Source organism: Trifolium pratense, linkage group LG7 (assembly GCF_020283565.1).
Source record: "Trifolium pratense cultivar HEN17-A07 linkage group LG7, ARS_RC_1.1, whole genome shotgun sequence".
NCBI classification, from domain to species: domain Eukaryota; kingdom Viridiplantae; phylum Streptophyta; class Magnoliopsida; order Fabales; family Fabaceae; genus Trifolium; species Trifolium pratense.
Genome location: NC_060065.1, coordinates 46,986,239 through 47,039,592, shown reverse-complemented (window position 1 = coordinate 47,039,592; position 53,354 = coordinate 46,986,239). Strand labels below are relative to the sequence as shown.

Below are 53,354 nucleotides of genomic sequence, written 5' to 3'. Positions count from 1 at the left end.
AAGCGTTAATCCTTTTAGATAAAGGTTCTAGAATCCACCAGATTTCCGGAATCCACCAGAAAGAGTAATTTGGAATCCACCAAATTTGAGAAAAATCTCTGAATTTTATTCAATCGAAAGTTTGCCTTCAAGGCTACAATAGTTTAACTTAAATAGGAGTGAAAAATAAAAATAACAAATCTCCTAAAAGATTGTAAAAGAAAATAACAAACCTAACTAAATAAAAATAACAAATCTACCTAAAATATAAAAATAAGAAATCTACTTAAAATATAATAAAACTAAATCTATCTAAAATAATAAATTACTAAAGAAACCCTCCTACATCACTACTGCACCGTAGAAATTGGTCAAAGAATACATCTTTGAATAGTACTCCGATACCACTCGAATTGATACTACAACATCAATCTATGATTCAGCGATACTACGATACCACTCGTATTGATACTATGATATTAATCTATGACTCAGCTGTACTACGATACCACACGTATTGATACTATAATATCATTCAATAATGGCATTGAGACCATTCTAATATGGTACTAAAACCATTCTTAAATCAAAGAAATTATAGTACTATGACCACTCTTAATTTTAAGGAACCGATAATACTTTGATCACTCTTAAATCAAATTAATAATAATAATCATATACACCCGTACTCATAAGCAATTAACATATGAATGATTTTTATATTATAATTCTACTTGTGAAACATTGATTTTAGAACATATAATTGTGCACTAATTCATCGGCTGCTTCTGATGTGCACAAGTAGCCAAATTGTGCATCATGCACAAGTTGCTCATATTATTATAAAGAATAAGAATTTTACAAAATCCACCGTTGGATTGAAAGTTTATATTATATAGATTGTCCATAATTTTTTTTTAAAGAAATCGAAAATCATTTGATATGTATTGTGACCCATCAAAATTAATGGTTTATGAATTTTAATTGAATACTGTTAATCTTGATGAGTCTCAATAACATATCAAATCATTTTTAATTTTAAAAAATTTATGGATGATCTATATGATATAGACTTTCAATCCAACGGTAAATTTTATAAAATTCGTATTCATTATAATAATATTCGAAACTTGTGCACCATGAAAGACTTAGTGAAGTCTTCCATATTAGCCGAAGCCAATTTTGAGTTGAGGTAAGATGAAATTATATGTTCATACTTGGCAGCAACCAATGTAGTATAAGCACGTGTCTATAGAAACAAGTTAGTTACAATTTTAATTTAGGTTAGTAGTTATTGGATTTGAATTTTATGGTATGATCAAGAAAAGATAAAATTGTAAAAATTTTAAATTTTAACAAAACATAATAATTTAAAAAGGAGAAATGAATGGGAAAATAATTAAAAAATATATGTCATTCACATTAAAATTTACATAAGTTACAGAATTTGAATGTGTTTACTGATTAGCTGTCACTTGGAAGTTATAAACAGTTATGTAGTTTAATTGGCAGTTATAAACAAGGTTGTCAGAATCGAGTTTTTACGTCAACTCATTTAGTTTAGATGGAATCGAAACGTACACTCGACTCATAAACTACTAGAGTTTACGTCATATATATATATATATATATATATATATATATATATATATATATATATGATATTAAGAATTTTATTTTTAGTCTAGAAATTTAAGTGTGATGAATATTAATTAAAGAAAATATAAAAAATTAATATATTATTTATTTTAAATTAAAAAACAATTTTAAATATTAGATAATACACATTAAATTAATTTTCTTTCATTCTCATGAATTAATTATGACTATAGTCATGCATTTCAATATTAAATATGGTTTTTTTTTGGTACAATATATTATTAAATATGGTTGGTATTGGTTGAAATATACATGTCGAAAAATTTTGATTTTCTCAACAAATAGCACCAACAACTATATATATACCCATCAATATATTTTTAAATAATATAGTATCTCTTTCATTTTTTTCATGTATTAAACATGACTCATTAAATCATGTATGTCATGTAAGATTTATATATGATAGGAATATAAAGTGATTGTATTGTAAATTTTAACACCCGTTATTTTATTTTTACGAAACCCCTATTACATTTATGTATCTATTAATAATTGAACCTTATAAGATAGAAATAGATGAAGTATATTATTATAAAATGTACGTGTCAAAAATTGTTACTTCTCTAATTATTTACATGTACTCCCTCCGTCCCAAAATATAAGCAAAAGTAGGTCAACAAAAGTGAATATGTTTGATCCAAATTTTTAACCAAATACATTAAGTTTTTTTGACTCATATTTGCTTATATTTTGGGACGGAGGGAGTACTATTATTAAAAAATAAAGTCTTTCTAAATACTATATGATATTGTATTTATCATTATATATATTTTTAAAAAGATGTAAGCGAGCTTTTGAATTAACAAAAAAAAATTTAGATCTCATTTAAGTAGTTAAAAACATGCGAATTTAAATGATTTTACCGTAGGTGAAAATCCGCAAGTTTAAATGATTATACCAATTTTACACATAGTGAAATCATGTAAATTTGCTTTGACTTATGAAATCACTCAAAACTAGTTTAGTTTTGATTTAACACGCAAATCATACATAAAAACGTAGAATCGATAGAGTTTACGTTTTAAAACGAGATTTTAGCAACATTGATTATAAACATTCATTCACAGCTAGCTAGCTATTCATTTCTTCTTAAACACATTTCCATAGTTTTTTTCCCTTTCTTCACATTCCCTTGGTCTCTTGAAAGAAAATAAAAAAATTTGTGACTCAAAAAATGAAGAGGGTGATAAGAACAACACACAAAAGATTATAGAGGAGAGAACAGATGCATCAAAGAACAATGAAGAAGGTCTTCTTCTTCCCAAAAAAGGAAAAGAGATAATGGAAGAGAATCGGAATGAGAAGGACCTACTTCTTCTTCCAAGAAAGCCAAAAAAGGAAAAGAGGTAAGATGGCAGAGGATCAGAATGAGGGTAGAGATGCATCAAACAACAATAAGGACCTAAAGGAAAAAAATGTAAGAAAGTGAAATTCATTTTACATAACCGTAAATTTTGTGTCCTTCTTGGTTCTTCCTTCATTCAATGAATATAATTTCATTGTCACTTCTTTTACAAATTTACTTAAACCACTCACTCACTCCTCTTTCTCCTTCTGTTTTTAGAAAATCAAAAACCACGTTGGTCACATGAGGAATAACAAGACCTTGCTATGGGATTAAGCAGACTTGGTAACAATTGGCACAAAATCTTGAAAGAAAAAGATCTTCACTTTGATAAACATATAAATTTTATATTCGAATTTAATTATTTATAAATAAAAATTTAGATAATCCAATTTTAATATGACAGACCATATATAACTGACTGCATTGCGGTGTACACAATTTCAATCCCATTTATACATCAAATATAAAAGTATAAGAGAGAAGTGATCATATATCTCGTTATCCAAATACAATGGTGTAGCTCCAAAGCCAACTCGAAAATTTTGCCCCAACAAAATTACAAATGAAAGCATTTATAACACCACCGTCTAAATGCATGTTCGAAATTACAATAAATTTATCAAAATTATTATGAATTACCATAATTTTATCATAGTAAATTCAAATATACACCGAATATAAGATCTACCAATCAATATTGAGTTTGAGGGAATTTGGTATTAGGTCACAAGGCGTAGTCAGAATCTTTATTGGATTCGGAGTAATTATATAAGTAAGTTGACACTACATTTTTTAACCAAAATTTTAAGAAATTAGATTTATATATCCTTTCATTTATAAAATATTCAACCTTCATTTTTTAAGCAATATGAGACTTAATTCAACTCACACTTATCACAAATATTTAGAAGAAAATGGTACCATTTATTTTTGAATTCGAATGCAAATAAATATCAACCACATACCAAATAGAAAAGAAATATATGTAAATTGCTCACTTATTTATTTATTTATTTATTTTGGTTGATAGACGAAATGGAACCTCACACGCACAAAGTGGAGTAATCGGGATTCGAACCCCAGTCCTAACATCCGACATTAGTAATTTCGACCCGTTAAAATAGAATGTGTGGACTTTTTTTTATTTATCCTGCTAATCCATATTCTCTCTCTACTCCCATCAACTTCATCGGAACAAGAATACTGTGATAACTGAAAAATAAAGTTAGAAACATAAACAAACAATTAGAAGGAGTATTTTAGCAAGCTACACCCATTTGAAAATGACAAAACACCCACTTTTTCCTTCTTAGAAAGCTCAAATCAAAGGGGCATGATTGTAATTTAAATCATTAATTTTTTTTTACTCATTAAATCATTAATTGTAAATCTTTATTCTCTCTTTTCCTTTCCGTCACCATATGGTCATCTTTCTTGACTCTCTCTTGCTTAATATGAGTGCTTGTCAAATGATGAGCCACATAACTAGTTAAATTGAGTAACAAAAATGAAAACTCAAGGCAATACAAATACAGAGTATTTTCTCTAGCAACAACAACAGAGTAGCAACGACAATAGAGAAGCCAACTTGAATTTTTTTTTTTTTTTGTGTCCGAAATTTTTATTTTTATTCCGATGATCAATGAAGTAAAGAGAAAATTGAAATTTTCATTTTTGTTGTTAAAAATTAAATTACAATCATGCCCCTTTGATTTGAGCTTTCTAAGAAGGAAAAAGTGGGTGTTTTGTCCTCTTTTCAAATGGGTGTAGCTTGTTAAAATACTCATTCTAATTTTTTATTTCTTAGAGGTGTGTATTAGCAAAACTCATTATTTATTATTATTATTATTATTATTATTATTATTATTATTATTATTATTATTATTATATTATATTACTAGCCACCAAATAATAATAATAATAAAAAATCCAAATCCGGATAAATTATTCATCTGTTCCGTTTTAATCGTTACAACTAACTACCACACTCCGTTCCCGGCATGCATAACCACCGTAACTGCCACCGCCACTGTCACCAAAACCACTTCTGAACTAAACTAACATGGCTTTAACTTTAACTTCAACTTCTCCACACTTTCGTTTTCAACCTTTCCTCACACGCACAAACTACGCCTTCTTCTCCGACCTTACCGAACAAGTTCACGATTCTCTCACTCTTCTTCGCCGGAGTAAGATCTCTGTTAATTCACCGCCAGCGCTGAAGCCGGTGAAATGCAGTAGATCCACAGAGGAGAAGCAGTGGAATGACGGCGAAACCGTTGCATCAGATTCCGATGAAGCGGTGGATGATTCAAATGGTCAATCTCCGAGCAGAACTTCTTCAATTGAGCCTCAGAAGATTGCTACTACCTCTTCCGGCGATTCACTTTCTCTCGGAATTCGAGAACCTGTTTATGAAGTTCGCTCTTCGTTCTGTTTAGCTCTTTTTATTTTGATTCATTTCTATTAATTATTTATTCTTAATTATGAAATTATTTCGTACTTAATTATGAAATTATTTTTGGTAGAGTTTAGATTTTTTTTTCCTTAGTTCAATGAGCTAAAACTCTAGGAAGCTAGAAGTAGAACTAATTTAGAAGCTTCATGAAGTTTGTTGCAGATTCTTCAGTTTTAGTACTAATTTTGTTTTTTTATACACTGATTGCGTTCTGTTTCGATGTTTGTGAATTGTGAAGGTAGTAGAAGTGAAATCAGATGGAACAGTATCCACTAGAAAGATCAACAGGAAACAGTTATTGAAGTCAAGTGGTGAGTTAAATGCTATGCTTGTGCTATTATCTTATCATGTTCTATTATTATTCATGCAATCATCTTATGCATCTTTCACCTTCGATATGCTTAAATTCAAAGTTAGTGACATGAACATATTTTTGTAATGTCATTTGCATAACATTTGTATTTTGATTGGGCACTAGCATCTAGCACCTTCATCGTGTCGGAGGAAAAAAGTCCCCTTATAAGTCACAAGTTCATTAGTTTATTGTAGAAAAAGGCCTCGGAGAAAAATATAAAGGCCATCTGAAAAAACAAATTATAAAAATGAGACAACAATTTTGCAACTCTTCAAAAATTCAAACAATTATTTTTTTGCTTTACTTTAAAATTCACTTTAGGCCTCATTTAGTGTTGGGCTGGCCCTGCTTCTATTTTATTTTGTAATGATATCCTCCCCTATTGAACAATACTAACCTTTTTATATCGATAAGAAATATCATTTTCATTTTATGTTTCATGATCGTTCAATTGTTCAGGTCTTCGTCCGCGGGATGTCCGAAGTGTGGATCCATCATTGTTTTTGACAAATTCAATGCCCTCTTTGTTGGTATAATTTCTTTCCCCCCTAGCCATAACATATCTTAATACTTTGTGTTCCTTATTCTTTATACCTTGTGCTCCTTATTCTTTATACCTTGTGCTTCTTATTAACACTCAAATTTAAGTTTCATGAAGATGTACATAAAGTGCTCTGTGGCCTATATTATTATTGTAAAGTCCAGATAGCTTATGGAATTGGAACTGCTCTAAAGCATTTAGATATATAAGTAGGTAACATGGAAAACCATAATTGTGCCTCAAAAGTGGCAGAATTAAAACTACACAAGACATTGCTATCAAATAAGAATCTAATGTGTCTATCATGAAGGTTGACTGAAAAATGAAAAGTTGTTATTGAACTACTCCCGAATCTCTATGTTATGCTGCTGATAAAAGTTAATGAATTCAGACTCATAAAAATTAATATACTCCACACACAACACACGCACCACTTTTTGTTTAGAATGTTTTAGCCCATATGTGGCAAAGGGGAATTAATATACAGCAGCAATATCAATTCCCGTCTCTAACAATTCAATTTCTTTGTTTGGTATTAGGTCCGTGAGTATGCTATACTTCTAAACCTGGGTTCACTACGAGCAATAGCAATGAAAGATTGTGTACTTATATTTGACTATAATCGGTATTGTTTTAATCTGAAATAATTCATATAGTATGGGATGCATTATGCTGTTATTTCTTTGATAATGGGATGTTGAACAAAAAAATAACTTCTATCTCTATTGATTTTTTTACCAGTAAAGGAGGGCAAGCTTTTCTAGAGTCATTGCTGCCTCGGTTGAACCCCAAGAACAACAATGGAGGACCATCGATGCCATTTGAAATCGAGGTCTATTGGAATTTGCTTCTCCATTTAACGTGCTAATTATTTAATTAGAGGAAAAAGAGAATAGAGTTATATTCACTTCCTAGCATAGTCTTGTGCACAGTGCACTAATGCTATGTTTCTTAACTCATTTTCTGCTATATGCCTATATCATTATGAAAACATGATGATTTTCAGTCCTATCTCTCAAAAGAAAGATTTGAGTATGGTTTATTTTCAAGGGTTGAATTATGATAGTTAGACTCATAACCTGAGTCGACTTAATAGCAGCATCAAAATAAGATTCATTCGTTCTTATAAGACAAAAGAAAAAGTGAATTCAATTTGCGTTATTTTCATGGGTTGAGTTATGATAGTTAGACTCGTGCCTGAATCATCTGATTAGCAGTATCATTATGAGAATACAGTAAGTTTCAGTCCTATAAGACAAAAGAAAGAAAAAACTGTTTTGAATATTGTTTATTTTCAATAATTGAAATATGATAGTTACACTCAGGTCTGAAACAACTTAATAGCAGTACCAATATAAAACTCACTCATTCCTAATTTAATTCTGAAGAATGAGGATAAACATGAGAAATAGTAAAATCATATGTAAGTGCTTATTTATGGCCCAGGTTTGGAAAGGGTAAAGTTGGTGGTTATAGTGAATGTCTGGAAATTAAAAAATAATGACACTATTATATCAAACAAAATGGTGCTTAAATGTAATAGAGGATCTAAAGATGGCAACAGTTCCAATGCAGAAGGCCAGGAAAAATGTGGCCTTTAAAAGTATGTCAGGTGCCAGAAAAGAAAGTATATAGGAATCCAAAATGGTTATGACTTTTGGGGAGTAGATTTCCAAGTAATTGGGTTTAAGTATTGTTCCCTGTGGCAAATACCCTTTTTATAAAACTGAAAGTATTTGAATATTACACTTCGTACTAACATACCAACATTCATATGACCAGTTGGTTACCAATAGTGTATTTTTGTTTTCATTTAATATGTCAAGAATCACCATCCATCTTGCTTGCAATGTCATCTTAGGAATACTATTGTGAACCGTTTTCCACTCTTCCCCTAAGTTATCATGGTTGAACTTTCAGGTTGTCGAAGCAGCATTACTTTCAAGAATACAACGTTTGGAGCGGAGACTGATGGACTTAGAACCTCGTGTGAGTATGGAAACACAGTGAGTAACTGAGTATGTTTATGTTGACCCTTTGTGGTATGTGTGTTCTTGCATGTTTTAATTTGTTTGTGTTTTTTTGGGCCTATGGCTTTGATAAGTAATTGTTTATAAACCTGCATGTGAGCAAAAACTGGTAAAAAATTATGGGCTTTTATGTGATGTTTTCCTGCCAATTCTCCATGTATACATTCTATAAGATCTTAGCAGTATTATAAATGGCATTTCATGATGGTTTATTACATATTTTCTTTAGCATGTTTGTTTACATTTTTTGAAAAAAAATGATTTTAAGATTGTGTAAAAAGTGATTTGTTTTATGGAGCTTTGACATAAACGCTTTTTTTAAAAGGTAAAACAAAGATCTTAAGAAAATTAGAAGTGATTATTTTTTCCCAAAGTAAAAGTTATCTTTCATGAGAAAGCTGAACTCAACTGGCTCTTTCTATAACATATGTCTAGTGGCAGAATTTCCTTATTGAAATATTTTACAGAGTAGATTGATTTTTTCCCTTCATGGTTCATAACAGATTATATGTTTCCACCCCTTTTTCTGTCTCTGAATCTTGTCCCTGATTGGAATAACCATTTTCTCTCCCCTACCCTAGGTTCAAGCTCTTCTGGAGGCCTTGCCAAATCGGATAACTGGGGACATATTGGAGCAACTTCGTATTAGCAAACAAACTTTGGTATTTTCTTCTGACTTTTTCTTGCTAGGTTGAGTTAGGCTCTCGGAGAAAACAACTGATTTTATTTGCTTTCTGCCAAATTGCTAGGTTGAGTTAGGCTCGAGGGCAGGAGCTCTCAGACAGATGCTGCTAGACCTTCTGGAGGACCCAAATGAAATACGGAGGATATGTATTATGGGAAGAAATTGTACACTTAATAAAGGAAACAATAACGTGGAATGCTCAGTTCCCTTAGAAAAGCAGGTTGCTGATGGTAAGCTGCGAAATATCGGAGACATCAATACAGATCTTCTCATTCTGTATATGACTATAAAAATTATAGCATAGTTGCTCATTTGTTTTTTCTCCTGATGTGTAGAAGAGGCGGAGGAAATTGAGATGCTTCTGGAAAATTATCTCCAAAGGTTGATTTCATTCTAAATTTGTGCATACCGTTTATAATTATTATTTTTTGTGTGCTCGTGTTCATGTGTTGAGTTGAGGATGTATATATGATAATGATATTTGTAGCACACTATACAACAGTATTGTATGCTTTCACGGCCTTTCTTATGCCAAGTTTAAGAAGGCAGTAGTCAAAGCCCTGACATGGTGGAAACATCTTAAGTTTTTACTTACCATTAATATCCAGAAAGCTCTCTTATCCATGTTGCAATATCTGAAAGGAATTTGTATTAAGAAACAAGTCCAATAAAGCTTTCAAACTCAACAATTAGTTGATGATTCTGACAAATGCTCATTACTTTTTCTTGTGTAATAAGTTCAACGTTTCTAATGATATTTCATCTTATAGTTGACTTCGATGTATGATTGCACTTGCAGATCTGAATCTTGTCATGGTCAAGCTGAAAGGCTTCTTGATTCTGCAAGGGAAATGGAAGATTCTATATCTGTCAGCTTAAGGTTTGAATTTCGTTTTTCCTCTCTTTGGCCAGGGAGGTTTAGAGTTGTATCAAGTGATCGTGGATTACTGCGTTGAAAGAATCACATGATTTGATGTTAGGAATTTAAGTGATCTGCCAAACCCGTGTTCTTCTAACCACGGGATTGTGTTCGGACTCTCATCCTTGGTTGTTACATTCAAATTACCCTTCGTTGTCCCATATTGTCATTAAAGTTAAAATCATAGTATAATAATATTATTACATTCAACTCAATCACAATTAAGAATGCATGAAATATTTTTCACTCTTGCAATTAAAAGCACCATCTAAGTATCTAACTTCCTTCATACAACATTGTCACATGTGGCAATTAAAAGCATCATGCATATAGTCAGACACCACCATAGATTAGCTTAGCTTTAACGTCAATCCAAGAGAGAAATTTGTCGATGTCCATAGCTCTCTGTCAACACTAACCTTATTTTGTTTTAATAAGTTCGGTTTCATTCAACAGCTCAAGAAGACTTGAAGTTAGCAGGTTTGAACTGCTTCTCCAGGTTGGAACATTCTGTGTGGCAGTTGGTGCCCTTGTAGCAGGTAAAGATTTTGGGTGGTTCTTTGACAAAGTATGTGCAGTAGGTTATATGAATTCACCCAAAATTTTAACCAAACTTAATTTAAATTATATACACTAGTCTAGATTAAGCAGTTAACGAAATCAATTCCACATATCAGTAATTGAAGTGGACTCAAACTTGGTTGATTATAAAATTTTGTTAGTGGTTTGGATGGCATCAAAACAACCCTCCACTGCACTTCTTAAAATCTAATGATTTTATGATCATTTTAGTTTTGAAGTTATGCACTTATGCCTGATAATAACATGATGCATTTTTGTTGTTTAATATGCTTTCTATGTAGGACTTTTAGGATTTAGAATCTCGAGTTTCCAATTTGATCTCAAAAAGGAACGTGTGGATTATTAAATAAGAACTTTTGGCTTTATGGCATGTGTGATTAAGTCAAATGCAAAAGACTGTCTGTGGTTTATCATCTGAGAAAATATTATGCACATTACTTGATTCTATCTCAAAATCAACTTTCATGATTTCAGGTATATTTGGCATGAACCTGAGGTCCTATCTTGAGGAACATGTGGTGAGTTACTGTCTACAAACTTATTCCATGCATGACTTGGTTCTTTTTTTAAGTTATTGGCAATCAGTCTTGTTAAATTAACCATATTTGTGGTTTTAATGCAGTTTGCATTTTGGCTGACTACATCTGGGATTATTATTGGTAGCATTGTTGTGTTTTTTCTTATGTATAACTACCTCAGAGCAAGGAAAATATTTTGATCAGATGAAACTTCAATTATAGGTAATTTTGTTACCTTTTGACCTGTTTCCCCAACAATCATGTTGAATTTTTTTTTCCCTAGATCAAGAGTATGAAATATCTGTGGATTTATTATCATGATATTTTAAATATAGCAATCTTTAACCCAAAATATGTGATGCATATTGAAGGCTTTTAATGACCCTCCAAGTGGGGATGGAAAGCCCAACAATGGCTTATGAGCTCATTTACAAAAAAAATTAGGCGAAGATCTTAAAAATGACCTCACTTGTAAACATGTCAGGATCATTCCTAACTTATTTAGAAAACAAATCAGCCTCATGCCTCAGAAAGTTCATCCATACCTAACCTATTTTGACCTCTACTTCTGAGGTTTAGTCATCATTATCAATATAACTATAATCATGTATTAAGTGCTTCTAACCTGAAGTGTCTCTGATTCATTTTACAGGTTATTTTAGAATGTGAAGGAAAGTAAGCACCCACAAATGCAGTGACTGTGCATGAAGATCAATCATCCGAAATGGATTTGGAAATATGCTTGATATTAGTCATATTACTCGTATTACTATGCTGTAACAAGCATGAATTTTTATTCTTATTCCAGAGGGGGATAGAAATACACGATTTTTTACTGCTTCACAAGTTCGTAATGGCTATGTGAGCGATCAACATCAAGAGACTCTTCACTAGGTCGTTGCTTGCGTGGGTGTTGTGTGCAATAAAACATTCGTCAACTTTCACACTATTTTTAGTGTCAAGGTGCTATATATACATAAGAACTGCATGATGGTAGTTGAATGCAGATGTCAATCAGCATTTTAGTTGTTGTATTGGTATTATATGATCAACTGAATTTTTAGGGTGGGGAAATCTGCCCAAAATCTGTAAATTAGGCAATATTGAAACTGTGGCCAGTCACACGTGCATGGAAGAAATTAAACGAGTGTAAGATTTACACCATAAAACATGTATTTAGCTCCTTTTATTGGCATGTTGATCCTACTGTATTCTGGTTCAGCCTATTAGCCTAGTTCATGATCTATTGGTGATAAAAAAAATGACGTGATATATAGCATTTTCCTTTAAAAATATAGCTAGTTTGCATTTACATCTCTAGATTCCGTCAACACTAAAAAAATTCCAGATGATATTAGTTTGCAAATTTTTCGACGACAGACATGGACTTGCATAATTGTCAAACTTGATCAACACATAACTATCCAAAATTAGTCACCAGCTGATGTTCCAGACTTCCAGTAGGATGTTGTTTAAAGCTTTAAACATAACTAAATATCTAAAAAAATTGTGTAAAGTTGGCCTGCATAATTGTTTTTCTTCTCATTTTGGAACCATTTCAAGTTCGATTTATCTGTAGGTGAAGTTGATAGGCAGATTTTTACAAAATGGAGTTGTAAACAAGAAACTTTACAATCCCTCACGTCAATGTCTTACCCACTTTCTACCTAAGAACTCTAGCTTTTGATTGAGAGTAGCTAAATTGAGATTCAATAAGTTGAAAAAACATATACTACTACTTACGAAATTGTTATATAATAAATACTATAATACAACAATCATTATTTTCAAAAATGAATTTATCATTTAATATCTTTTAAATAGATTAACAAAAGAACAATTATTATGTTTAGATGTAATAAACTTCGCTCAATTTTATTCAAAATTTCACTTGCACAGCCAAGATAAATAGTTATCTCGTACTGAAACCTGCATTCATCTCCGTTAACGCTTAGAAACAAACCCTTTTTTTAAGGAGCTTCGAAACACCTTTTCAAGAAAAGGAGCTTAGAAACAAACCTATCAATATGATTAAGAAAAATTATGTGTATAACTATAACGAATCCTAAGCTAAGTTTAAGGTTAAAAACTCAAAAGTGAATTGCTAAAAATATAACAAAAATTAAGAAACAAAAGATGGTCTACTGCAACAAAATCTGATATAGATACAAAAAAAAAAAAAAACTCATTCAAAATGTACAGTTCAAACTCCTAAAATATAACATTTTGTAAGATGAGCATCTAATCTAGGGATAAATATCAAACAAAATCTCCAAAAAAATAAAATATTCTCGTGATTATGATTCATGAACTAGTGCACTCTCTATGATTCATGAACTACTTCTTGACACTGTTTTGTAAGAGGTGAAAGAAGTGGCATAACTCCATTGTAATAAGCATCCAGCTTCCTTTGCCCTACCATGTGAACGGTCTCTCAAATCATATAACCTCTAAGTATGACCCATTTGCACATAATGCTTTGGAACATTTAAATAGAATATCATGCTACAAGGACCATCAAGACTTACCAATTACCATATAAAGTAAAAGGTTGCATAAACCACCAACACAAGCCAGTTTGCGTCTATTCCGATGGTTTTGAAGATTGGAAATCTTTGAGTGGTTTTGGAGTTCCATCAATGGCCATATTTCCCATACTAACTTCCACGGCCTCCTGCTCGGTTTTTTCCTTCACCTTTATAGACTTTTCTCCGTTGATAGCATCAGGTTGCACGTTAGTCAGTGAGGGCTCAAGAGTCCGAGGACCTGCACTCATCCATGGATGAGTAAGGCACTGAGCGGCCGTTGGCCTTTTTTCAGGAACAAAGTCAAGTAATGGAACAAGGAAGTCAGACATGTCACTTGCATCTTGCTCGCTGAAATCATACTTCTCCATCAGCACCTTTGTAATAGGCCAGAATCGCAACCGGCGGATGTGTCTCAAATCACCATATCTATTGAAAAAGTCCCGGGAATAACGGCCGCCAAGTGCAATCTGAATAAAATGATTTTCAAGTTTTGAGGATGATAACAAATAAAATGTTGATACTAATAAATTCAAAATTCAGAAAAAAGCATAGACAGAGAAAGAGTAGATGCTATAGGATCATGAGGATAATGTCTATAAATAATGGAGCAACTGAATAACATGTTGGACAATGAAGCATCTATGATGCGTTGAATATTTTTCTCCTTGCGCGTGTCAAGAAACAAGTTGATATTATAACAACTTTGACATTTTACTGCTTACCTTGCGAGGCATCATTCCAAGAAGCTCCATCATCAATGCTAGATGATCCTGAAAAGTAAATATAAAAACCTCATCAAAACAAGTAAATAACCACAGCAGTATTTCAGATTTTAGTACATTTTTTCCAAAAGAATACAAAAAGATGGCATTTTCAGTGGGTACAAAAACAAAAGGAATGTCGCCAATTTTTTTTTATCAGTGTGCAATATTTCTGAGTTTCTGAGGAAATAAGGACTTGGGGCACAACAATTTTAAGACTTACGGTCTGTTTGGATTGACTTATTTGTGCTTATCTACTAGCATAAGCACTTGTGAGACTGTTTAAAATAGCTTATGGAAGCAACTTATAACATGTCCATAAGCTCTAGGATATCTTATGGAAACAGTTTATAGCTTCTATGAAAACAATGACTTTATTTTGTCTTTTATTATAGAAATAGATTATACATAAGCTCTTATATAAGCGCATATGCTATAAGCGCTTGATTAAGTTGTTTACCCAAAAAGGTTCTTCATTGAACTGTACATAGAAAATGTATGAACTAGTGAAGCTTCAATTCTAAGAGCACCAACAAAATAAACAAGTAAAAAAATGGAAAATAGTGCAAGTGCAACATCTTTTAGACCAAAAACCATACTTTAGGGTGACTAATAATTTCATAATTCTAGAGTATTGACATGAACTTATTTCTTTGGAGAAAAGTCTTCTGAGTGATCTATATGATTACACATCCAAAGCTATCCTTGTATCTCAACTTTCAGAAAACAAAACTGAGCATAACTTAAAAAAATCCTTAGATGAAATAGAAAACATTTTTCACACAAACTATTGTGATCACAAAAGTTGTTAGTTTTACCACCATCAACCTATGTTTGAAGCACAAAAGTAGAAGCAGCATTTTATCAGAATAATATTCCGTTTAATGTTTCTTATTTTTCACATGCATTTTAAATTCCCAAGACAGAAGATATATACAAAGAAAAAAGTATAGAAGTAAAGCCAACGAATTATTTTGAAGTTCAAAACAGGTTACCTCATCCCTGTCATAGTTATCACCACTGTGAGGATCAAAAAGAACATCGCCAGTGGCAAGCTCAAAGCAAATGCAAGCAAAGGACCACATATCAGCTGGTGTTGAGTATTTAGAACCAAGAAGAACCTCAGGACATCTATACTGCCTAGTCTGAATATCATTTGTAAATTGTTTATACGTCCAACAAGCATTGCCAAAATCCACCAGTTTGCACTTAAGATCAACAGCTTCGAGCAACTTTTTTCTGGTAGAGCGGCTACCTCTTCTAGAGACGTTACTTCCTTGTGGAACATCTTTAATTTCATTAGTCTTTGCTGATTCATCTTTACTTGTGGGACTATCAGATTTACTTTCACCATTTTCGGCATTTGGTTTCACATCATTACTACAATTATCTTGCTCAGGTGCTTCAGAATCCTCCTCTGCTACCTCAGAACCTTCCTTCTGAGCTGCTTTTTTGGCCTTTTTTTTCCGCATTTTCTTTTTCTGGTTCTTCGTTAGATCTCCATTTGAACTCTTATCATCTTTTGCGGTCCCATTCTTGGATACAGTCTTGCTCTTGGTGTTTGGAAGTACAAGTGGGACTCCTGATTTTATAGGATCCTTGGATGGATCAATTGGAGAGATAAGCAAGACATTTTCCGGCTTCAAATCAGTGTGTATTATAGAAAGCTGGCGATGCAAATAATCCAAACCGACCAAAACATGGTAACAAATTTCTTTGACCATGGAAAGGGGAACCCCACGATAATCACTATACTTGATAAGTGTGAGAAGATTATCACCAAGGAATTCAAAAACCATACAAACGTGCTGGCCATTAGGCCCTGAATGTTTAAAGTGGTCCAAAAGCTTCACAACACATTTCTTGTCCTCTAGATCCCCTTCAGCAATTTGTTTAAGAATCTTGATTTCATCCATTGCCGCTTCCGTGTAGTGCTGAGCACTCTTTTGAATTTTTAAAGCAACATATCGCTACAAACAAACCATTCCCTAATTCGTTAATAGCGTTTTAAATGAAATATCATACCATGTGTGTTATCTAGGCTTTCGACAAACATAATCACAAAGTGAATTGTCATCTAATGAAAAGAACTCCAATGACACACAATAGATATGACCAACTACTTAACAAATAAGAAAGAGAATCAAATCAACAAAAATATCTATAACTACGTACAAAATCAATTTTTTTTACTAAAGTGAACATACAACACACACACACTGAGTGATAGAGACAACAATAACTAGAATATTATTTTACTCGTTAGCCTTTCCCTTTTTTAATAGGAATCAAACTCAGTATTGTTGTAGGGTTTACAACTGTTGAGTATGGCTCGTATGCATCAGGAAGAGGCTGGGGACGGCCCAGGAGCTAAGCTAGCGGAGGGCATTAGGGGTGCCGGGGCGCTAGCCCCGCGGTACGGTTCAGGGGTATTGTTGTTGTTATCTAGACCGAATTATTATAAATACAGCTTGTAACATTGAAACCGAAATTCATTCATTCAGCTAATAGAAACCAATTGTAGCGACTTCTACAGTCAGAGAAGTACCCACCACTTGGGGAACTCCATTATCAAACTTCTTGTGTGTTCATTGTTTTGCTTTATTCGTTATTTCTCTTTTGTTACCAGTCATTCCAACAACAACACACACCCTGCGCACCAACCATTTGTGATAGACTGACCCTATGATAATAGCTAGAACTAGAATAAAATAATACAAAAGATCAAGTAGCAAAATCTCTTAATCCTCATATTAGTTGAGATTAGAGAATGATAAATTTCAGTTAAAAATCGATCAATCATTTTCTAGTATTGAAAAAAGCTTCAAAATACATAGAAAACAGAAAACAAACCATACATTATAGTCAAAATTCTCTATCACATTCACATACACAGTAGCACCCCTTCATAACCCAAAAACACAAAACTTAATTATCAATCAAAAAAACTCAAAAGCATAGATTTTTAACACAAAGAAACAAAGATAATCAAAAGGGCACAAACCAATTTCTGAGTATCCCAAGCAAGCCAAACAGTGGAAAAGTGACCCCAACCAAGTTTACTCTGAATCACATAACACCCATGTTTGAAAGTGTCACCAATTTGAACCGCATGATATCCACCGCGTCTGTAATCTTCAGTTCCTTCATCCTCTGAACTGTAATCACTCCCATCTTTACGGTCCTCCGCCATTGAAGTTGAAGGACTAACCCTAAATTAACGGAAAAGAAAACAACAAAAAATTGAAATTTGAAGTACTATGAATCAATTTGATTGATAATGGTAGTTGATGAGAAAGATTGGAGTGAGATAGAGAGAAAAGAAAAACCTTGATTTTGGTGAATGGTTGAAACGGGAAAATTAGGGTTTTTGAGTGGTATTGGTCTTTGTCTTCTTCTTGTTGGCTGTTGCCGGGAAAACAAACAAAATAAAAGTAAAAATCAGAAATTCTTTGTTTGGAAATAAAGCGATCAAATAAAATCATAAATTATTTTTTCGTAAAAAAAATCATAAATTATTTCAAAAGTAATCCCTATTCAATTTTAATGAATATTCTCTATTTTGAAAAAAAACAATTTGAAAAAAAATGAATATTTTTTTTAACAAGTTAAAATGAGATATATTAACAAAAAAGTCTCTTCGGCACAAGATGTGTCAAGATAGACTACAAGAATTTACAAATAGTCACGGAAAGAAATACAAACAATCATATAAGGCCCAAATATAATAAAAGATTAGACTACCAACTATGGTAATTTTGAGACTAAACTAACGTGTTAAATTAATGTCTTAGGAATATTGTTATATAAACTATAAAAAAAAAATAAGCGTCAACATTATAACTTAGATAAGACATTCAAAATCTCAAGAACAACCATAATAAAATTAGAAATGCATGCATGCCAGAAGGGCGAGCCGTGAAAAGAAAATACTGAAAACGCCGGTTATAGCTAGAGACCCAAAGACGGCTACCAAAAAAAGCCTTAATGATGTCAATTATTATTTTTTAATATTTTTTTATGAATTAGATTTGAGGGAAAATCTTGGACAACTTCATATTTTATTCTCTGCTGGCGTTGAATTGAGAAATATGTTCTAGAGCATAGTATATAATATATGGTCAGCAGTAGTAGTTTTTTCATATTTAAATTTAAACGTATTAGCTTACTTTGACTTGAAAATGTTATAATCAACAAAGGGGGTAGGAACTAACTAGGATGTATATTTCATTGTTAAGTTAACATTTTCAATGAACTTTTGATGTGACTATGCAAGAAAAGTTCAACCCATTGAGTTGGTGACGATAATTGGGTTATATCTGGTGCACTAGTTATATCCAGGAACAGATCTAGAAATTAATAAGATGGGGTTCGAATGAGCCGTTTTTTTTTAATAACAAATAATACATATAAAATAAAATCACTATAGTTTTTTTTACAAACATTGTAGCACCTAAAACAAAATAAAATTTTGTGATAAAATAAAGGAAAATGCTAACATGTTAAAAGTCGGATATGGTAATTTTGACTAAAAATTCGTGTAATCAATTTCTTAAAATTACAAAAAAAAAAATGCTCTTATCAATACAAATTTCTATCTTTAAATTCATTATTATTAGTAAAACTCTAAAATAGAATAGACAAACATATAGTATTAGATTATATATTGTATAAAAAGAAGTAGCTAGGAAATAAGATGTGTCATTAGCAACCCATAAACATTAAATGATCATCTATTTAAACCACTAGTACACAAAAAGATAACAACTAAAACACTCACTCTCTCCATTCACTTATAGGATTACATACACATATGCCCAACTTAACAACTTATAGATTATAATATACATATTTAGGGAGGGGTTGGAGCCCCTGCTCGCCCCCCCCCCCCCCCTCCAGTCCGACCCTGGTTATATCTTATGAAAAATGTTAAATAATGGTGGCCAACTTTTTTTTTGGGTACATAATGGTGGCCAAGTTTATAATTAATAAGTAAGACAATTTTTTATTTGGATCATTAAATGATTTAGATCAATAAGAGTCGTCAATATAGATAAATAAAATGTGATGTGATAAATTAATTTGACGGTGAAAAAGAATTTATGTGTAGTAAAATATTTGTTTCACGTTTACATTTGACAAAGTCAATAATAACATTATGGTTTTTTTAATGGCATTAGTATATCGTTAAAGATAATTGCTACAAACTCTCTTGACACTCACACTCTAATCGAGTTGAAATTAATGAGAATTATCATTTACTTTAGAAACATGTCTCATATAAAGTGATGAGATCCACACGTGTTTCACTTCCATTAGAGAGTGCATGTTAAAAGAACATATTGTTAAGGTTTACAACATTGAGACTTCGGTTGATTCTCGGCTCTATCCTCCTTTTTCATGGAATTATGGTTGGTGGCCGGTAAAACCCTTTGAAGAAGGTGCTGCCATATTGTTATATCATTCCCGCAATTTTATCTACTATGAACCTAAGAAGTATCGATGCAAGGTTTTTCAAATTCGTGGGACTCGTTCCACATCTGTTGGAGTAATTCCACATATTCCAAGTCTAATCTCATTGAAGGATGTCGTGAAAATTGAGAATTCATTATTCAAGGTGTGCAAGGTATAAATTGCAGGAAGAAAATGAAGTTCTTTTCTTGGCTCAAGAGTTTGCTTGAGATTTTTTGTCCAGACCAACTAATATCCGATGTGAGACTTCTTAACAAGAATGATAACGTGATAAGTACCCTCCCTCCTCCGGTAGTGAGGCTTTTGGGTGAAGAGTACAACTACTACTAAGAAATAATTTCCATACAGTAAGCATGGTTACGCTAAATTATAAGTTATGATTAGGCTAGTTGTTATTTTTGAATAAAAATACATGTTTTAAGTTGCAATTGATGTACTTTTTGCAAACTTTAATCTAGATGTTCATGTTGCAAATTATATAAGTTATGATTAGGCTAGTTGTGATTTAAGGTTTTATCGATATAACATGTTATCTTGTTGGCTTGGTTTAGACAAAAACTATGACGATTGATGCGAGATTCTGTTTTATTTTAAAACAGATTTATTCTTATTTGTAAGGTTTATGTTTTTTTATAAATAGAATTGTTATATGCATAGAGAAAAATTGAGAGAACTAGTTAGAGGCTCATGAATTCGCACAAATCCATTGACTTTTATTCCATACAGTATATTATATTCAAAACAAATTATAGCTCAAACTGTATGTTAAGCAAAAAAGATAGAACTAATTGAATATGGGCATAGGCAACTTTTTTCTTATAAAATTTGCAATGTAATGAAAATCATGAAAGTGGTTGTCTGCTAACAATTCTTTCTTTGGTGCAGCCTCCTCCTGTCCTTTGGAGATATTGAGAGGAGATGCTCTCCATGGTAATTTACTTCCTGACATCTCAGTGATTTATCAAAAAGAACTAAATGGTAGAGATCTAAACTGAACTGTCTTCAATGAGCTTCATCAAATGACGAATCGTTCTGAAAACCCAAGTTTGATTTCTGGATGGAACAATTTCTTAGTCAGACTTTATTTCTGGCCCAACTCTAGATTACTAGATTCCTTCCCCTAGGAACCAAAGGATTATTAAAAAAAAAATTAAAAAATTGAACTGTCTCCAATATAAATTGCACGGTAGATATCACACATAGTTAAGGTTCTCCAATAATGGACATGACCACACCAATGTCCTCTCGGTCTACAAAAAGATAAAGGCTTGATATTGAATTTTTTTGACACTAATGGTCCTACTAGCTCATGGGAGACAAAAACTTTGGCTTTTATATTGTTACTAGTATTTATTTATAGGGCCAATTTGTTACAACTTATTTTTTAAAAATATATTTTTTAAAAAATAAATAATTACTTTTTAAAGTTTTATTCTATTTGTTATAAGTTTTTCTAAAAAATAAGAATTAAAACAAAATCCAAAACTTAATTCAAATGAAAAGTTGTTTGAAGCAGCTTCTCTTTAAATTCATTTTTTAAAAATATTTTGGTTAAGGTAAACAAATTTAATTAGAGTAATTTTTTGTTGGGTTTTTATCGTACCTGAATTAGAGATGACTTCGCCAGTAGTGTTCTGCTTCCGTTTCGATGAATGGGAGGGGAGTTGTGTACCTGCATGTGCTCCAACACTCAAGTCAGTGTGAGTGTGAAAGAAGGTTTTCATAAAGGAATAAAATGTACCTGATTCCACTGTATGAGTGGACTATATATAGTCCCCAGCGCCGAGTCATAGTCGTTGATAGCTATTAATACTATTAATGGCTATCGGAAAATGGCTGGAGAGTCACGATGATCAGTTAATGTTCATCATTCTGGTGGTCGAATCTTATAAGCTTAGTCTTCTTGGACTGTCCCGCAATTGGACCGTTGACTTAAGCTTAGTCTTCTTGGACTGTCCCGCAATTGGACCGTGCTCGACGATCAAAGAAAAGATCACCTCAGCGATTGAGTTTTAGGCACAATTCAGAACAGGTTTTTAGGTCCCTTCCATCCTAATGTTAAAATTTACATAGTAGTATTAATTTGTCATATAAAAGTCTAGTTTTTTATGCTAAATTTATATGAATATATATTAAAAATTACTTTTTAGCTTATTACAAAACTAAAGCAAAAGATGGTTGGTCACTTGGTCGTGTATGCCGACTGCATTTCCCCTTAAAAGATGACAGTGCAATTTGTTAATTGTGCATTGGGCTTAGTTAAAGTTCGATATTATATTGTGTAATGCAAAGCAAAAGTTCAAAAGGTGAACATTCATCTATACCTTTTATATGTTTAAAATATACTATATTATTATATTGTATTTTAGTCGAGGATGGAAAAAGATCAAAAGTTCAATACTTCAAAAGTTCAATATCATATAAGCGCATATTTTTGAAGTAACAATACCTTCAAATTAGAGATAGAATGATGATAGGTAACTTTCTCGTGAGTTTAATTAAGTTAGCAGGAACGTTATATTATATACATGCAGGATGTTGGGGTCGAACTCCAGTTATCTCACTTATTCATCTTAAGAGTTAAATTTTCAGTCAATAGACTACTTTATCAAAAAAGAAAGAATGATACATGTAACATGTAATTAACCGAATAAAAATTAGTCTAAAGACGAACAAATCTATCGCTACCACAAGATATATTTTACACACTGATCAATGATCATTACTTATAATTATAATAATTAGATTGCAACTTAAAGCTATTCTTCTATTCTCAAAAGTGTTTTATGTGTAGATTGATCAATTGAACTATATAATCTTTCCTCACAAGTTCAACATTACTTAATCAACTAAGCCAAACCAATTGAGTTAAAAGCTATGTATGACTTTTTTTTTACTTGTGTCAAGCTTATAACTTTCAAGGGAGAACCAAATAATAAATCCATATGAGTTTGATGTATATTCGCACTCGCACACTACTCAGAGTCTGTTAATAAGAAAAAAAAAATTTATTAAGACAATTAGTTCCATTTAATTTTTAACTTTCAAAGTTTATTTTGAATATACTAGTAATTATGTCTTTGAATATTTTCACACACAATCATATTGAAAATAAAAGCATTTTTAAAAACATTAATATAATTTTAACAATTAATATAAAAAATGGAATATAAAATATAATAATGTGTCAACAGTACTAATTCAAAATTTTGTTAGGTGTGACATCCAATATCCAAATGGCATATTATTATGTTATATTTAATTATTTTTAAGTGAATTAAAATTTTGAACTAATTTGATTTAGGAGAATCCTTAATATAAAAATATGGAAAATGCTAAACAGTGCCCCGGGGCACTGGTTAAGCATCTTAAAATAGAAATTCTGTCTCGAAATGCGTGCATTCAATGCCTCAAAAGTACAAAAAGTTGTCTTTTCAATATAAATTTTATTTTTCATTTCCTTTTTAGGTATGCTTAACAAGTGCCCCGGGGGCACTGTTTAGCATGACCCTAAAAATATTCATAGTAAAAATTGGTGTATTTAACTTTTTAAAAGTCAAAATACTCAATACAATTTTTTTTAGTTTTTGAGTCTTATGGTCTATTTGATCCGTAAAATGTAAATACTAGACAAAACAGTACAAGATAGAACAAAACAAGACAAACATTTAAGGTATTACTCAAATTATGTCTTGTGCGATATTTAGCGAACAAAAAATTATTTTAATATTTTAAACAATTGTGCAGAGGACAAAAAGTTGTACTATAATTTAGAGGGGACAATAATTTTAGTTGTTGTCTAATGTCTTAACCACAATTTGTCAAGTATCAAGAAATAACTTTAAAATCAATTACAGCATAACTTAAGTTATCATGTTCAATACCTTATATTTTAGGAGATCCAAGACACTCTTAAAGTTCATACTTCATAGTACTATTCATTTTCTTTTGTGGTTACAAAATAATTATTCGTACATCAATTTGGTGGAAGTACATCAATTAGGCATAGCTTAGGCATTCACATTCACCTGCATGAATTTGACGTACGCATCTTCAAAAGTCAAAACTCAGTGGAACATTCTTTTTAGGTCAAACCAATAGAAAATTCCAACAAGTTTTCAGTGTTTTTAACCAAACAAGGAGAAATAACTCCCCCAATAGAAATATCAAGCTATCTCTATTTAGGTCCGGCATTGTTTTTTAAGGAAAAAAAAAAAAACTCATCAAGTTTTTTTTTTTTTTATATAATGAGTTGGGGATCAAACCCAGAACCTAGAGCTTATTATCTAAATCTCTCATCACTAGACCAAACCTAGTAGCTTAAAAACTCATCAAGTTACCATATTAAATTTGTAGCGTTAACTCCTTAATCATTTAGTCTTATTTTTTTATAGAATCATTTAGTCTTGTTTTTTATCTTCGGTCAATGCATATGAAAAAGATTATTGGAGTATTAATTATCTCATTAATCTTCACAGTTGTGCGTGTAATATACTTTTAATTTACCACAAAAAGTATCGTAACCGTTAATAAAATTAGTTGTTAAAAAATTCCACATTAATTATAAGACAATCTAAATATTTATTTATAAAATAAAGACTATTCTCAATTTTTTTTTTTTAAGCAAGACTATTCTTAACTTATAAATCGAATTTATAGAATTGTCTGTTCACATAACGAGAGAAAAGACAAGCATTCCATTATCTTACACTCCAACTACTGTATTTTTAGAAGAAAAACGCGTGGGAAGGAAGCACATGATGTAAAATGTATGTCAAAATTGGTTAAAAGCAAAAGAAGAAATAAATAATAGAGGAAATGAAACATAGTGCCAACCTTACGTAATCCATAGTTGAATTCAAAATCTTCAAACTTCGTTTCTAACTTCACAACTCTTTCTTTCTTTCTTTCCTCGCAACACTACAAACTGCAATCACAATGATATATACAACACAAAACAACATTCGTTATTAACAACAACAACAACCTTAAACTATTCATTCCCTCTACTCTTGTCTTGTTTTTGTAGATAACTATAGTTATACATAATTCATACATATATAAACATAATTAGTAACCATAATTATAGTTAAACCTTTAATTAAACCAAGATGATGCGAATTGTGGCGTTTATCTTTATACTCACTGCCGCGTTCTTATCTACGGCGGTTATATCTGGATCGCCGGCGACACTTACATTAGAAAGAGCTTTTCCGACGAATCACGGAATTGAGTTGAATCAGCTCAAAGCTAGAGACTTGTTAAGAAATCGGAGAATTTTACAGTCTTCAAACGGTGTTGTTGATTTCGATGTTCATGGTACCTTTGATCCCTTCCAAGTTGGGTAATAATTCAATTTCAATTCAATTTCACTTTTTTCAACTTTTTTCGTTTTGGGTTTTGCTTTTTCTGTTTTGGGTTTCGTGTGGTTGAATCAATTCTAAAGCTTTTTGTGATTTTTGGTTGATTCTTGAGTAATGGGTTTCTTAATTCGTTTAGAAATTTTAATCTTTTCTTTAATTTCTGTCAATATTTTTTTTCTTCCTTTTGTTGATCAATTTATAGTGTTTCTTTGTTCATGATGTTTCTCTTTTTGTTAAGTTATTATTATTAGTAAAAGTTTAAACCAAAGATTGCTTGATTTAGTTTTGTTTTGTATGGCTATCAACTTTCAGTTTTTTTGTTCTTTTTTTGGAAACTGTGATATGGCTTCTATATTTGTTTCATAATTTCCAAGAAGTTAGGTTTTTTAGCAACTGACACTACAGATTATTACTAGTGTGTCAGTGTCGTGTATAGTGTCAGTGTCGGTGCTTATTAATTCAGATTGATACAGGTGGTTACATTCAATAATTTGATTTTCTCAAGTGTCAGTGGCATGTCTAGTGTCGGTGTCCGTGCTTATTTCTTCCCCTTTGATTTGAATTCTATCTTCTTTTTGTGTGTGTGTTTGATTTGAAATTAATGGATTATTTCAGGCTATATTTTACAAAGGTGCAGTTGGGTACTCCTCCAGTGGAATTTTACGTGCAGATTGACACCGGCAGTGATGTTCTCTGGGTCAGTTGCAGCTCCTGCAGTGGTTGTCCACAGACAAGTGGATTGCAGGTAAATTCAGTTTTCTCTATTTATTGATTTAGTATGTGTTTTCAAATTTATTGATTTAGTATATGTTTTCAAATAGTGATCAATATAATGGTTTATGGATTTTGTTGCAGATTGAGCTCAACTTTTTTGACCCCGGGCATTCATCAACATCATCTTTAATCTCTTGTTCTGACCGAAGGTGCAGCAGCGGTATACAATCATCAGATGCAACCTGTTCCAGTCAGAACAATCAGTGCTCTTACACTTTCCAGTATGGAGATGGTAGTGGAACATCAGGCTATTATGTGTCAGATACGATGCATTTGGATACTATTTTCGAAGGATCCGTGACTACAAATTCTTCAGCTCCAGTAGTGTTCGGGTGAGTTTTCATGTGCCTAAAATGATTGATACATAGCATTTCTCACTTTTCATGTTAATTGGTTTAATTTAATCTCGGAAAATGTTGCTTTGTGAATCGAGCAGTTGTAGTAACCAACAGAGTGGAGATTTGACAAAATCTGACAGAGCAGTCGATGGTATATTTGGATTTGGTCAACAGGAAATGTCTGTGATCTCTCAGCTTTCCTCACAAGGGATTGCTCCTAGAGTATTCTCACATTGTCTTAGAGGAGATAGCACTGGTGGAGGAGTATTGGTTCTCGGTGAGATCGTGGAACCTAACATAGTTTATACTCCACTTGTTCCATCACAGTAAGTCTTCTCTTGAAAATAAAATTGCTACATTTTAACAATCCTTCGATCAATAATTTTTTTGTTGTTGTTAAGTTCCATGCTGATGGTAATCTTAGTTATTTGTTAAACTTAGTGAGTTATTGTAAATCTGCGTGCTTGTTCTTTGGAGCCTAAACAAATGCTCGTGGAAGTCATTTGGTGTCCAAGGCTTCTAATAATGCATCTAATCAATATGTTAAAATGCAGTTTCTATTTGCCAAATTATAGTTTACAGCTTATACGTTAGGAATGTACTTGTGAAGAATGAAATGCCTAGACGACGGCACATTTAAATTTGGTATCAATGTACTGTTGTGAAAGTGTTTGAGTTTTGTCATCTACCTCAGTACTTGCTATTAGAATAGATGATTAGTGCCTTGAGCTATGCTAAATGCTAACGCTAAATTTAATCAGGGATCAAATGAATCTATTTCATATCTGGGAAAAAGGTTAAATCGGAAAGAAGTTGAAATCATCCTTCATACCTGAAAGGAATATAACTTATGGATTAAGAATAGCTTATGGACAATTTATTATATTTATATAGTTCATGGACCAAGTAGGACAGAGAATGATAGTTTAGGGACCAAATTTAAGGCTTACTTTAATTGTAGTCAAGTGTCTTCAAAGATTGTCCATCTAAAAAGTGTTTAGTTTAGCTAATTGCACCTTTCATACATATTTCAGGCCTCATTACAACTTAAATCTACAGAGCATCTCTGTCAATGGCCAGGCATTGCAAATCGATGCATCAGTTTTTGCAACATCAAACAACCGAGGTACCATCGTTGATTCTGGAACAACTTTGGCATACCTTGCAGAAGAAGCTTATGATCCGTTTGTTAATGCGGTGGGTTTCATTCAATTTATCAATAACATATTAACATTATGTTGCTTTAATGCTTGATGTATTTTAATTGGCAATCATGGCATTATTTGCTTGGTTAGAGGTTTATCAAACATTAATAGCAAAGTGATTCTTTTACTACTGCAGATTACTGCTACGATACCACAATCTGTACGCACTGTTGTTTCCAGGGGAAATCAGTGCTTCTTAATTACTAACAGGTTAGGCTGAACACTTCGTACATCTTATATTTTTCTGGATTTCTTGTTGCCAATTATGCTCTTTTTCGCTAACTCCTTTCTCATTATCGTGCTTAGTGTCACCGACATTTTCCCTCAAGTGAGTCTGAACTTTGCTGGTGGTGCATCACTGGATTTAAGACCACAGGACTACCTTATACAGCAGAATTCTATTGTAAGTATTCAAGCTTCAATTTAATTTTGTTTTTCATTTTTCTGAGGACCGATTTGGATGTCTTATTTATTTCCAAATATATTATTTTAAGTCAGATAGAGTTGCATTTGACAATTATTGAGGAACTGCTGCCTAATGTTCCTTTGTGCAGGACATTACATGATAACTTATTTTATTGAGCGAATAATTTATTAAGGCATAGGATACTGCCAATATTATTCTCAAGTAAAACAAACTCCATTTGCAATTCCAATTTATTTGATTGAATTTTCCTTTCTTATGCTTGCTTGCTCTTTGTTGAGTCGAGTGCATTATCAGGAAATACAAACAAGTAAAGACAACTTTTCCTGTAATTCTCATTATATGTCATTTACCAACCAAAATATGGTACCTTTAGAGTGTAGAGACTAGAGAAAGTTTTAACACATGTCTCAGATACTTCACAGAAAACTATTGGATATTGTTAATGTTGACGGTTGACAGTTTTGATTACATTTACATGCACTTTGTTTTCGGTATTCAGCTTATGCTTCACTTTGTTCCGTTTTTATATACCGAATGTTATCTTACTAATTGCTACGATGAACCAATGCATGTTACAGGGTGGTGCAGCAGTGTGGTGTATTGGCTTTCAGAAAATCCAAGGTCAAGGGGTGACAATTCTAGGAGGTATAACACCATATTAACCTACGATGATATCAATTTAAAAATTAAAATATCATTTCTTGTACTTAAATTATTGTTCATAATCTGTTAAGGATATTTTCTTCAAGAGTATTATACTATTACTAACAACATCACTTTGTGTTTTGGCAGATCTTGTATTAAAAGATAAAATTGTTGTTTATGATCTGGCCGGTCAACGAATTGGATGGGCTAACTATGACTGTAAGTTTCAGCTACAGTACAAGAGATACATATAGTGAATTTCATAGAGCTATCTTTGTTTATCCTCGATGTTACATTTGATTCTGATCACGCTGTTAATTTAAATTCAACAACGTAGGTTCTTTGTCGGTTAATGTCTCTGCAGCAATTGGCACCGGCAGAAGTGAATTTGTGAATTCCGGAGAGATAAGTGGAAGCACTTCTTTACATGACGGACTTAAGTTGTCAAAGACAGGGTTTTTGGCTTTCTTTGTAACCTTGATTTGCTGCTTTGTGTTTTTATAGTATTTATTTATGCAGTGAGATATAGATATAATATTCTTTTTCCTATGTATATTCTATTTCCACTGTATATTTGTGATAATTGGAGAGACCACATAATATTTTCAACATTGTTTGTGTTGTGCCTCATTTCTGCACAATAGGTTTTTCAGGTTTAGGTTTAGTTGATTCTGTAGAATCTAAGCATTAGTTACTCATCTGTTACTTTTCATCAGTTTTGTAAATTACTTCACAGGATTATTGATTGAATTGCTTATACAAGTTATATAATATAGTTTTTTTTTTACCCCCCTTGTTAAGTTAAAGCTTAAATTCTGCACATAATGACTGTTGTAAATTGCATCACACACTGTAATAAATTTATGTCATCAATTTGAGATCAGACGATTTAGATCACTAACTGCAGAGCTTAGTTATTGTAGGAAAATTGATCTCCTTAGAGATGTGGTCTAGATAAAAGCAAAGCGGATATGATAATTTCTTGTGACAAACATAGAGCTCATGTAAATCAATAATAAACCACCAGAAAGCATCTCTCCGAATATAGGGCTCATGTCTCCGAAGGTGTAGCTTAGTGGTAAAAGAGTTGAGACGCCGAGGGAGTTTAAGTAGGAGGTCCAAGGTTCAGTATCCGTTGCTAGTATTTTTTCCTCTCCTATAATTATATACTAACAACTAATATTTGCCTATAAAAAAAATAAAAATGAATAAACAAACAGAAAGCAACATTGGAGTTCTTTTTGAAGTTCATAAGGAAGGCACAAATATAGGAGTCTCAGATCCAACACTTTTTGTGTGTGTTGTATGTATGTCTTTTGCTGCTTTTGAAGTTGGCATTGCTTTGAAGGAAATGCTTATATCCTCAAGTAGAATAGAAGTCTTTAGTATCCTTTGGCTTTGAGCCATACCTTTCATATTGCACCCATCTCTTATGGAAGCAAATAATAGAGACAAATTCTTCATGCAGAGCTAGGTTTGGAATTAGGATGAATATATGTTTGGGGACATTGTATGGAGGGTACCCCCACATGGAGCACTAAGCCTCTTTGGAAGTTTGGAGGGAGAGGAATTAAGGGCTATGGGAGAGACTGGAGAAGAAAAAGATAGAAATCTCAAAGCTCGGGAAGGCTTTGTCACAGTTATGCCTAACTGAGAAAAAAGTTCAAACACCAAATTCTCTATTGTATTGTACTTTGACATTTAATGAAAAGAAGTAATAATCCCATTGTATCAAAAATAGAAAAATTCGACTGTTTCCGGAGAGGTCACTTGGTTGAGGATTTGTTCTTCAACCTTGAGGAACTTGGTTCGAGAGGAAAAAAAAATAGAAAAATTCACCATGTCATGTAATTCTTGAGTTTTTCAAATATGTTTTGTGATAAATAAATAAAATTTAGTTGTCTCATGTTACTTATGTTTTAACATTAGAGAATAATAAAAGTGTAAAAAAAGCTCTATATCTATTGACATAAAGGAAGTGATACCCTCTACATCAGCCACATTATGTAGTGATCATTACAAAAAAGATGCATCCACATGGATAATCTTCAGGCCTAGAGCAACACTATGATAGTCCTAAAATTGTGTATGCTTATTTGAATGAATTTCAATTTATAGCTAAAAAATTAATTATTTATCCTCACACAGCTAACTTGGGTTACAAGTTTCCTCCTCCACAAGGTAGTAGCTCCATAAATGTTCCTTACAATTTAAAACAGCAAAATTTCATCCAACCTTGTTTATAATAGCCCAAAATTTCTGAAATACAAAACTACAGTGTAGTCTTCCACCTACATAGAAAATAAAAGAATTTCAAACAAGGAAAACACAAAATAAAACAAATAGGGATGATAAGTGAAGAGAAAAAAATGATTTGAAGAACTTTTCTGTGACATGATATGCCGCAGCAACGCATATACTCCCTCTAGTCCTTATTATAAGAAAAAAATTGTTTTTTTAGATTCATAGAATGTTTGATGTACCTAGTTCATGATATGGACTAGATACATCAAACATTCGATAAACCTAAAAAGTAAACTTTTTCTTATAACAAGGATCAGAGGGAGTATCTAGTAGTCTTATGCGTATTATACATGCAAGTCATATTTTGATTCGATACAAAACTGAACTCAAATGATATGAATCTCTATCGTGTATCTAATTTAGATATAAATCTTATTATGAATCCCTATTCTCTATGACGAATTCCAATTCATTCTAATAAATCACTACCTAAACTTAGTGTAGCCAGCCCATATTTTTGTCAACTTTGTATAGTTAGCCACATTTCTTTCGGAATTTGATTTACGACTTAAATTTTTCATTATTTTGAAGTTCATATATGATATATCAGCTTATAATTTTGCTGTATTACTTGTTTTTTCTTAGAAATGTCATATTTTTATTGGTAACGTGTCTTACGAGTCATAATAAAATTCAATTCACAATTCCAAAAATAGATCTACCACCAATTCACAATTTGAATCTCAAATATAGAAAACCATGGTCTTACCTCATTACTCATTTAGAAGAAGTGATGTGCAAGAAAGAAGGGAAGCAAGTTCATCTTCTGTTGCCGTTCCAAATCCCTGCCATCTTACTCTACCAAAACTATCTAGGAGGAAGATATACCTGTGAAGATTAATGTTAAAAACTATAGTACTCATAACTTCATTTTACTAAGAATGGATGGTATAGTGTTTAAGCAAGTAAACACTTTTATACCCGGTGAGGAGATTCAGAATCTTTAATTCTTTTCTGAAATAATAGTGGTCACCAAATGAATACACTATTTTCCTTTGAAGTGTATCCTTGCTTTCATTTTGATTAGGTTTCTTCATTGTCCACAAAAGGAGACGTTTTATAGGAGCCCGACATAAAAGCCATGAATCTATAAATGATACCTGATAGAAAATGCAAAAACTTCATTTTTAGTTGATCACTCAAAAGGTGAAAAAAGAAAGAGGTAATAACTGTTCATTTGGATAATAAAATCAGAGATAAAATTTGGAATGGTAATCTTGGTTCTGTCAAAATTTGAATTGAGAATAATAATTTTTACATTTTGGAAAAAATAAAAGTTTAATTGATGTATAAAGACAATAAGAATTCTACTAAATAAATAGCTGATTGATATATCGCACTCAATGACGACAAAATGCACAATATCTCAGCAAAAGCGATTATTACCTGATATAAATGAGCATCTTTTGAGTTACCAAATGCTTTAGCAAAAGGCGCGGTCCAAGAATTAATCATTTCCTGTCATGGATATAGAAAGGAAAAGGAATTTTATTGCAGCAACAGCAAATCGAAATCAAAACAAAAACAAATAATTGTTATTGAAATGCCTAAACAACACAACAAACATAGTACAGTTCTTTTATCTCTTTTAATCCGATAAAAAAGGTATAAAAAGCACTTCTTCAGGGTTGAAATATTAGGCTATGATTGAAAGCAATATATAAATGATTTTCCAGACAAAAACAATGACTGTTTAGTCTGAATCACAAACACAAACAAGTAGTTTTGCATTGAATCCTTTAGTATCATATTTCTACCATTTCTTGTTTTCCCCATCTTTCTACTCATATTTAAACTCCTTTCACCGTGGACAACAAAACATAAGCAGTGTTGTTAACCATGGATCGCAAAATATAGTGGTTCGTTCAAATTCTGCTATGCAACAGTTCTTTTTTGAAGCAATGCAACAGTGTTATAACAGACTATTTGACAACATTTTTTGTACTAAATAGCATATCACAAAACAATAGTGTTTTGTTCAAATTCCACCGTGCTATAGCCAATATTTAACAACATTGAATAGAAGACATTGTTCAGATTTCGAATTGAATAATAAGATTACACCAAATGCTACCATCAAATGTGTTAATCATTTAAGATATAAATGGCAGGTGTTGGCGGCATTTGAATCATGAGCACACAATGCAATAGTGTAGATACCAATAAGTCATATCTTTACAAAACTCTGCTATGATTCATTACCTGGGAACTTGCTCGAAATGACAGACAGACCAAAGATGCCTTGGGGACGGACGACTTGTCAGAATCATCTTTACTGTCAGAAATACGAATAGGAAGCTTCATTGTTTTACCATCTGAGAAGCGAACTTCGATATCAGGAAATTTCACAGCCACCATAGCTGGTATAATCACTTTATTAGCTACAGCAACCTGCACAACACAATTACCAATAAATGTCATACTCTTATCTGGTACCCTCATGATGTACTTCCGATCTAACCAACTCATTACTGCCACAGGTTAAGTAGATGATGATGTGCATGTATTTATCAAAAAATAATACACAACTGTTGAGACTAGCCTATCAGAGAAGTCAGTTCCAAGCATGATTTAACAGACTAATTAGGCAAACTATCTGCTAAAACTAACCAACTTAAGGATTTCAAGAGTTTGTTTTAACTTTATATAGGTTATGAGGTCAACTTCATTGTAACATATAGCTCCAAATTAAAGGTGTAAAGCTATCTTTATCCCTCGGTAGTATGGAATATTCCACATTACAACATGCTATTGAACAAAGAGCTTGCTTGTATTGACTTATTTGAACTAATCTACCGACATAAGCACTTGTGAGACTATTTGGGAGAGTTTACAAAGATAGCTTATAACATGTTACATGTCTGCAAGCTGCTATCAACTTATTTCCATAAACTCTTCAGGATAGCTTATGGAAACAACTTATAGCTTATATATAAACAGTTTGACTTTAGCTTATGGAAACAGCTTATAGTTTATACATAAACACTTATATGACAATGCTTGTGCTATAAGCACTTATTAAATTGTTTATCCAAACAAGGTCAAAATATCAATCAATGGATGAAATAGTTATTTTCCACTAACAAACTAAATCCAAAATCTAAAAAATTATCATCATCAATTCATCATGATCATAAAATTGCAATACCTTACCGCCATGTTTCTTGTACTCAGCCATATCAGCAAAGTACCCCCTACTCATTTCATCATTTCTGCACAAAACCCCATCAACAAGTCAACACAAACACTTCACTACACCACAACAACTCAACCAAAAAAAACACTTTCTTTACACAAACCCATAAACAAAAACAACAAAAAAACTTACAATCTAGCTCGCTCTTTTGCAATTGCGTCCTTATTTACAAGCTGCACAATTTTCCCCCAATTCAACAAAATTTTAACAAAAAAATAAAAATTCAATTTTTACCACATTTTTGTTGTACCCATGAAAAGAAAAACGGACCTGGTGCAAATCGAGGAAGCGTTTGGGGGTGAGGCGAGAGAAATGGGGAGAATGGAGATTCTCGTTTTGCGTGGTGGGTATGGAAGCCATAATCGAATCTCTGACATAGAAACGTCGTCGTATGCATTGCTTCAAACCTTGCATCTTTGTAATTACTTCGATTTCGATGCGAATTATTTATACTTCGTCTTCTTCGTTGAACACTGTGTCTGTAACTAGCATTACTCCATGTCTAGGTCATGGTCACGCACTTTTTTGTTTTTATTTATATTTTTATAATTTAAATTAATAAATGAGCCCACAAATTATCCTTTGATTGCTTAAAAAAAAAATTATCCTTTAATAACTTCATTTTTTTGGGGTGTCAAATTAATAATTTAATTTTTTTTGACTGATTAATAATTTATTTCAAAAATTGTTTAGAAATCAATTTTCATTCTTAGACTACTTTTAGTGAGTTGGATTATGTGTGCTCACCAAAGTAAGAACATGTCTTAAAGTTCAATAAGCGTTATCAAAGATGTTTAGAAATTAATCACTAAACTTTGTCAAAAAAAAATTATCCACTAAATAGATTCTCACATTGTAAAGATAAAATTTAAGTGAGTTGGATTTCATGAGTTCAACGGAATTATAACATGTCTCAAGATTCAATCTTTTACTATCTTTTACTAATAAAAAGAAGGTTAAGTTACTCATAATCAAGCATTGTGATGATGTGACACTCTATAAGAAAAGTTTACCATCACTATTAAAAAATCTTTTCATCATCTCTTTTAATTAAATCATTTTAATTTTAATTATCAATATATCAAATTATCACTATATAACTTCTTACAAGGGACCAACTAATATTATAATTTCCATGATTGTTGGAATTCTAAAATGAAAAATTAAATTAAAAGGGACCAACTAATATATAAGATTGGGTTATGTTAACTTGTGCCCTAAAGGCACATGTTAAGCTACCTAAAAATAGAAATAGAGCATTTAATGATAGAAAACATTTAATGTTTAGAGAATTGAATACACCACAAGTTCAATAAATTTTTTCCACATTTATCTTCTTAACATGTGCCCTTAAGGGCACAAGTTAACATTCTCCTATAAGATTTATATAACCACAAAATATTCATGACTATTGGAATTCTTACTAATAAAAAAAAAATGTGTGTCTAATACTATTGGAATTCCCTTCATTGCATAGTTAATTGGTTTCTAAATGAAAAATGAAAAATTTAATTAAAAGATAATCAAGCATTGTGATGATGTGGGTAAGAGGAAGGTTGAGTTGCTCATAGGCAAGCATTTTGATGATGTATCACTCTAAGAAAATGTTTCTAATCTCTATTAAAATCTTTTACTTATTTCTTTTAATTTATTAAATTAAATCTAAAAAAACTAAATTAGCATCATCATAATTGTATGAGTAACCAAAAAAATCATAATAATTGTATGCATCCTTTTACATTCCTCCAAATATAACTTATAAAATGAGAAAGTTTAGTGACTAATAGGTTCACTCTCAATCTTTATAACCACCACCCCACATTCTTTTTCTACTAATTTCTAAATCTTAATATTTGACATTTTCACTCAATCTTTGAACGTATTTCTACCATGGTGCTATGTATTGATATCCAATAATATTAATTTGTACTAATGTTTAGTTTTTGTTCTTCATTTATAGGTTGAAAGAAATAATTTTTCACTACAAATAGAATGTTTATGGATCCACTTCAACTCATTAAGTAGATAAGTTATTTGGCATATTAAATTGGAGAAAAGGGAGTAAGCAGTAACGTTGCTATTTGATAGGTAATTTTCAGAACACGAGATCACGTGATAAAAAATGTCAAAACCACCATACTTCTTAGTTCAACATTACTCATGAGCAATATTTTCCCGAAGTATAAGTATGTATGACATCCAACTCTTATTGAAAATAAATAAATAAGGGATATATTAAAAATAAAAAAGCAAAGTGATTTGTGACTAAAATTGTAACTCATATAATGAAAACTAAGATTTTATACAATAACACAATTAAAATAAACTATGATAAAAATTATTTTAATTCTGAACAACTTGTTTTGTTTTTACATATATAATATTGAATATAACCATATCGTAAAAAGTATTTAACAATGTATTTTAATCGAATGTGTGATTATACTTATCACAATTATTATTTTTAATTTATCAAAATATTTTAATTATGTATTTTAATCGAACCCGTGCAAAATAACTTTACACCGACAGTGTAAAATAATTAATTAAACTCACATTATTGGATGATGCATGTGTAATAACTTTACACCGACGGTGTAAAATAATTAATGCATGTGTGAAATAACTTTACACCGATGGTGTAAAATATTAAACTCACATTATTGGATGATGCATGTGTAAAATAACTTTACACCGACGGTGTAAAATAATTATATATGTGTAAAATAACTTTACACCGACGGTGTAAAATAATTAATGCATGAGTAAAATAACTTTACACCGACGGTGTAAAATAATTAATTAAACTCACATTATTGGATGATGCATGTGTAAAATAACTTTACACCGACGGTGTAAAATAATTAATTAAACTCACATTATTGGATGATGCATGTGTAAAATAACTTTACACCGACGGTGTAAAATAATTAATGCATGTGTAAATAACTTTACACCGACGGTGTAAAATAATTGATGCATGTGTAAAATAACTTTACACCGACGGTGTAAAATAATTAATTAAACTCACATTATTAGATGATGCATGTGTAAAATAACTTTACACCGACGGTGTAAAACAATTAATGCATGTGTAAAAAACTGTACACCGACGGTGTAAAATATTAAACTCACATTATTGGATGATGCATGTGTAAAATAACTTTACACCGACGGTGTAAAATAATTAATGCATGTGTAAAATAACTTTACACCGACGGTGTAAAATAATTAATTAAACTCACATTATTGGATGATGCATGTGTAAAATAACTTTACACCGACGGTGTAAAATAATTAATTAAACTCACATTATTGGATGATGCATGTGTAAAATAACTTTACACTGACGGTGTAAAATAATTAATGCATGTGTAAATAACTTTACACCGACGGTGTAAAATAATTGATGCATGTGTAAAATAACTTTACACCGACGGTGTAAAATAATTAATGCATGTGTAAATAACTTTACACCGACGGTGTAAAATAATTGATGCATGTGTAAAATAACTTTACACCGACGGTGTAAAATAATTAATTAAACTCACATTATTGGATGATGCATGTGTAAAATAACTTTACACCGACGATATAAAATAATTAATTAAACTCACATATTATTGGATGCATGTGTAAAATAATTAATTAAATTCACATTATTAAATGCATGTGTAAAATAACTTTTTAACAAAGCTGTTTAGACAATATCCAAAGAGATTCTCAAGTTATAAAAGATAAAATTTAGATAAGTTGAATTTTGTGAGTTCACCACTCATCAGAGTTAGAGCAAGTCTCAAAGTTTAATAAACGCTAACAAAGATATTTCTACATCATCTAGATTCTTGCTGATATGAATATTAGTACTTATCAACCTGAGTCCACCTTAGTTTGATTGTTAATTATTTTTATTTTCTTTTACAAATACGAGAATACAATTATTGAATGATGTAGCATGAAGAAATGTTTCACAAAACAGATCACAATTATACCTTATTGTTAATCCCATCGGTTGAAAGATGACCTGACTAAGTGTTTATATACTAGAGGCAATCCTCATCTTACAAGCCGATTTTGTAAGGTTGAGTTAGGCCCAATACTCATTTCTAAGATGGTATCAGAGCCTCTCCACGATCCGTTGGGCCACTTGTTATCAGATTTCTGCTATCGGGCCACCCACCGTTTATATCCACGCACCAAGCCCAATAGTGCTGGGCGTGAGGGGGTGTGTTAAGAGTCCCACATCGGTTGAGAGATGGCCTGACTAAGTGTTTATATACTAGAGGCAATCCTCATCTTACCAGCCGGTTTTGTAAGGATTATACCTTCTTTTATAACAACATGACAATCATACATAAACAGGTATAAAATATTTTGTTATATATTATCAATTTTTGTTTTACATATGTTATATTGATAAACTGAAGATGTAATTTGCATTCATGATGAGTTTGATAGAATAAAAAAAATGGAACACCTTAATTTTATAATTTTGTCAAAAATTACTTAAGTTTCTACAAAATCACAACGTCACACTATGATTTCGCACATGTAAAGGTAACACAAAGGCCTTGTCAAGTTAGAATGATCAATATTTCGACAAGATGACAATATTATACAACACTTCTTCAAATATAAGAATCATCACCTAGTACCAACGAATGTTCGATTTATAGTAGAAGAGATCCTCACATTTAATGTGTACCGGTGTCTAACGGTGTTTCAGAAGACCAATTCAACCGAGTTCATGTCTAAAAGCTATATAGCATCTCAATCTCATGTTAGAACTCAATATCAGCAGCAAATGCTTGGCAGAATATCCACCATACAATTGTTAACAGGTTTGAATGTGTGATCGTTAGGTTGGATTATTGAACATAGCATCATTGATTCTGTCAATGCCGATGTCAGATATGGCCAAGGCCAAGGCCATATCTAGGTAATGTGGGACTAAACTCACCTCCTCACACCCAACAAAATGAAGGTTTTGGAAGCTGCAATGAAGGCAACCCAAATACTGCATCAAGCGGCCAAGGGCGGACTGCAATTAAGACCGAATTTTCAACACAACCCTCACGGCTAGCACCACTTAAAGCGTGGACGAGAAATCCAAAAAAACGGATCTATAATAGGCTATGATACCATCTTATAATTTGATTTGTTCTATATATAACATATAAATATAAGGTTGTTCTACATTGTAGGCAATATGAATCCAGCAGCAGCTACCATGATTGGAATTTGAAGCACCGAAAGAAACCGTTATCCTCTCTGTGACATTGATGGATGCAATGCTGGGAATAATAATTGCAGCAGCTTGATTTTGGAAAGAGAATGTCCGCCTGTCATGCAGTGTGAATTTTAAATTTTCAGTATTACATCGCTACCTCAGATACACGAAACTTGTTTTATCTCTACTATTAGGATACTCTGAAATCTACTAAGCACAAATGTATATTAGCAACGTACAAAGGAGAAGACAACGAATTGCAACAAAACAATCCATTGAAATGTATGGTCATCTTAATAAACCAGTTTTCTAGCATCATCTTTGGTCAATTTTCCTCTCAATTACAAACTAAGTTTTGAAATGGATTGAGTGTATGCAAGCTTGCTCCAGCAACCCTTTTCGACCAGGAAAATGACTTGATTTATGTTCTGCTACCCTTTCCGACCGGGAAAATGAAAAACTGGTGAATGCAATCTTGCTCCGGCAGTTGGAGTTTAAATGCATCTAATCCTTAAGTTGCAAGGCCAAAAATGAACCGAATACCTTTCATCTAGCTAAAGGTGAAGCCTGCTAAACACAGACCATTGTTTATGAGGCCAACTAGCATTTGCAGAGATGGTAGATACAACTGCACTTCCTTGCACCTAGATCCAATAGCTCTACCATAGAGGATCTCCCTTATCTAGAAATTGCTTCATTGTGTCTGCTCTATTCCTTTATTTACATTGTAATTACCCTTCCATATTCTGCAATATAACAGTGTTACAACCTGATGCAATATAATAGAGGAGAAATCTAACAAGACGGTAACTAAGCCCAAGAACTGTCGGCCCTCGTTAAAGAGTGAGCAGCCATATTTGTTTGTTGCCTAACAAACTTAATCTTTAGAAAACCATGATAGTTTTCAGGTTTAATACTAACAACAAGAGAACTAAACTCTGAAACCCCGCTACCTCAGTAAACTTAAAGCTACTAGAGATAGCTTCTGCAGTGAATATATGCTTCTGGCTGTGAGAAAATGAAAGTGCTCTTGGCATCCAGTCTGGCAAGGTTACAAGAGAAGGAAAACTTGACAAATACAAATTTTGCAGCGAGGGAATACCTTCTAAACCATTTGGTAAAGTTCCATTTTTATCTCTGCCGGTGATTGTCAATTGACGAAGGGAAGTTAGCTTGTTCATAGTAGCTGGTAAAATGAGATTGGAACAATCAATGATTTCAAGACTCTCAAGACAAGTCAGGTTTGTCATACCTTCCGGCAAGGATTTTAAGCTAATGCAAAATGTAAATTTCAAAACTTGAAGAGAACTCAAACCTTGAAGTACACACTTGGGGATAGACTCAAGCTTATTACAACCTTATTACAACCTGAAATGTGTAGTTCTTGTAGGGAACTGAGAGAGCTGAATTCATTAGGTAGTACCTTGAGTTCATAAAAGCATACAATGGAAAGTTTTTTGAGATTATGTATACTACCAGCAATTCCCCTCAGGATAGATGCACCACCATCACCATTATTGGAATATTCAGTATTCCCAAGAGCATTAAAAGTCTCAACAGATGGAAGGGATGGAAATGCAAGCTTACGGACCCCCTTTATTTCCAAGTCAGAAAATTGTGATAGCACTTCTACTCCTTCAGCTTTCAACACCCTCTCTAATTTTGGTAAATTATGTAACTTCATTTTCTTTAACGATGAAAAAGCCTTATTGGTCGCACCTTCATACAAGTCAACATCAATGTACTTCACAGCTTCCATGTCAGACACATACAGAGTTGTTAAACATGGTAATTTACCAAGTGGAGGAAGCCGCTCACAGTTTCTACAGTTGTAAAGTGTAACATCAACCAGACCTTCCAAAATTGAAGCCTTTCTCATCCAATTTGGAATACTTACTCCCTTATAACCCTCCATTCCAAAACATTTGAGACCTGTGTGAGGCTCAAGGGCTTCAAGGACTTGCTCAGCGCCAGTATCACTAACTTGTGAATTAGCATTAATACGCCACGACAAGTATAAGCGACTTAAGTCCTTCTTACCAATTAAATTAGCTTTTCTAGCTTCTGTTTCATTCGAAACATTCTCAAGGCATTTGATGTGTAGCTTGCCTCCTAGTTGTAAATTTTGTAGCTCTGCTAAACCAAACCTAGCCTCCGAACCAACAATAAAAGTGCTTAATGTTCTCAAACGAGTTAACTCTCCAATATTAGACGGCATTGATCTCAATGAGGGACACCGTGTAATCACGAGATGTCGGAGATCTTTTAGTTGCGACAATTGTTTGGGAAGACTAAAAAGCTTGTTACAATAAACAAGTTTTAGTGTTTGTAATTTTCTTAGGCTACAAATAGACTCAGGCAGAATTTTAATGTCACTTGCATAAAGTTCAAATGGATAAAATTCTTCAAGGCTGAGAGTTGAGAACAGCATGTACTTAATACTCGGAGAGGAGTGATTGATGGAAACACACTTAAATTTGATTTAGGCAAACCAAAGTCAAGAACAGTTCGCAAAGATTCCACTTTCTTGAACGGAATCAAGCTGTATTTGAATTTTTCATCACCATCTAAAAACCTAATATGATGAACTCTTTCTGACAAATTAGTCAAGCTAGCAGCCTTTGAAGCTACGCATTGTTTTCCCATAATGGAGGTAGCAATATCGTGGAATATATCATGCATTTTGAATGTAACTTTACCTTTTCTATGCGTTTTGACTTCTTGAAAAAATGATCTTTGATATAGTTCATAAGTCCATTGGCCATCCAAAGATGAATTAGATCTTCCTTCACCATTTAAAAACCTTTAGCAAATATAGCACAAAAAGTCAAAGCAGACTTGGTAGCATCATCATATAAGTTCCAAATCTCACTTTTCGCTATAGAATCCCATTGGTGTTTGCCAGTTTTTCCTAGTACTTTGGTGGCAAGAGGCGAACCATTACATTTCCTCACTATAACCTTCCCAATCTTTACAAGCTCTGCACGCTCTTCCTCGTTTGGTCCAAAAGCTTGTTGTCTAAACAATGACCAAATATCATCATCTGATAAACCTACCAAATGATGAGCAGGATGAGGTCCCAGAATGTTTGCAACAGTCTCAAGTCGCGTAGTGACTAAAATTGATGCACCTTTTGTTCCATTTTGCAACGGATACTTGAACCTGCTCCATTTCTCTGGGTTTTCACTCCAAACATCATCAAGGACAAGTAAATACTTTTTGTTTTGGAAAATCTGTTGAACCTTTCTTTGCATTGATTCTAAAGAAATGAGATCTGGATTTTTTCCGTCTACGATTTCTATGATGGACCGGAAAAGTTTCATCATATTAAAATCATTAGAAACACAAACCCATATTTTCAAAGGAAAGTGAGCATTTACCCTTTTATCATTGAAGACCAGTTGAGCAAGTGCTGTTTTTCCATATCCGCCATGGCCAACAATGGAATATACAGAGAGTTCTTCTCTGTCACAAGCATGCTTGAGAAGAAAGTCAACAACCTTCTCCCTATCCTCATCTCTTCCATGAATTTGGAATTCAATGATGACAGAGGTAGTTTCGCGCCATACATCATCTTCAAGACGATCCTCCATGGTTCTGGGATTAATTAATAATCCTAACTTGCCCCTTACTTCAGCAATAGCATCATCAATCCTTTCAGCAACATTTTTCATCTTCTTTCCAATCCTACGACGAGCATATAGCTTCTTAGGATGGTTGATGAAGTATTTGTCTCTGTTTGCTTCGGAAAGTATCGAACATTCGTCCAATATATCATCAAGAATATGTGCTGCACCAGTTAGGTTGAGCAGCCAATCTTTAACTGCATGACTTGTGATTTGCTTCTTCTCAGCATCTTCTAGGACAGCACGAATAGTAGTGAGATTTCTTGATAGATTTTCAGCATGTTTGTTAACACCTTTAAATGTTGCATACTCCTCTTGGACATAAGGTGTCAGTTGTGAAATCAAAGTTCCTACTAAATGGAAAGCCATTTTCAGGTGTATGAGAATTGGAATGAATCAAAGTTTAGCTCTTGAAGATGAATATGATAAATTATTTCTTTTCAGATATTATCTATAAATTGAATGGTTATAGTTGTTGTGTAAGTTTTCAAAGTTGGCTTCTCTAAAGAACGATAATTAGTATCAAAGACAAGTTGAGAAAAAAGTTACAAAATAAGAGTCAACTAACTAGTACCTCCAGGACATTAGTTAACGATATAAAAAAGATAAATTTTACAAAGTGGTTAATCCATCTCTGAAAAACTCCTTCTGCAACTGCCTCGCCCTTCCTGACCTGCATCAACTCATCTCCTAGTAGACATTCTTTGGTTGCAAGACATTTGGAAGTTGAAATGATTGATTTTCTTTTTTCAATTAGTTTAATGGCTAGAATTTCACTTTTAAACTTAGAGTATCCGGAATTCGATGGGAGATAACTTTGCTCTTCAAAGATGAATATGCTAAATTATTTGTTTTCGATGATTATCTTTAGAAAAATGTTATTTGAACAACCCATTTTCAAACAAAAATACAACTTATCTATCCGTGCTGTTTTATTTAATTTTTTTAATACTTTATGCGCGTTTTGGAAACCGTGCATGGAGAGAATTAGAATATGATTGTCGTATTTTTGTCCAGAGAAAATTATTCATATAACATAGCTCTTATCTTTAAAATGTATTGTTATAGTTGTCATATAACATTTTAAAGTTGGCTCCTCAAAACGGTACACAAAATTAGTGTTATTGTACATGACAGCGAGGAAGAAAAACCAAGTTGTGAAGGTACACGACAGTGAGAAAAATAAACAAGTTGCAAAGGCACATGAGTTAAAAAAAATACATTTCTTTTTTCTTATCATTTGAAAAGATGATAATAATATTGTAATTGAAATTGATAATCTCATGTTAGAACTCAACATCAGCAGCAACTGCTTGGCAGAATATCTACCACACAATTGGAAACAGGTTTGAATGTGTGATCGTTAGGTTGAATTATTGAACATAGCATTATTGATTCTGTCGATGCCAATATCAGATATGGGATCAATGGGCTTCTCATCTCCATCGTCCGAAAACTCAACCCTCAAAGGATCCCTACTGAATTCATCTGAACAAAGAGATGTCAAAATCAGTTATTAAAAAACTTGAACTCACAAATTCACTAGAACAGCACAGTCTTGAGAAAAGAATAACCGAGATGAAGAGGACTCAAACACAAGTTTTTTTATGCAGATAAATTTAATAAATAAGTTACTCACATGTGCTAGAAACTTAGGAAGCAATCTAGCAATAAAAATTAACCCCACACATTGCTAAAGAATTCTGCATGAAACTCACCATAAACAGTGTTTATGGATGCAGGAGAAGGTGTTGACATAAAGTTAAGGCCAATGTAGAATGCCAACATTAATACAATGGTCACCATCACATAAGTTGGTACTGCCAAAGCCCAGTATCTGAAAAGCATAAATAGTTTTCAATACACAAGTAGTTTAACAGCTAAATTGAAGAGCTTACTGCTCCTGCTTCATACACCTTAGGTGAGTTTACATTTGTACATGTGAAAAAACTGAATATTATATTTTCAAGTTATGGGCCAAATACAAGCTATTCTAACCCAATGGACTAATGGGCCGAATACAAATTACTAAAAATAAAAGATTACTCCTAATATTAAAAGATACAGTATTTACAACAGTTATTTCTTGTTTTTGTGCGACTAGACAATTACATACAGTAGAGAACCTGCATGGTTACTAAAGCTTCAAATGATAACAGGAAGAGGTGTCTAACCTGCTAGGATAATAGGAGATGCCAATAGAATGTAGCCATGATTCTGGAACATATGCCCATACCAAGAAAATAACTGTTCACAAAGAAAAATGAAGTAAAAATAAAATTAATAAAATGCTAAAATTGTACAAAATACAAAGTTATTGATACATGGTAAACTAGTAGTTATACAAAATTGTACATAATACAAAGTTATTTTGATCATGGCTAAAAAAACAGAAAATCAGCGAAGTTAGATAAAGATGGGGCTTCAAAGTAAAACACACACAAAATGGATGAACTTCCCTCGTAATTTGGGCTGGTCGTAACTCAATTCTACAAAATCGGGTTGTAAGATCAAGACTGCACAAACTTTAATAGTACTACCAAGACCATATCTAGGTAATGTGGGACTAAACCCACCCCCTCACACCCAACAAAATGAAGGTTTTGGAAGCTGCAATGAAGGCAGCCCAAATACTGCATTAAGCGGCCAAGGGCAGACTGCAATTAAGGCTGAATTTTCAACACAACCCTCACGGCTAGGACCACTTAAAGCGTGGACGACACGGAAATCCAAAAAACAGATCTATAATAGGATACCATCTTATAATTTGAGTTGTTCTACATATAACATATAAGGTTTTTCTACATTGTAGGTAATATGAATCCAGCAGCAGCTGATGATATTTTTTCCATGGTTGGAATTTGAAGCACCAAAAGAACCCGTTATCCTCTCTGACATTGATGGATGCAAAGCTGGGAATAAGAATTGCAGCAGCTTGATTTTGGAAAGAGAATGTCCGCCTGACATGCTCTGTGAATTCTGTTGTGCTGAGCCTAAGTTTTACTGCGAATGTTGCTGCATTCTTTGTAAGAAAGCCGTTGATTCAGCTCATGATGGCTATAGCTATATCATGTGCAAAGAAAAACACGGCAATAATATTTGTGGGCATCTATGTCATATGGAATGTGCTTTTCGAGCTTACAAGGCCCGCACCTTGGGGGGAATTTTTGATTTGGATGTTGAGTATTTTTGCTGGCGCTGAAATGGGAAGACTGAACTGATTTCTCATGTTAATAAGCTTCTACTGACATGCGAAACTATTGATTCAGATGATGATCTCAAACAAAAAATGTTAAATCTCGGCATTAATCTCTTGCATCGATCTGAGATGTTAAAACTTGAGTCTGAGATTGATCAGGTCTGAAGGATTTAATATCTCAGATCCTGATCAATGCCAAGATTTAACATTTTTTCCTTGACATCATCATCTGAATCAATAGTTTTGCACGTCAGTAGAAGCTTACTAACATGAGAAATCAGTTCAATCTTCCCATTACAAAGCCAACAAAAATACTCATCTTCCCATTACAAAAGCTTGAAAAGCACATTCCAGATGACATAGATGCCCAAAATATTATCGCCGTGTTTTTCTTTGCATGTGATATAGCTATAACCATCATGAGCTGAATCAACGACTTTCTTACAAAGAATGCAGCAACATTCGCGACAAAACTTATGCCCAGCACAACAGAATTCACACGGCACAATTCACGGCGGCCGCTCCAAGTTGTTGTGAAGCGGAGCGTTTGGGTGTCGCGGCCTGGAGCGAGTGCGTTTTCGGGGATCGGTGTGGAGCGGATGCGGGTCGGAGTGGCCGAGTTTCACATGGAAAGAAGAAAAAAAATGAAGAACGAAAAAGAAAAAGAAGCACGACGAAGATGAAGAATGGCTAAGAAAAAGAAGACAAAGGAATCACGACGTATAGTAGTTTGTTGGTTTGCGGCTGATGTGAAAATGAATTGTAGCTGGCGGCCGAAGAGAATATTGAGAACTAGGGTTGCATATTTCTTTCATAATTGGGTAGTGGGCTGGGCTAGACCCATCTTAAACTAACCAACAAACCAAAAGGGATAACTTATTCATACTAACCATTTAAACAATCAATTAATTTCAACAAATAAATACACAAAGATATTAATACTAAATATTAACTAATATTAAAAATATTTTTTATTTATATTATTACTAATAATCAGTTAATTATTTTTTTCTACAATAAAAAATCAATTGATTGTCTTTGATTTTTCATTTCTACTAATATCAAATATATTTTTTTCACACTTTCTCGGTCCTTAATAAAATATTTATTTTTTATTGACCTTGTCGCTAAAATAGCGCCCGCACCGCTCCCTGCTACCACGTCGTGTCAATTTTGGGGTTGACCGCACCGTTTTTTGCATTGATAACTTTGTATGGCACTATAATCATTACCAAACTAGTTTGTAATTTGTAAGATAGAATTTCCAACTACAATATATTCAAAGTTTAGTCAGATGAACCCCATTGAGATGTAATAGTCTCAAATGTGAATAGGTGAAATAATCACATTTTGAAAAGTAAACAACATAATGAAGGTCATGTTCAATAAGCTATTCTACGTATCTTAATTGAATGTAAGCAATTTTGTGGAGCTAATTACAACAAGTCATAAACAACTTATAGACATGAGACATGTCATGTATTATTTTTACAAGTGTATCCAAAGATTCCTGATAGATAGAGCAGAGAAGTGCAGAAAAATGGAATGAAAATATGAGTGTACTGATTGATAATGAAATTCAGTAGTGAGAAAGACTCGCTACAAACTGACCCAGAGCCTAGACTCCTAGAGAACACTTTCTTTGTCTACACTTTCTAACAGAACGCTGAACGATACCCCTTATTCTCTCCACTCATTTCTTTTAACTGACTCAAGGCATAACAAACTGCCAACTAGGCAACGCTCTTTTTCTCATACTTCTCTGCCCTCTTTTTATTCCTGTCATACACCCTCCATATTGTGTGGGCTTAGTATTCTTAGGATTAATCAACAACTCAACTACTGCCCAAGTGCAATTGGTGCCCTTTCAATTCTAAACACTAACATAAGCTATGTCATGAGATAAACCTAATGAATTATAAATAAGCTTTTCCAAATACTCCCTACATGCACAATTAAAATAAACTCAGTCTCAAACAACGGAATCCTCTGCCATACCCATACACAAAATATAAAAAGGTTAACTGTTACAGGCTTGAAATTTTAAATTACTTTTTGCTAGAGTTGTTAAATAATAGATATAGTAGTGATAGAGAGCTATAGCATAACTGAACTTAAACGAATCGAAAGTTGCTATTGTTCTATGGTGCACTATTTAGAGGCGTTATAGCATAGTTGCAGCGGAATTTGAATAATTTAATCTCAGGCCTAACCCTATACTATTTCACAGATAATTTCGGTATTTTTTGGGATTACATCAGATACCATTTGAAATCAATAAATTAAACGAAAACAATGTGAATCTTTATAATTATAATTTTCACTCTCAATCAAACCAACTAAATGATAAAATAGCGAATATGAAATTAGACCTGTAGCAACAACAGTGGTTATAGATCCAACAAAACCATAAACCTCAGAAGGCTTAGGGCCATGATCGGCTGACAATCCAGAGGCAGAGTTGTTTTTTTCATCGGAATCAAGAAATGACACAGTTGCCCTCCGTTGTCTTGAAAGACTCAGTGTTCTTCTTGGACTATTGACAGAATGGGGACTTTCCATGTCGCATTCCTTCAATTCCAGAATGGGGACTACAACAACAAAAACAGCAACACCAATAACAATTATTTCTCAAATAATCAATAACAAAGAGCTATCCATAACAAAAACCAATATATCAAACTCAAACACACTTGAACACACACACACCAGAAACCGAAACCTCAATTTTGAAGAATAACAAAAACAACAACAATCATAAAAACTCCAATATTTTAAGAATAACACAAAAAATCACAATTTTTTTTGGCCAAGTTTCCACCGCTGATAGCGATGACTGGTCAAAATCACAAATTTTGAACCTATCAAAAACACTAACAACGATTTCACAACAAAATATATTAGTAATAGTCTCAATTTCATAATCAATTAGCCAATTTATCACAAAACCCTAAATAATGAGGTTTTTAGATTGATTACCTTGCTTATCATTATTTTGTGAAAGAAAACAAGCGGCGCGGAGGATCAACAGCGGTGCGGAGGGAGGCAGGTCGATGGTGGAGCCAGGATTTTAATAGAGCCTGGTCAAAATTTTCATGCTTTTTAGATTATAATAAAGATCTATCAGTATAGCACACAATCGAAAGACTATTTTGATCGAAAATGGATAATGTTAGGGACTGAGTTATTAGAGGGGCCAAATTAAGAAACGTTTAATAGAGACAAAATATTCTAAAAATATTGATAGAGTTAGAAATATATTTGAGAGTGACAAAAACAATGACCAATTTGGTAGTCTAAGCATTATTTATAACATTCCAGATCATTTTGACACTTTATGAGAACTTTTCATATGGTCATCCATATAAAGAGTTTATACATATTAGGTTTTATAAGTCGTACAGTCTCATATAGTCTGAGGATCACAGTCCCATATAATCTTAGGATCCCTCCCGTTTTGATTTGAATTTCATTGATGTATGTTTTGCCCATAAGCTATCAGAAACCTTAATAAAACTTTTCATAAAGGCATCCATAGAAAGAGTTTGTACAAATCAATTTTTATAAGTTCTTTTTACCGGACAGTCACACAATCTCTGGATTACAGTCCCATATAATCTAAGGATCTCTCTCATTCTGATTTGAATTTAGTTCATTGATGTACTTTTTGCCCAAAAGATATCAAATGTCGTTCACTATCCATATCTTGTACACTAGAGATCACTTATTGTCACCACATGATCAATTCTAACTTCATTCTTTTATTATATTTAAAAGAATTGTTCATAGTTTGAAACTCACACACACACAAAGTGTTGAAGTTAAGATATATCAACATATATTTGTCGGATGATCATATTTACAAAATAGTTCAACCACAAATGTTATCAAAAATTACAAACGTAATACGTTAGTTTATCTGCTATCAACTATAAATTAACTTATCATGTTTAGTTTATAAGTTTTTCACTAATTTTTACTAATCATAGCTTTAAAAAACTTTTTCTTAAGCAAGAACCTTAAAACACTACTAAAATTATAGAAATGGAAAATATATGGTGAACAACATATAATTTCAATCAACATAGTCGTAGGTCGTCCACCAACTTATCAGTGATAAAAAACACGAATAAAGCAGCAATTGCATTTAAATTGTATATGGAAAATTTAGTTTTAGGGATTTAGTATTTTTAGATGCATTTTGTTAATTGTAGCTTTAGTCATGTAAAAAGGGAGTGGAATAAACTTGCGAAATTTTCTAATCCCACCCACCCATTTTCTTGCGCCCCCCCCCCCCCCCCCCCCCCAAACTTCCTAATTTACCCACTACGCTCTTCCAAAACCTAATCGGATTTAGATGGAGGACGTTCTTCATGGGCTCTAGGCCCAATTGTATTCTGATCTTGCTTCTTGATAAAATTTGTTTTTGTTTCAAATTTAATATTATTTTAAGGAAATTTATAAAACTATTTAATTCTTTGAGACTTTACCTATTTAATATCATTTTCCATAAAAGGTTAATAAAAAAATTAAATATTAAAAAGTATCGTTGGTAAGGCTTGTCAAATTTGTTATACATTTTCTATAGTTTATTAATTTCCTTTTATTTAATGAATTTGCATTTAAGAAAAATCATTTTATTATTTTTCCTAGTTATCAAATAAAATATTAAAAAAATTCAAACTTTGTTAGGTTTATTATAAATTTTCTATAGATTATTAATTTCCTTTTATTTAATGAATTTGCATTTAAGAATAATCATCTTATTATTTTTCCTTTTTCCAAGAGATGCCACCTGTCATCCAAAATATGACAACGATACAAAAATAAAAGGAAAAAAAGAAATGAAAAAGGTACTATTATAGAGTGTTCCAATTCGATGCTCTAAAAATAAAACCTCTATAAATAATATGAATCGCATGATCTTGATTACAAGACTATGATGTATGATTTAGAATTTGTTTTGAAAATATGATTATGTGATTAAAGAAAATGTATAAAACTATTTAAATAATTGAGACTTTAATAATCTATAACCATTTTTTAGTATATATAAAGTTTAGTCAAAACAAATTTAGAAAAAGTTATCAAATAAAACAAAATATTATTGTTTAGCATATATAAATTTTGTCAAAATAAATTTAGAAAAAGTTATGATATAAAATAAAATATCAAAAAGTATATCATTTGATGATAAGGCCCTTCAATTTTGGCATATATTTCTATAGATAATTAGTTTCTTTTATTTAATGAATTTTCATTTTAAAAAACATTACTTTATTATTTTTCCTTTCTCCAACAATATAAAATAAAATGCTATTCTATATTAGTCAAATGATTCTAAGAAAAATAAAATAAAATGATATTCTAAACTTAAAATCTACACCGTCTAATTTCAATCGAACCATCATAGTTTATCGTCAAACTAAATTTGTGTGCTTGCATGAATTCCTACGTATAGAGGATCCGAGTCTCTGTTGGCCCAACAGTCTAATGTTGACTGTCTATAGCATCACTATCACTATATAAACCCTTTCATTGTCACTATATAATCACCATATTTACTGAAAATTATCATCCTTCTCTATCTTTTTTAAGCTTGTTCAAAATCAATTTTCTACACATTCATAATGGTAATACTTATTTCAATTACAATATAAAGTTTAATTCATTTTATTTATATTTTTTCTGATTACAATTGTTGTGTTTGTTGCTTAGGATATGATGCAAGTGCCCTGGCTGGAAACATTGTTGGCGATGACTACATTTTTTACAACTTGTGTAGCCCATCCAAACAATCCTAAAAATGAGTGTAACAAGTTCTGCATCGATTGCATTGACAATCCATTATGCGCATCTTGTATAAAATTTCATCACAAAGATCACAACGTAATTCAAGTAAGTGTTGTTAATTAATTTGACAGCATATCTATATAACATCTCCACAATCTATGTATCTTTGTGTTATATCAATTTCTCTTCATTTTATATTTGTTACATTAAAGCAATTTTAATTATTTTTTTAAACTTTGAAATGTAAATTTGAACCTTGACACTTGAAATTATAAAACAGGTAAGGAGATCATCATATAATGAAGTAGTTAAGATCACTGAAATTTACAAGCATGTGGACATCCTTGGAATTCAAACATATGTGATCAATAGTTGTCCAGTTGTATTCTTAAACAAGAGGAATCGACCACATCCTAAGAGGAACAATATTGGTAAAATTGGTCACAGGAGCAACTTTCTTTGTAAAATATGTGATAGAAATCTTATTGATTCTTCTTGCTTTTGCTCTTTAGCATGTAAGGTAAAGTATTTGTCTCGATCTCATTTATCTGTTCTCTTTATCATATATCTCTTAGTTCTTTCATATATTTTATTTTATTTCATTTTTTTGCAAATAAACTAAAATTTTGTCATTTTATCTAATTTTGTCAGTAGGCTTCCAATATGTTTTTTTTTTGAACACTAGGCTTTCAGTGATATTATATCGAGTATGTGAATGCATAATATTTTCGTATGAATTACAAAGTAATCTTTGTAGTTTTTTATGGGTATTTTTGTTTAGTTTGCAAATGAAGGTTTTATGATTATTTTCACTTTTGGAAAAATATGAAAGATAATTGACTTTTTTTTTTGACGGAAAAAGAGAATTGACTTGAAACATGATAAATTTGAATGTGGAATAAAATAAATCATAATCCTAAACTGGACAGGAAATTAGAACGGAATCAACTTGATGGTTTTTTTTTTAAAAATTATTTTATATTATATTTTAATCGGTTTAAATTATAAAAAACAAGTATATTTTATTCCATTCCAGTCATTTGCTTCTATTAGTCAAATCGGATCGGAAGCAAATAAAGGATGTTATAATTATATTTTTTTTGACCAATTAAAATTGTTGTACTTTCGTTTTTTTAAATATAATTAATTAATATTGTATTATGCTATTATGATACTAGTTTGAATATATAAAGAAGAATGGAGGCTTTTTCGTAAACCCAAAAGAAATGGAAGAAATGAAAAGATTGCTAGAGGAATCGATCAAGGTATCACCACAAAAAGAAAAAGTCAAATGTTCGCGTGAACAAAATCTAAAACAAAAAGTAGATGAAGCAGGAATTGATGAACAAAATGAAGAAGGTGAAGAGAAAGAAGACAATAATAAAGAAGAAGAAGAAGATGAAGAAGAAGAAGAAG

The 53,354-nt window shown here is 32.3% G+C and overlaps 5 protein-coding genes and 1 pseudogene across 6 annotated transcripts; 2 read left to right on the top strand and 4 right to left on the bottom strand.

The window, feature by feature from the left end:
• Positions 1 to 4,909: 4,909 nt before the first annotated feature.
• On the top strand, positions 4,910 to 12,283 carry LOC123895467 (magnesium transporter MRS2-11, chloroplastic-like). Its single transcript, XM_045945825.1, has 14 exons — positions 4,910 to 5,408; positions 5,686 to 5,758; positions 6,262 to 6,332; positions 6,883 to 6,968; positions 7,085 to 7,175; positions 8,264 to 8,332; positions 8,955 to 9,035; positions 9,123 to 9,288; positions 9,394 to 9,439; positions 9,858 to 9,938; positions 10,434 to 10,516; positions 11,034 to 11,077; positions 11,182 to 11,299; positions 11,730 to 12,283. Exons 1-13 carry the CDS (start codon positions 5,052 to 5,054, stop codon positions 11,275 to 11,277), a joined length of 1,344 nt encoding a protein of 447 aa, XP_045801781.1. The 5' UTR covers positions 4,910 to 5,051; the 3' UTR covers positions 11,278 to 11,299; positions 11,730 to 12,283.
• Positions 12,284 to 13,239: 956 nt separating this feature from the next.
• Positions 13,240 to 17,819, bottom strand: LOC123895466 (serine/threonine-protein kinase SRPK-like). Of its 2 annotated transcripts, XM_045945823.1 has the most exons (5): positions 17,696 to 17,819; positions 17,371 to 17,578; positions 15,362 to 16,336; positions 14,328 to 14,375; positions 13,240 to 14,072 (listed from the first exon to the last, which is right to left on the bottom strand). In XM_045945823.1, exons 2-5 carry the CDS (start codon positions 17,557 to 17,559, stop codon positions 13,662 to 13,664), a joined length of 1,623 nt encoding a protein of 540 aa, XP_045801779.1. In that variant the 5' UTR covers positions 17,560 to 17,578; positions 17,696 to 17,819; the 3' UTR covers positions 13,240 to 13,661. The 2 variants fall into 2 exon arrangements, with proteins under 2 accessions (XP_045801779.1, XP_045801780.1); XM_045945824.1 differs by having other exon boundaries at positions 17,371 to 17,733.
• A 6,690-nt stretch (positions 17,820 to 24,509) lies between these two features.
• Positions 24,510 to 29,377, top strand: LOC123895464 (aspartic proteinase 36-like). The gene is made up of 10 exons (XM_045945820.1): positions 24,510 to 25,182; positions 25,817 to 25,946; positions 26,057 to 26,307; positions 26,412 to 26,639; positions 27,348 to 27,510; positions 27,655 to 27,728; positions 27,825 to 27,921; positions 28,524 to 28,590; positions 28,738 to 28,809; positions 28,928 to 29,377. The coding sequence occupies exons 1-10, from the start codon at positions 24,950 to 24,952 to the stop codon at positions 29,092 to 29,094; spliced, it is 1,482 nt and encodes a 493-aa protein (XP_045801776.1). The 5' UTR covers positions 24,510 to 24,949; the 3' UTR covers positions 29,095 to 29,377.
• A 1,067-nt stretch (positions 29,378 to 30,444) lies between these two features.
• LOC123895465 lies at positions 30,445 to 34,617 on the bottom strand. The gene is made up of 8 exons (XM_045945821.1): positions 34,361 to 34,617; positions 34,223 to 34,263; positions 34,043 to 34,106; positions 33,097 to 33,285; positions 32,281 to 32,352; positions 31,816 to 31,994; positions 31,604 to 31,722; positions 30,445 to 30,881 (listed from the first exon to the last, which is right to left on the bottom strand). The coding sequence occupies exons 1-7, from the start codon at positions 34,502 to 34,504 to the stop codon at positions 31,608 to 31,610; spliced, it is 804 nt and encodes a 267-aa protein (XP_045801777.1). The 5' UTR covers positions 34,505 to 34,617; the 3' UTR covers positions 30,445 to 30,881; positions 31,604 to 31,607.
• Positions 34,618 to 39,860: 5,243 nt separating this feature from the next.
• On the bottom strand, positions 39,861 to 43,355 carry LOC123895463 (annotated as a pseudogene).
• Positions 43,356 to 43,997: 642 nt separating this feature from the next.
• LOC123895461 (phosphatidylinositol N-acetylglucosaminyltransferase subunit P-like) lies at positions 43,998 to 49,418 on the bottom strand. Its single transcript, XM_045945819.1, has 5 exons — positions 49,125 to 49,418; positions 48,518 to 48,736; positions 45,121 to 45,193; positions 44,665 to 44,783; positions 43,998 to 44,434 (listed from the first exon to the last, which is right to left on the bottom strand). The coding sequence occupies exons 2-5, from the start codon at positions 48,705 to 48,707 to the stop codon at positions 44,310 to 44,312; spliced, it is 507 nt and encodes a 168-aa protein (XP_045801775.1). The 5' UTR covers positions 48,708 to 48,736; positions 49,125 to 49,418; the 3' UTR covers positions 43,998 to 44,309.
• Between the last annotated feature and the right edge of the window lie 3,936 nt (positions 49,419 to 53,354).

What these genes read in the sequence shown, in the direction of transcription:
- LOC123895467 (XM_045945825.1), top strand. Translation starts at nt 5,052, where the DNA reads ATGGCTTTAACTTTAACTTCAACTTCTCCACACTTTCGTTTTCAACCT. An exon ending in ACAGTTATTGAAGTCAAGTG is followed by an intron (nt 5,759 to 6,261) that starts GTGAGTTAAATG and finishes TCAATTGTTCAG; the next exon opens with GTCTTCGTCCGCGGGATGTC. An exon ending in TGATGGACTTAGAACCTCGT is followed by an intron (nt 8,333 to 8,954) that starts GTGAGTATGGAA and finishes CCCCTACCCTAG; the next exon opens with GTTCAAGCTCTTCTGGAGGC.
- LOC123895466 (XM_045945823.1), bottom strand. Translation starts at nt 17,559, where the DNA reads ATGGCGGAGGACCGTAAAGATGGGAGTGATTACAGTTCAGAGGATGAA. An exon ending in CTTGGGATACTCAGAAATTG is followed by an intron (nt 16,337 to 17,370) that starts GTTTGTGCCCTT and finishes GTTTGTTTGTAG; the next exon opens with CGATATGTTGCTTTAAAAAT. An exon ending in TTGGAATGATGCCTCGCAAG is followed by an intron (nt 14,073 to 14,327) that starts GTAAGCAGTAAA and finishes CATTTTATTCAG; the next exon opens with ATTGCACTTGGCGGCCGTTA.
- LOC123895464 (XM_045945820.1), top strand. Translation starts at nt 24,950, where the DNA reads ATGATGCGAATTGTGGCGTTTATCTTTATACTCACTGCCGCGTTCTTA. An exon ending in TCAGCTCCAGTAGTGTTCGG is followed by an intron (nt 26,308 to 26,411) that starts GTGAGTTTTCAT and finishes TGAATCGAGCAG; the next exon opens with TTGTAGTAACCAACAGAGTG. An exon ending in ATGATCCGTTTGTTAATGCG is followed by an intron (nt 27,511 to 27,654) that starts GTGGGTTTCATT and finishes TTACTACTGCAG; the next exon opens with ATTACTGCTACGATACCACA.
- LOC123895465 (XM_045945821.1), bottom strand. Translation starts at nt 34,504, where the DNA reads ATGCAAGGTTTGAAGCAATGCATACGACGACGTTTCTATGTCAGAGAT. An exon ending in GCTTCCTCGATTTGCACCAG is followed by an intron (nt 34,264 to 34,360) that starts GTCCGTTTTTCT and finishes AAAATTGTGCAG; the next exon opens with CTTGTAAATAAGGACGCAAT. An exon ending in CATTTCGAGCAAGTTCCCAG is followed by an intron (nt 32,353 to 33,096) that starts GTAATGAATCAT and finishes TATCCATGACAG; the next exon opens with GAAATGATTAATTCTTGGAC.
- LOC123895461 (XM_045945819.1), bottom strand. Translation starts at nt 48,707, where the DNA reads ATGGAAAGTCCCCATTCTGTCAATAGTCCAAGAAGAACACTGAGTCTT. An exon ending in ATCTCCTATTATCCTAGCAG is followed by an intron (nt 44,784 to 45,120) that starts GTTAGACACCTC and finishes TATGCTTTTCAG; the next exon opens with ATACTGGGCTTTGGCAGTAC. An exon ending in ATCCATAAACACTGTTTATG is followed by an intron (nt 44,435 to 44,664) that starts GTGAGTTTCATG and finishes CTCTTTGTTCAG; the next exon opens with ATGAATTCAGTAGGGATCCT.